The sequence below is a fragment of the Periplaneta americana genome, chromosome 1, assembly GCF_040183065.1.
Source record: "Periplaneta americana isolate PAMFEO1 chromosome 1, P.americana_PAMFEO1_priV1, whole genome shotgun sequence".
Lineage (NCBI taxonomy): Eukaryota > Metazoa > Arthropoda > Insecta > Blattodea > Blattidae > Periplaneta > Periplaneta americana.
The window spans coordinates 71,871,117-71,943,205 of NC_091117.1; the positions used below are offsets into that span (position 1 = coordinate 71,871,117).

Here is a 72,089-nt window from a genome sequence, read left to right on the forward strand (position 1 = left end):
ATAATACTTCTCCTTCACTGGGTTCAGTTTTTTCTGAGAAGAGGTTGGAGTTGCAGGAATGGCCTTGAGGTTAGATGGTCCAGAGTCACAATAGGAGATGATAATACATCACTACTGGCTTCACTACCATTCAGTTTAGACCTTTTCTTCCAATAGACTCGCTTTTTAAACACTCTGTTACTTGGTCGAGGTATTTTCACAAGAAATTATAACAATTATTTATGAAAAAGACTTCAAACAAACTCGTGTGTGCACAAACTAGAAAACAACTCATAAACAAAGACAAAGCCACTGATATGATCGAAAAAGCAGTGACCAAGCAAAGACATGTTAGCCAACAGACAAAATATCCTCTCAAAACATAAAATATCTTACAATGAAAGAGTAATGGAACGGAGAAAAATTCCCTCCGGCGCCGGGATTTGAACCCGGGTTTTCAGCTCCACATGCTGACGCTTTATCCACTAAGCCACACCGGATACAACCCCGGCGTCGGATAGAATCGTCTCAGATTAAGCTCCAACTCTTGGGTTCCCTCTAGTGGCCGCCCTCTGCACTACGTCATAGATGTCTATGAACGTAGGACCGAAGTCCACACATGTGCTGAGGTGCACTCGTAATGAGTGACTAGATGGCCGGGATCCGACGGAATAAGCGCCGTCTTAAATCACGAAGTGATTTACGCATATCATATATGCATGGAAATATCATATGTACTTCGGTACATTAAAATAATATATATAAAATATCTTGCCAGTGGCGGCACATTCGAAACAACATTGAAAGAGAGTCACTTATGTCAGCGTTTGACACCTGGCACCGCAGCCGTATTCACTGAAAGCAGACGAATTTATGTGCAAGCAATTATTTAAAAAATAAAATAATATATATGTAGTAAAGATATCAACATAATTCAAACGCCATTTTAAGCAGAAAATGCTGGAGATTTAGAAACAAATTAAATAAAAAATGAATTTTTGACCCCAAAATCCATTCCATTCCCCCTTAAACCCACAGTCATTTATGGAAAAAACCACACACTTTGTCTACTCTTCATTGTTCTTAAAATGAATAATCCTATTTTAATTATCGTGAGTCTAAATGAAGGGTTCAGAGCCGTAATGGGCCAAGCGCCGTTTATTAAAAATAGAGAAAGCTAGGGTTAAAGATAAGTGAATACCATATTTTAATGAAGATTGACATATCCTTTGGTTTGAATGTGTATACTTTGTATAACTTGCTATATGTTGCCATTGAATTATGGTAATAACTTCATTTTAACCCTCGTTTTCTACGGTTTTAGTAAATGCCACTTGGCCCACTATTGTTCTGAACCTTTCAAATATCGTATATACCGATAGAACAAATAAAATCAGAAACATTACAGTGGCGAACTTCTTAATTGAGAATTATGTTTTCCCGATACTACGCTTTTAAGCCAAGGGAGGACGACATTTACAATATCTTATACACGTATGATTTTATACACGTTTTAAGATGTGGGGTTAACGTACGAGTGCTACCGGCTGCGGCATACTCAGCCGCCGAGAAGTAAGAAACCGCTCTGTAGTTATATAGTCATATTTTTTATTTTTTATTTATTTAATAATAGTATATACATAAAAAACGTTACATTAAAGTACCCCCAAAGAGCAAAGCTCGTGTTCGGGGACAGTTCCGTTACATAAATATACGACAAAATACTTCAGAAAAAAGGTAACATAAAGATTACTATAATAAAGTTAATAATAATAATAATAATAATAATAGTAATAAAAATAATAATAATGATAATAATAACAATAAGGGAACTGTGCCTATTATCGCACATGCGCCTAATATCGCACCCCATGGTTTATGAGTTCAGAACAGGCATAAGACCCTGAATGGAATAGCAGCTTATTCAATTCAATTAAAAGGAGTGTTAGCGCCCGCAGATGGATTGCTGCGAGCTTCAATACATACTACACGCCTTGAGAAAGGAATAGGCAATGGGAAAATATTTGTAGTGTGTGATATTAGTGGTGTTTATACAACCAACGGTAAGGAGCAAAACTTTTATACACCGTTAGTTTGTTTTGGTTAGTCGTGTAATATTTTTATTCAGTTAAAGAAATATTATAAACGTTTTATTTTTACTGAAACAAATTATTTTGTTTCGTGTATGTTATTTGCCCAATATCGCACACTTGTTGTTTTCCTATTATCGCACAGTGCGATATTAGGACGATGTTACTGCAAACTAATACAATCGTACAATTAATCTGATAATTCCAAAATTATTAAAAAATTGTCATTGCAAATGAGTCCAAAACGTTGTAAGCTGTGGAAAGAGAAGGTTATGAAGGCTGCAATCATATCAGTTAGGAACAAAGCCATGGGATTGCAACGTGCTTCCAATACTTTATTGTTCCCAAGTATACTTTAAAAGATAAAGTCAATAACAAAGAGGAGGGTGTAGATAAACTAATGAGCACGAAACTTGGTATAAAACATGTACTTCCATTTGAACTGGAAGATTCTTTGGTTTCATATTGCTTAGAAATGGAGTAGCGATTTTATGGTTTATCTGCAAAGGACTTAAAACTATGGCTTTTCAGTTAGCATTTATGAATGGTCTGAACCACTCATTTTCGAAGAACGATGAAGCCGCAGGACGGAAATGGCTGCACAGTTTCTTGAGAAGACACCAGGAATTGAGTCTCCGGAAACCACAAAGCACGACTATGGCAAGGATCAGAGGTTTCAATCAGGAGAACGTAATTAAGTTTTTTGACATTTATGAACCATTGATGAGCATTGTCAAGAATTCACCAAACAGACTGTACAACTGTGACGAGACAGACTTGACAGTGATTCAACACAAAGGCAACAGACTAGTTAGTCTGAAAGGTAAGAGGCAGGTTGGATCTGTATCTTCAGCAGAGAGGGGATCTTTAGTGACTGAAGTGACATAAATGAGTGCAGCTGACCATTTCCTGCCACCGTTTTTGGTTTTTCTAGGGTCAACATAAAAGCCGAACTTCTGGATGCAGCACCAAATGGTAGCTTAGCGGTCTGTCACAAATCTGGCTGGATTCAGAATGAAAGATTTGTTCAATGGTGTCATCACATTCTCAGCAATGTGAAGCCTACGAAAGATGACCCAGTAATTCTAGTGTTAGATGGGCATTATTCCCACACTAGAAATGTTGAACTCCTCGAACTAGCACGAGTTAATGGTGCTCATATTGTGTGCTTACCTCCACATTACACACATAAGATGCAACTCTTGGGTGTGGCATTCATGCTACCTTTCAAAACTTACTATGCTCAAGCAATTGAACAGTGGCTCAAACAAAATGCAGGCAGAGTAGTGACTCACTACCAGGTTGGTATGCTATTGGGAGAAGCTTTCAATAAAGCAGCAACTGTTACTGTAGCTACAAATGGCTTCAGAAATACCGGTCTGTATCCTTGCAACCGCCATATCTTCAGCGACTTTGAATTTCAAGAAGTTTCTCCTAATACCCATGAATCAAGTGATCATTCATCTGAAGCTTTACCAAATAGATTAGATGATGCCAACACTTCCCAACCTCGGCCAGGCTCTATCAGTATCAACGAGCCAAAAACTCCACAAAATTAGTCGAGAGGCAAACTCTATCTTTTGTTACGCCTGCTGACATTTCACCAATTCCTAAAATAACTTACAACAAAAAAGTCCAACTGATAGAGGACGTAAAAGTGGTTCTGCTGCTCTACTAAAAAGTTCACAATATAAAAGGAATTGGCTGATGATTAAGAGGAAATTACTCACAGATAAGGAGACATATGAACGAAAAAGCATTAAAAAGAAGTAGATTGATAAAGTACCTACTCAAAGGAAGAGACAGAAAAAACAAAGTCAGGTATCTTCAGATTCAGAAGACGAAGAGTTGGATGAGCCAGTGTACATCTCCATTGATAATGGAGATAGCGAAAATTTTGCAGAATGTCCATATTGCAACGTGAAGTTTTCTTTTGACAAAAGGGGAGAAAAATGGATCGTATGCACTAAATGTGGAATTTGGTGCCATGAAGAGTGTTCTGGGGATGATGATTACAAAAATTGCATTGTGTTATTGTTTGGAAGGTTAGATTTAGTTCTCTAAATATCTTAATTATGTTTAATTAACAAACATTCTATACCTTGCAAATCAAGCTTTCAGGTATAACTCCCTGTAAGATTATTTGAATAATTTCGAGGGAAAAATTGTTCCAGGGCCGGGTATCGAACCCGGGACCTTTGATACGTTAAACCAAAGGTCCCGGGTTCGATACCCGGCTCCGGAACAATTTTTGCCTCGAAATTATTCATTCTATACCTTGATAGCTGAATATGTAGTTATTTACTGTCAAACACATTGCATCAGAAAATCTTATAATTTCCGTGTTGTATTTGTATGTTATTAAAAAAACATGTTTTGTGCCTAAATACAACAGATATATAATAAAATGTGTTTCTATACAATAAACTTAACATTTATCCTATGTATTTTTCACAAAATGAGGGGTGCGATATTAGGAGCAGTATTTCTCCTAATACCGTTTTTGCAATTTTTCTTTTGTACTTGAAAAACAAATGTAAAATAAAAGTAATTTTTAAATTTGACCTCACTGATATAAGTATAATAAACCCGTATTAAGAATCCATATTTATTTCAAATTTATGTGATATATTAGTACTTGAAAAACTACTTTTTCAAAATGGGTGCGATATTAGGCACAGTTCCCTTAATAATAATAATAATAATAATAATAATAATAATAATAATAACTGAGTGAAAAAAGAGACGATGTTGAGATTGATGGATTAATATTAAATTATTATTAGCAGTATAATTAGTACAGGTCATGTTGATATAGTAACCAATATAAGATAGAAAAATATAGTTAAGATAGGAATAAACTTGTTTTACAATACATAGTACATAATATAATTACAGGGAAGTCTGTCATATAAATTTTTTAGTTCTGGATCTGAAAATTTCATTGCTTAAAGTAGTTAATTCTGGATGAAATGTTATTATCGAATTATATAGACGTGGACCATAATTTGTACTGTGTAGTAAAGCAGCAGATGTGAAACATTTAGGTTCAGCTAAATTGGGAATTTCATTTCGTCTTGTATTATGGTCATGTGGCTGAGCTACAAATTTCATTCTATTTTTATGATAGAATTTCATATTGATATAATAACCAAGATAAGATAGAAAAAATATAGTTAAGATAGGAATAAACGTTTTTTACAATACATGGTACATAATATAATTAAAGGGAAGTCTGTCATATAAATTTTTTAGTTCTGGATCTGAAAATTTCATTGCTTAAAGTAGTCAATTCTGGATGAAATGTTATTATCGAATTATATAGACATGGACCATAATTTGCACTGTGTAGTAAAGCAGCAGATGTGAAACATTTAGGTTCAACTAAATTAAGAATTTCATTTCGTCTTGTATTATGATCATGTGGCTGAGCTACAAATTTCATTTTATTTTTATGATAGAATTTCATTTAAGAGTATTTATAAATTTGGTCAATTCTAAAAACATTCAATTCGGAATGGATCAAATTTGTTGGATAATCCAGTCGCCTTTTCAACCAAATTTTGATTATACGTTTTTGCAACATAATTAGAGGAAAAAGAGCAGTTTTTGTAATTCCTCCCCATCCAGTTATGCCATATTGGATAACAGATTCCACTATAGCCAAATAAACCAAACGTAATACATGAGTAGGTAAGTAATGGCGAAGGAATACACGCTACTTAATATTTTCACAGATATATTTAAAAAAATATATTTTCCCAGAGCAACATGTAGATGTACAAATAAAAATATAATAAATAGTAATGAAAATATGACAAATAAGAATTTCGTGAACATTGTCAGTATATACGCTGCTACCTATGTAGTAATTCGTAATAAAAAGCAATGAAAAGCATAATACTACGTAATTGTAGATTGTAATGAAATTTCACTTCCTCACACTCCTACTGCACCCTGAATTCTTTATTTTCTTTCTCCACGAATCCACATCCGACTTAACAGCTATCACGACAACTAAGAATTTGGAATGATTGTAACATTGAGAAAGTGACTTGATATTCATAGAATTCCGATAATTGCGTGAATAAATCCTTTTTTATATTATTCTTTATTTATTATTACGTTTTATAATTGGGAATATAAGTTTTTGTCCGATAACGCTGGTTGCTTATTTACTTCAAAATAATGTACCTAAAACTCAACAGATGGAAACACGGGTATGCTTCTTCATGTATAACATCTAGCGGAGACATCTTGAACTTCGCCTTACGCTAAAATTATTGTATTTTCTTAGGAATTGTAGGCCTAACTCGAACAAAGTTGTATTGAAGTAAAAAGTCAGTCTCTTCCTGGATATTGTTCAATCATCCAATCGCTCACATCTTTCGTGTTAAAGTATTTTGCATGTTGCAACGCTTTATTTCCGCGTTTATTCGTAACGTCAAGGTTTGCTCCGAGCTTCACAAGTTCTTTAACCATTTCGAGAGAACTAAACTCTGCTGCTATGATTAACACTGTGTTGCCATCTTCGTCTGTTTCTTCCAGGTTGGCTCCTTTGTTCAAAAGCATGTGAAGAATCTGGATGTTTCCCGTGTAGCCCACACGATGGATCACACTCTGCCCTTGCAAATGGATGTGCTTGTAATTTACGTTCGCACCCGCTTCGAGCAAAATTCGCACTATGTCGCAATGATTCATATCTACAGCCAAGCGTAATGGTGACTTATCCCTATAGAATACTTTGGAAACATTTATTCCGAGTTGTACTAAAGCAGACAATTTTGCACTGTTGCCTTCATACACGGCACGACGAAACAGGTGATGTTTGTCCGACTCACTGAAATTCCGGAATTCCTGGTTAAGAACAGAAACATTATCAATGAAATCTTTCGCTTATGTAAGAAAATTGACATTAAAAATAAATCAAAGTATGAGAGAGGAAATTATACAAAATTTATTTTAATAATAATAATAATAATAATAATAATAATAATAATAATAATAATAATAATAATGATTTATTTAATCTGGCATACGGCCTTCTCTAACACTCAACCAGGAGTAAAAACTGCGTTATAGAAACACTACAAATTTACAAAGTACACACAAAATTGAATAAGATAATAATAATAAAATGTAAACAACAAGTAAGAAGAAATCAGACATAATATATAACATACAGAAAGAAAGAAAAAAGCATAATAAAATGTGAACAGCAGGTCAAAAATAAATGAGGCCTACAAAGTATAAAAAATAAGACAATTATTGATAATAATAATAATAATAATAATAATAATAAATAAGAATAGTAATGATAATAATAATTATAATAATAATATTAATAATAACAGGCCTAATAGTAATAATAATACTAATATTAGTAATACAATAGTGCAGTACAAAGCATACAATGAATACAATATTTTTAAGTATACACAGTAAGGAAAATTATGTTTATATATAGCTCAACTTATCACATTAGAGATATACCATTATCGGAAAATATGAAAACAAAAATATAAAATAAGTTAAATATCACTAGAACATAAAAAAAATGTGAATACGTGGAAACATGCAATACAACACTTGTCATAATAGTAAGTTAGTTTGGCAACTCGTCATAAGATAATTTTCTAACTTGGATTTGAAAGATTTCAATGTTCGGCAGCCCTTGACTTCAGGCGGCAGAGAGTTCCAGTGACGAGAGGTAGTAACAGTGAAAGATGAGGAATACAGAGATGATGTGTGAAGTGGAATTTCTTGCGTGTTATCGCATTGTGATCGAATATAAATATTATGGTAGCGAGGGAGAGTATGAAAACGAGCGAATAAATAATAGGGGGATGAAGTGTGCATAATTCGATATAGGAGAGAAAGTGAGTGCAGATTTCTCCTCTCATGTAACCTAAGCCATGATAACTTCTCGAAAGAAGGTGAGATATGATCATAGTATCGAACATTACAAATGAAGCGGACGCACGCGTTATGAACACGCTGTAGTTTCTGGGCGGAATCAATCCTGAGATCACTGAACAAAACGTCGCAATAATCGAAGTGAGGTAGAATGAGTGTCTGTACCAGCGTCTGTTTTAATTTAGATGGATAATGATACAATCTTTTTAGTGAATGGAGAATAGAGAATGCCTTCTTACATGTATATTTAATATGCGTATCCCAACTAAGATTAGATTCGAAATGCACTCCGAGATTTTTTACGGTAAAGCTAAACGGGATGATTGTTTTATCCAGTTTCACAGGTGGAATATTCAGGTCGTTGACTTCAGGAATTAATCTACGTTTGGCGAACAGAATAGCCTGTGATTTACATGCGTTTAGGTTAAGCCCAAATTGTTGAGACCAGGAAGAGATGGAATCAAGATCTTCATTAAGACTATCAATGCTATCATTTAGTGCATCAGGACGCGCTGAAATATACAATTGAACGTCGTCTGCATATATTTGATATCTGCAGTGCTTAAATGATTTAGAAATTCCATTTATATAAATAGAGAAGAGCAAGGGGCCTAATACTGATCCCTGAGGAACTCCTGCATCTACAGTACGCCAGGATGAGAAACGATTATTAGATATGACACGCTGCTGGCGGCCAGTAAGGTAGGAGTACATCCAGGTGATAGCACTATCAGAAAGGTGTAGCGTTTGTAGTTTAGTCAATAGTAGTTCGAAGTCAACAGAATCAAAGGCTTTGCTATAGTCCAATAAAACTAGTACAGTAGCCTGTCGTTTATCCATGGCTGCGCGTATGTCCTCAGTAACATTCAACAAAGCAGTAGAAGTGCTATGGCCATTTCTGAATCCTGATTGTAAAGGGTCTAAAAGATTAAATTCTATTAAGTAGTCTGACAACTGCTTATGAATGATGCGTTCCAGGGCTTTGGATAAAACGGGAAGAATGGAGATTGGCCTATAGTCTTTTGCAGAAGTTGGTGAATTTACTTTAGGAAGTGGGCGTACCAAAGCTGTTTTCCAGAGTTGCGGATAAACAGACGTGATAACTGAAGAATTGAAAATATGGGTTATTACAGGAAGCACGATATCAACTAACTTATTGATAAAGACTATGCTTATGTTGTCAGAGCCTTGTGCTTTAGATTTAATGCTTTTAAGAGCCCTTCTTACTTCAGAATCAGTAATGTGCGAGAAGAAACATTTTTCGCGAGAAGGAGGAGGATCAGCTAGGAGAGTATTAATTGTATTTAGTTTTGACTGCTTTTCAGGTCGTATAGTGGGAGATGAGGTAAAATATTCATTGAGTTCATCAAGTGGTATGTTTATAACTTCAGCTTCTGATGCTTTCTTCCCTACTCCCATATCACGTAACTTATTCCACAGACACCGCGGGGGAATGGACGGGTCGACGAGAGTCAGAGCGTGACGGCGTTAAGCATTCCTAATGCTTTGTGTGGTTTTGTTTCTAAGTTTTTTTGTAGTTGTTAAAGTTTTCGGCAGATTTGTTGTTTCTGTACTTCCGGAAAGCAGCGTCACGTGACGTCATAAGATTTTGAATACTGTCATTCAGCCATGGGGCGAGTCGGTGGGTGACACGTCTCTTCTTTAAAGGTGCATGTTTGTCGAATAATTGTATTATCATGTCATTAAAGGTGGCAACGTTTTCGTCAACTGTGACTAAATTTAAAAATAGTATGCCATGGCATTTGTAAGGCGTCAGAAGTTAGTTGGTCGTTGTCAATGCCTTTTAGATCTCTGTAAGTAATTACCTTAGCTGCATTTTTTGGGCACTGAAGAGAGTACTCAGCAAAAATAAGATCATGACCAGATATTCCCGGAACTGGTAACTGTCCTGAAGTTAGAATTCTATCAGAATTATTCGTAATGATTAGGTCAATTAAAGTATCGGAAGTAGGTGTGTGGTGGGTAGGATTGAGTGGAAGAATTGTTAGATTGAAAGTTTCAAACAAATTACGGAGTTGATTAGTCCCATTTGATCTGACTGCCAGAAGATTTAAATTGAAATCCCCCATAACCAAGACATGTTCATATTGCGGTAAAAGATCGGCTAACGGGCTTTCTAAATCGGATAGATGTCCAGCTTTGGGAGGCTTATAAATAACTGCTAAGAGACATTTATGAAGACTTGCTTGTATTTCTACGAACAAATATTCGGGTCGTAATGCATCGCCTTGTGATTTTAGAATAATTCTAGGGTGCAGATCATTCCTAATATATGCACAAACTCCACCCCCTCGTTTATATAATCTATCATTTCTACATAAAGTATAGCCGTTTAAGTGAACGAGTGAGGAAGACAATGAGGGTTTTAGCCACGTCTCGCTAACAAGAATACATTGGACATCTATATTAGTGAAAATAGAAGAGAATTCTTGGAAATGAGGAATAATGCTTTGACAATTTAAATGTGCTATTTTCAAAGATTTGGGGTCAGGTGAGAAAGACTGCTTTAACAGCTGAGAGGTAGACAATAGAGGGGTTGGGGAGGATGACAGACAAGTGGATAGAGTTGTGGGAACAGGTTGTCGACAGTGAGGGGGGTCTGGGAGGCTAGACGCGCCATCAGCCTGAGGGCATGCCACAGAAATTTAGCCCAGAAATTTCTAAAATTTTATAAGAAAATGAACTCACAATTGGACAAAAATTACAAGGTACCACAATAAGACTGTCTTATTAGAACCTAAGTATCTGATAAAAGTATAAAAAAGGTTACTATTAGCATTTTTCAAACCAGTTTTATTAAAGTATGAAAAAAAAAATTCTGCAGTTACATCATTTGGTAACCATAACATTGTTATGATCTCTCTGACATTTTTAATATTTTTCCTGCATGTAATAAATACTTATTTCTGAAAAGTAGACTACTCTCAGACATGTAGAGTTGTTTATTTTAATAAATTAATTTTTTATTTTTCCCATATAAAATAGGGTAATTAGGGTCTGTTGGACAGTCGGGCATGTTGGACTCTTTGTATTTTAACGTGTTACCTCGCCACTTGTGGGAACCACATTCTGCTAGAAGTCAATGACGGAAGTAGCCACGAGTGGGGCTACTTCAGTCATTGACTTCTAGCAGAATGAGGTGCCCACAAGTGGCGAGGTAACACGTTAAAATACAAAGAGTCCAACATGCCCGACTGTTCAACTGACCCTAAATTACCCTATGTTAAAATTTACATAATGTTTTGTGACCTAATTTTTCTATTTTCAAAGAAATTGGCATTATTGTAGTGTACCTTTTGCATAAATGAATGTTAAATCAGTGTACAAAGTTTCAGAATTCTATCTCTTATGGTTGTCGAGTTATGAAATAATATGTATGAAAATTTTCAAATTTTGGATATTTTAACTTAAAGTAAAAAGTGAAATCTAAAAAATATTACTAGTAACTTTTTATTTACACTTTTATCAGATATTTAGGTTCTATTAAGTCTTGTTGTGGTACCTGGTAATTTTTGTCTAGTTGTGAGTTCATATCCTTGTAAAATTTTAGAAATTTAGAGCCTGTATTTTCTGATAATACTTGTGGTCATTCATAAACGTGGCAGTTAATTGTCTACAGGTGTTCGTACAGAAACTAAATATGCCGGTTATAACTGGATTACTCTGGAGCCGAAATGTCTTCTACATTTATATATTTACATTTATGAAATTTAGCATAGTGTTTTCCGGGAACAAAATACATAGAACTGTATTTTTTTTCAGTAAAAAATAAATTTCAAGTTTAATCGAAATGTACGCCAACCTACTTTGTTAGTTCAAATGGAAAATTCTGTATATTTTTTCACATTACTTGATGTCTGTAGATTTTTGAGTTAAATTTTGTATCATAATTAAGAATTTGGCTGTCAGTAATTTATAAATGACAATAAAATAAAAGTAACATGGATTGTGTAAAGAATACTCAGTTCTTTACAAATAATAAAGCAATTTCAACACAATAATTCTAAATAAAAATACATAGCCTATATTAAATACACAACCACATTTAATCATGGGTACAATAGTAACATTACATTATACACCAGAAATAGTTTTAATAAAATTGCTTAAAACATCTTATAATAATTCTAATTTAATTATTACAATTTATTTTCCCACCACCGCAATGACAAACACAAATAAGCAAATATTTATTTATATGTACTGAACAAAAGTCTATGGAATCAGACCTGGACTTATTATACACAATTAGATTTAGAATTTGAACACGAGTAAAAAATGTAGAAATATACAGCGTGTCCAATTTGAAATAAGAAAGTTAATATGATTTTCGTTAGAATTGGGAATGGTTTTAAGTAACACTTATGAATGTCAGTATATTTTATGTCAGGAAAACTTTCCCAATCTTCATGTATGTAAATCATAGGATGATTATGAAATATATTTTAGTGTGTAACATAATCCAGTTACGCTCGCTAGGCAGAGTGATTCACTGTGATTTTATAGCTCCTTGAGATCCTGTCTGATGTAGTATTACATAGAGAAAGAAGTTACATAAACGTGGGTTAGATTTATTTTCAATAGTACGTTTTTATGTGTAACATGTATTCCGTAGCACTGTGAACTCAGTGATGTAGAAATACTACTGTGTGGAATGTGTAAATATATTTATCTGAGCATCGTCCTTAAAACGGGGGCTCACTGGTGCCTTCAGTAATAAAATGTTCGCAAAGCACTTTGCTTGTACATTAATTAAATACATTAAACACCCTTATGTTCACGATATCCTCATTTTCACTTATTTTCAAACAGTTGTAGTTTCCTAAACATTGAAAAGGAGCCCACGCTTACATGATATTTTTTTCTCAAAATAACCCATAGAATTGGATCTCTAAGTTCTGTTGAATTGAATTGTCGTGAATCACCCTGTATATGAATTACAGTACAAAGCTCTCTTCATTAATTTGTAACGTAACTTAATTTAAGGGGGAACGTAGGAAAAAGTGTAGTAAACTACAAAATATTTTACTATTAATGTATTTGTCATTTTAGAGAGTTGCAACTTTGCTTATACGTTATAAGTGTTGTGACTGCACTGGATGTTTTCAGATCAGACATATAGGGTACTTCTGAGCTAATTACATCTTTTAATACAGTTCATAACTCAGTTACATTTTTCCCCAAAACTATTCAAATTAGAGACTTGAACTTCCTTATGGAAATTCCTCTAATGTAAATGGTTCGAATTTTTATGCACATTTCTTAAAAGTATGCATTTTTTTAATTTCCTGTAGAGTGAATGCTGGTGAGAAATAAAGCATTACTTCTAAGCAAGCTACTGGTATTAAAATATTTTTTTCACTTACTTACTTACTTACATTAACTTGTATGCAAAATTGCATGACAGTAGTCCCAGTAGTTTTGGAGAAAAATATACCTAAACATGGAAAAATTTAACGTTTCGGTAAAATAACTTTAAGTCTATTATGTGTCCAAAGCCTTACTTGTATCTGTTAGCATTTAAATTTTAAAGAGCACTTCTAGGTGAATTAAAACCTAAAACTATTGGAAGTTATTATATAAGTCTGAAACTTTCTAATATTGACAAAATTAAAAATTTAATTTCTTAATAACTTCGCCTACATCTACCATTAAAGATGTAACTAACCACTTGGTACAGAGAACACCTGTAAGGTATGACACATGTCTAAAAAAAATCAGTTTGAAAAATAAATTCATCCCATATGAGATTAAACACTAGAGCAAAATTATTCGTGCTGTTTACGAAAAAATAAATCGAAAAATTGGCATAAACGTAATAATAAATAGTAAGGAACCAAAGAAACATGGAAAAAAACGAAAGAAGAACCGAAGGACCAGAAAGTGGAATGGAAGAAAAATATCAAGAGAGTGAAAGAAATAATAGAAGAAGCCAGAAAAGTTCTTAATTGTAATTGAATAAAAGTTATATGAATAAAATTGAGAGGAGATAAATGAGTTTATTAATGGATGGACAAAAGAATGGATGCATACATTGCTGAATGAATGGATTGTTGGATGAGACGTAGTTGGTGGGTAGATGGGTGGATGGATTTTTGGAAGGATGGTGTCGATGAGTGCATTCATCGATATGCTGATATAGAAAGGGCTTCGGGCTCCCTCCTGGTCCTATCATTTATCAGGCACTTCTCTGAGGATGGGAACTGGTTCTGTCAGGGTGGAGGTATGATGGTCTACGTGTAGGGATCAGATTCTTGACTGCCACCAAGGTCATCAGTCGGATTTGGATAATCATCGCACATATAGGGCCTACAATCATGAGTCAAAGCAAACTCAAGTGCAAGGATCAGCCCTGCATTTGGCACTCGAAAAGTGAAGCCAAAACAAAGCATGAATGGATGGAAGAATTGAAGGATATTTCATGGTCGCAATGGATGAATGGATGAATATTTGTTGCTTAAATAGATGAATGGAAGGATGGATGGATTGTTGGCTGTATAGCGATTGGTTGTATAGATGCGTGGATAAATTATTGGTTAGGTCCACAGATAGATGCATGGATATTGATTGGCTGCATGGATGGATGAATTGATGGATGGATATTGATTGACTGCATGGATGGATGGATATTGGTTAGCTGAATGGATGAATGGATACTAGTTGGCTGCAAGTATGAATGGATGGATATTGGTTAGTTACATGGATGTATGGATAGATATTGGTTGGCTACATGGATGGATGAGTGGTGGTTTGCTGTATGAATGGATGGACCGATATTGGTTGGCTGAATGGATGGATAGATTTATGAATATTGGTCAGCTGCATGGATGAATCGATGGATATTGGTTGGCTGCATGGATGGATGGATGGACGGATATTGGTTTGCTGCATTAATGGATTGATGGATGATATTGGTTGGCTGCATGGATGGATTGATAGAAATTGGTTGGTTGGTTGATTGGTTGGTTGGTTGGTTGGTTGGTTGGTTGGATGGATGGATGGATGGCTGGATGGAGAGATAGGATTATTGATTATTGCCTGATTAGTTAGAGATAATATAATTATGTCACTAAACTATGAAAAATTTATCGAATTAACGAAGGGATCTATGAAGAAGAAACAGTTCGTGTCACATACACATTACTATTGTATTTAACATCTTATTTTAATTATTTACATATATCTTGTATGTTTTGTCTACGTCCAACCTCGGAATTTAAGGAAGCTTAAAAAATATAATTGCTGCTAATTTATAAGAGGAAATATTCAACAATTTTAGTGTTGTCTCAAATTATCTAAATCGTGTTAATACACAAAAATATTATCAGTTTATCTACTTACCTCTTTGAATTTGTTTTCCAGATTCCAATTTGTCACCGTGTCCTGAAGAAAAGAAAATGTTATTACGAAACAGTATGAAATTATTTTCAGAATTTAAATAATTAAAAAATGATGATGATTATTATTGTTATTATTATCATTATTAGTCCACACCTGTGGAGTAACAGTCAGCGCGTCTGGCCGCGAAACCAGGTGGCCCGGGTTCGATTCCCGGTCGGAGCAAGTTACCTGGTTGAGGTTTTTTCCGGGGTTTTCCCTCAACCCAATATGAGCAAATGCTGGGTAACTTTCGGTGCTGGACCCCGGACTCATTTCACCGGCATTATCACCTTCAGCACATTCAGACGCTAAATAACCTTAGATGTTGATAAAGCGTCGTAAAATAACCCACTAAAATTATTATTAATATTATTATTATTATTATTATTATTATTATTATTATTATTATTATTGAAGGTGTATTGATTATGTTGCTTATGATTTCCTTCGGTCGAATAAACGCTTGCTTGGCCAGCGTAAACTGGTCATTATTGAACGGCAACTTTCCGTATATTTTTTGTCACATTACTTTGCTTAGCGTTAATATGCACAGAATATTATGCTTGTATTTTCAGAGGCCTAATGGACACTAATCCGTGTTACAGGAGATTTTCTAATTTTGTCCGTCTGCATACATACATTACCGGTATGTTTTGATGAAATTGTTAATCACACGCAAAATTTCTAAATACCGGTATTTCCGTAATGGTTGAAATTAAAATGTGTGATCCCAAAACTCGTTCATTCCATTGTCCATTTTTATGATTTTTATAATATATAAATTATATAGACGACCACCTCTGTGGTGTAGGGTTCAGCATGCTGATCTCTTACGCAGAAGGCCTAGGTTCGATTTCAGGTAGGGTTGAATTTCCTGGTTGAGGTTTTTCAGGGTTTTCCCTCAACTTCTGTCCATTTGCCTTACGCAAATGCCAGGAAATTTGGGCCACAGCATCCCTGAATATCACCGGCTTCACCTTCACATAACAAATCAGTAATACAGTACATCTACAAACACCATCTAGTTCACAACAATAGAACCAGTGTTCAATAATAGTATAGGCCTACAGGCCTTCGGATTTCACTCAAAAAGATTAACTCGCGATGTGACCCACGATTATGTTTGAGCCTTCTATTATTATATTTTAAGCATGTTTTCTTCCAAAACAACGCCAATTCTTGTCTAAAATGTTATGTTAAATGTCATGTCTAGGCTTGTAATGTTGGGGACAGATTATACAAGTTGACTTCAGCATGGTACATAGCCCGAGGACGTGAGCTGGTACGAGTACATTGACTTCGTTCCGCGGTAGATTACGCGAATAACAAGATGCACATGAACAAATTTAGACAGCTGTAAAAGTAAATATACGCTACATAGCATTGCAAAGGCATATTTTCACGTACCTTTCCTTATGTGCGGAAGAATTATCATAGAATTATTCGTGGGTTTGAGTTTCCTCCTTTCTTTTCTTGTGTTACAATGTCTCTTTATATAATATTGCTTGCCGCCTCGTATGTTTGTATGACATAATTTGTGCATGTAACGTTCCTGTCAATCACTTCAAAACACTCACCAAATTCCGCTGCAAAAATATGCGCCTGAGAATCTTTAACCTTCTGCATTACTATTCAGCAGGTACACTGTTTACGCACTCTACGGTAGTGACTGGCGAACGGAGTATTCAGCAGGTACATTGTTTAGGGCATGCTAGATTACTGACTGGTGAACGGATAGCCAACATGAAACCGCCGTGACGCAACCTATCGGTCCCCAACATTTCACGTCTAATTATGTCATTTGAAAACTTGCTCAGTCCGTAGGGCGGTGGATACAAAAACCAGCAAAATACTTTCATAAAAATGGACTTAATGTGTTTTGGGATCACACTCTTCAATTTCGTTTCTTATATTGTCACAAAATTCGTCTACAGTTTGGGGATTATTCCTACGCACTCCATATTTTAGCATTTGTTAGTCTGCATAATAATTTCATCAGGAATATCTCAAGGAAAACGGAATAGATTTTAGACATCTCCTACAACAAAGGTCAATTCTCATTACGAAATGAAAATATGATTGTATGCATGCTGTTGTTAATAACATATGAATAAAAATACACATGACGTTGCGGGTCGATAATGATGCAGTCAACGATGGCCATGCAAGCATGTCTTTTTGCGTGTGCACCAGGCCGAAGCCGAGTCGAACGCCCTGGATGTGAAAAAGTTATTACAGTTTGTATCATAAATAAAACAGAAATCTGTTGAGACATAGAGATTTACGTAAAATACTTTTTATGCTCGACCATGCCGAAATGTAGTAATTATACACCTGGTAGCAGCCCTTTAATGGACCTCATTAAAGTACACCTATTCATTATAGTTCAGGTGTTCCACTAATCAGAAAATACCATTGTAGCAATATGAAAGCGCAAGTATCGATTATTCTCGGATATGCACTCGAAAGACAACTAGCGCGAGATTAGACAATATTAAACTCAGTCGAAAAAACAACACAAAAATTAACATCAATTCACCGTCATCTTCCAGCCTTTCACAAAGCATATTCCCGCAAATTCATTTCACCAATTGCCGGAAAAAATCAATATGGTCGAGCATAAAAAGTCGTATGAAACTTGACTATAATGGTAATTAATACACTCGTATGAAAATTATGAAACTCGCTTGCGCTCGTTGCATAATGTACTATTCTGTTACAGAAATCTTGGCCTACATCTGTGCTACATAAAATGTGAGCTGGGATTTTGACTACAAGTACTCAGTTAAGTTCGCATGTAAGTATGTGACAATTTCTAATTAAAAATATGAAACTATGGTAATTTACAGAACAAATCTGTGATTTATGAAGTAATAATAGGCGATAAAAATTCGACTATTCCTAAGATCATTATGAAATGTCCTTGAGAGGAATTAGTTCATATAAACATCTACATCTTTCTACAAGGTGGAAGTGAAATAACCATGACCTAATAGTTCATGTTGTGTGTAACAAAAAAGTCTAATACCATAATGGTATTACAACACAACTGACAGTAATACCGGTATTACTAATCAATAATTAATTACGTTCAAATTACACAAGTTATTTACTTATATTTCATCAGTTGTCTTTACGGCAAAGCAAAATTATTGCTGCCAACATAACGGCTATAAAATAACTGCCAGTTGTCGTATTTTTCAGTACTCTAAGTTCTAAAAAAAAGTTGGTAAAAGAAAATACAACCTGACATCTAGAAAATCATTATAATCCGCTAGCATATGTAGCAATAGGGGGGAAAATAGTTAGGTTCCACCCTTACGATATTAAGTAAGCTGAGCTGGATTATATGTTAGGTTAAATTGATTTAAGTTAACTCAAACTTAATTCTTTTGAAGTATTTTTCATTCCTCCTGAGACACTCTGCATATGGTTATTAAGTCATATTTTATGAAAGATAAACTACACCATTTCAAATTAATACTTTCTTTTATAAGTCAGATATGGGATTATATATTCTACATTGGTATATATATATATATATATACATATATATATATATATATATATATATATATAGTAGGTTATTTTACGACGCTTTATCAATATCTTAGGTTATTTAGCGTCTGAATGAGATGAAGGTGATAATGCCGGTGAAATGAGTCCGGGGTCCAGCACCGAAAGTTACCCAGCATTTGCTCATATTGGGTTGAGGTAAAACTCCGGAAAAAAACCTCAACCAGGTAATTTGCCTCGACCGGGAATCGAATCCGGGCCACCTGGTTTCGCAGCCAGACGCGCTGACCGTTACTCCACAGGTGTGGACTACATTGGCATATATTCCACTATCACTAATTGAAGGTTTCAGAGCCATAGTGGGCCAAGTGCTATTTATTAAAAACGGAGAAAGCAAGGGTTAAAGTTAAGTGAATACCACAGTTTAATGAAGATTGACATATCATTGTGTTTTAATGTGTATACTTTATATTACTTGCTATAGGCTATGTTTCCATTTAATTATGTCAGTAACTTCATTTTAACCCTTGTTTTCTACGGTTTTAATAAATGGCGCTTGGCCCACTATGGTTCTGAACCCTTCAATTCTACATCTCTTACCCGACATTTGCCTTCGGTTTTGGAAGTCTGAGAATTACTTGTTAAATTAGTATACATATCTTGTAGCTTCTCCTGTAAAGAAGTGAAATTCTTCTGCAGATTTAACATATTATTCAAGAGATACGAGTTTGTTTGATTGATATCACTCTTCAAACCTTTTGAAAGAAATTCCATTCCTTGCAATAAATTTGTGTGTTCTTTAGTACTTTCTTGCTGATAATTTTTCATTTCTTGTTGAAAGCTTTCTATCACCTTACTTATTTCTGGTATAACTTCAGTTGCGACATTGTGATAATCTTCAGTCCTGTTGAATATCTTCTGAATCATGTCACTTTCCTCATGTCTCTGGTTTATGAGGTGTAACCAGGTATTCAGAACTCCAGTGTTTGTCGTTGAGTCGTTTGTTGCATTTCTAACGTTTTGAAATACCAGACTGAAGATCTGTAGTAGCAAAAGTTGTACAGCCGGAGAAATGATACCAGGTTCTTGAATTTGAGCTTCTGGCAGCATCTGCAACATAAAGCTACAAGTTTATTCTCTGTCATGAATTCTTTGAAATTTCGAAGAAAAGTGCTCTAATGTTGCAAAAACTTACTTAGATAATATCATTAATATAAATATTTTAAATACCATAGACAACGAAAATGTGACTTGTCTAGTGATAGTTACTTCTCTAAACCAGTGGTGGGCAAAATGAACGCAACCCACAAGACAGGATTTAAATGGCAACTACATACTGTGGGAGGGGTTGCACTCTACAGTGCAGTGACGGATTTACAGACAGTTGCGCCACTACACTCCAACCTACAATATGTAATTAGAATAGTCCATTCACGTTATATTTAATTAATCATTTTTCAAAGCAATTTCTTTGAAAATGGGATTTACATCTGTGCATGATATTTTCAATTGCGCAAGGAGATGAGCATAGCTTAAGTGGGAACTCTGACTGGACTTTATAAATTTCATTTTAGAAAACAGCTGCTCGCACTGGTAGGTTGATGAATACATACCGTCCTTTCCCATAACTATGGTCCTGGAACACAACTATGGTCCACGATGCAATCATTCAAAGAACATTGTAGAAGTAATAGACCGTTCGTTGATAGCTGCAGTGACTTGACTTCAAACTACAGTACAGAATAAAATATAGATAAACGACGTACTACGTTATGGAGTACAAAATTTGAATAGTTGTATCGTGGACAATAGTTATGTTCCAGGACCATAGTTAAGGGAAATGACGGTACTCATTATTTTTGAAGCAAACAGTCTAAGCAGTGGATATCTTTTAAAAAAATTTAGCCCCTAGGACACCTTCACATTCTGCTTTCAAGAAGCCATCATTCTGCAAATCCAGTATCTCCATCTGCAATTCTGTGATAACATTTTCAATTTAAACATGAAAAGGAGTGAAAAAAATACTGAAATCTTTCTCCAAACTTTGAAAATCACTGAACCTGTGTTCTTTGAACTTATATAACAGGTGATATATTTTAAGAATGTACATATTTAAGTTCGCGTCCTGAATATTTGTAACTGATCCTAAACATGAGAAATGAAAGAACCGCCTTTCTTGGAAGTGTGATACCCTCTCGATTCATATGATTCTGCCAAAGACATTGTATCACTAATGAAGCTCCGAAGTACAGCAATCCAATATAATCCGCCACGTCTACGCGCAGTATTTTCATGGAGTGGGGGAAAGGGGAGGTAGGGGTTAAGTTTGATGCTTCGCGCGCCATTGCTCTAAACTTAGCAAACAGATATGTATCACGTTTATTAATTACAAGTCACATGATTGGAATTTGAAGGACGTGAAATTTAGTTTTTTTTTTTGTTATGTGAATATATGTGTACAATATGGGGAATAATAAAGGTTCTTTACTCGAAATTATTTATAAAGGGCGTAAGTGTAATAACCCTGCAGGTTTTCAGAAATAATAGTTCATGTTATATGTACCATATTGTAGGAAGTTCAATGTTTAAAAAAAAGTATTTTCCCAAATGTTTAAATGTTCTACTCTCGCCCAACTTCAAGATAAGAATTATAATTGTCCCTATTTTCAAAGTTTACATACTTTTTCTTTAAATTTATATTTAATATATTCCTGATGTATGTAAAATATGACAGATGTTTTTCATATTTTTCCAGTTACTTTTTGAAAAAAAAAAATACTATTTTAGTTGTTAATTTTTCTATGTTTTTTAAACATATCACATTCGCAACACATGGTGATTTGAATACTTTGAATAGCAGAAGAAAACACATGCATCAGTTTACTTCACATGTTCTTGTGAACTTCTGTGCAAAATTTCACAGATTGGAGTAAAACTGCATTCGTTAGAGCATTTTGAATGTTGCAAAATGTTGAAAATTGGAAAATTGAGAAAACGGGTATAAAAGTACAGCATGTATATGATATATACTATCGATATTCTTCCTTCCTATACAGGTTACAACACACATTTTTCTCTTACATAACAGCGTGAAACATGAACTGTAAGTAAAATTAGTCAGAATGAAGCTGAGTGTCGATTTATAGGGCTGCAGCTTCATGCACGTTTTGGCCCCTTTAAATTCGTCCTGAGGGTCTTTGAATTGTCATAATTCCTAAATAAGCACAGATTTAGAAAACTGAAACATTATTTTATTATTTCGAGTTAAAAACAAGGTTCCCATAGTTTAATGATTTTTTTCGCTATTTTCACCGATCCATAGCCTTAATCTTACAAATTTGTTTCTGGTATTGCACTGGCCGCCATTAAATGGTCAGTAAAAAATTTAAAAATTCATCTGTATGCTTCATTAAATTGATCTCTACCCTTTCCTTTGCCTTCACTTCTCTATTTTTGTGCCTCTTTTTTCAAATTCATTGTTACTAAAAATTTTGCTAATAGCACTATTATATTACACTAGCATTAGGTCTACCATATCTACTAAAACTGCCAATAGCACTACATTTCCACAAAAACACATGCACATATGCAGAACACATCACAAATGCTAACCACACCTACAGAGACATCAACACAGACGTGGAAATATTACACATCCAATCAAAAAGCCAGAAACTATACACAATAGAACAATATGAAATATACAGACACACAAAAACACACCCCAATTAAATTCTCAACACACAACTCAATTTCAGAACACACACACTCTTCAACTCCAAATTACACCACACGAACACACCCTCACAGGAAACAAAACAAGAGGCGCCAAGACCAACAACAACCAATTCTGAGGATGACCCATAATAGTTCGAAACATGTAAACCAGGTACGATAGAATTTAACACAAGAAAGTCATATAATACATATTCCGAAGTGATACAGTGTTAAAAGTTGTGTAATCAAGATGTACAAAAATAGTAATAAACTGCCACTAATAATAGTACTACATTGCCACAAATAATAACACTACGCTACCACTAGAAATAGCACCACACTGCTACTAGTAATAGAAATAAACTCTAACTAAATTAGTACTAAATATGGCGATACACTAGAACTAACAATATACCATAATACTAGTGCCAAAACCGCTACCAACTAGAAGTGCCATGCACTGCCAGTAACAAAACCATTGCCACTATCACTAACAATAGCACTAAACAGCCTCTGTAAACTTCACACTACGACTATCAATACAACATGATTGCCATTATCATTAAAAATAACACTGCCACTATCAAAAACAATATTACCGCTACCGAAATCAATATACTAACAGTACCACTACCACTTTCAGTCGATAATTAGGTATGCCTTAATTTTCTGGGGAAATGGTAGCAAAATTGGGAGTGTCTTGATTTTGCAAAAGTAATCCATTAGAAATCTATGTCAATCAAACTATCTTGAACATTGTCGACCTCTTTTCAAACAATCACAGATATTAACTGTCATAAATTTATATATATATATATATATATATATATATATATATATATATATATATATATATACGACCTAGTCCTTTACACTCGATAAAATATAGACAATTACTCATTAATAGCCAATATACATGATCATGAAATTAGAAATAGTGAACAATTTAATAACCCATACTGTAGATTACATAAAACTAGTACAAAATTTTCTGTCATGGGGATGAAATTATATAATAAGCTTCCCAGTCAATATTATAAGTTACCAACCAATAGTTTCAAGGCTAGATTTTACAATTGGCTTTTAATTAATCCTTTCTACTCTGTAGATGAGTTTCTTAACATAAATTCATACGAAATTGTTTTTAATAAATAAAGATATTTACATTTAGTTACAATTATTACATTAAGAATGAAGTGTTCTCATTAATTTTAGAGTTTGAAAATGTTTTGTGTTTTCATTCTAATTAAAGTTTACTGTTTTCAATTATATGTGTATTTTGAAATGTATGTTTTTTGTGACGAAACCTATCACTGTATGTTTAATGGCTTAATAAATTGAATTGAATTGAATTGAATAACAATACCACTAACACTACCCACGACAACAGCATTAACAATAACACTACCATTATTACTGACATTACCATTATCAAAACCAGCACATTTCCACCGTCAATTCCACTGCCATAGCCAATACCAAAACCATTGACAACACAACTATTAAAACCGCTCAGTGCTGCTCATCGGAATGACTACTACCGCGGAGGAATCGGAGATTACGAATAAAGATCTCCACCGGTGATCTCCGGTACTACCTTAGATGAAACAGGGGGCATACGGAGGGATGCGGTAGTTCGGAGCGAAGCGACAGTTAGTTCAAGGACGACCGACGCGTACGGACTGACGGCAGTTGTGAGTGGAATAAAATGGCACCAAATCGGATATCCGTCGCATGGAAATTCTTTAATTTATTTGAAGGTAATAATAAAGTCGCACGCTGTAAACTTTGTGGGCGAATTTACTCTAAGGGTGGTGGAACTTCGAATTTGTTACACCATTTGAAGCAATCGCACAATCGCGAACTTGATGAAAACAATTACGCAAAACATTTGATACGATTTCTTTTAAAATTATTTTAGTGCTATTGTTCCCAAAGGCCCACAGTATAGGAAAAAGTCTTGAAATTTCTCTAAAACGTAACTTTCGAGGCGATAAAAAACATATGAAATATTTACAAGGCAACTTGAGTTATATTTTGCTGTTTAGACGACTTTAGTTATATTTTGCTGTTTGGATTAAAATATCGAGTTTCTGAAAGAAACTAAAGAAACATGTGGTAATAATATAATTACAATTATCCTTAAGTTGATATCCGCTTATATTTTTATTACAGAGCAAGAGTGGCGCGTTTTAGAAGAGGCAGTTCAAATATTGACACCCTTTAACACAATAATCATAATCCTGTCCGGTGAAGAATCTGAATAAATTATGTTGGACAGTAAACGTTATCCCATTGATAGCCCACGTTTCTTTTGTTCCATTCTGAGGCGAACTTGATATATTTTACGTTAAACTAAACCGATTAGAATAATAATTGACAAACGCTGTTTGCGATTAAACGAGAGTTTCTAGGAGAACTACAGTATAAAAGTTTACATTAGCTACTGAAAAACTTTACTTCTGCGTTACTTTTGCAGTTAGATTGAATGTTATTAATTTGATCAATTACATAAAACTAATACGTCTTTCCACATATACTATGAATTTCGAAATTAGAAAAAAAATCTGTCAGCTAACGTAGCATTTTAAGCAACACAAGAAAAAAAAAGAGCCGAAGAAAGAGAGAGAGATTAACATAAAAGAGAGAATAAATAACAACAAATTAGAACTTATTTTAAAAGATACGCGGACGTCAGCGGACTCGAATCACTACCTGATCCGATTAAAGGAATGCTCAGCGGAAAGTGTATGTCTGCGCCACAGCACATATACAACCTGCGCGGCATCAATTGGAGATAACCGGAGGTCTCCGATTGAAAGCGCGCAAACAACCGCTCCGAAGAAAACCTAATCATAAGCAGCACTAATACCGCTGATACTACCAATATCGTTGACAATACCACCAGCAATAGCAACTCCATGACGGCTACCAATACCGAAATCCGTTATTACTGTTATTATCGAGACTAATACTATTAATAATTATATTCTACTGCACTGCTAATACCAACACCACTGCAAATACCAACACCAATAACACTGTCACTACTAGTACTATACAAAACACAGGCCGAAATTTGAATGAGCATACCTCTCTATGAAGTCAACAGTGAATCGTAATGAGAATTAAGATTAAAGCCGACAGTCTGACTGGAATGAGTATACGTTTCATTCACAAGGAAATATAAAGGAGATCATCATCGTCCAACAAATCACGATACTAATTATGTTAGTCCTTGCGAAGTTCATGATCTATTTAACATCAAACAAAGCGCTGGATCGACCATGACCTCTCTGCACAGGGCGGCATATTATTATCTATTATTTTATTTCGGTTTGTTGTACAGATTCGTGATAGAATCCCGACATTCAAGGTTCATTACGGAAAAGGCCGCAATTTGTAAACAATTTTGTTGCACAATATAAATAGTGCCCATGAAAAATAATTGTTGACTAATACTAGAAGTACTAATAGTTTTGCTAGTAATAGTACTAGTCTTAGCAGTTAGTGGAAGTAGAAATAGTAATATTAGGCCTACTAATATCAGTAGTGCAAGTAGTACTAGTAGTAGCATTTATAGTGCAAGTAGAAGTAATAAATTACTAGTAACAGTAGTGAACGTGGTAGTCATAGTGGTGGTAGTAGTAGTAGCAGTAGTAGTAGTAACAGTAAGTGTAAATAGTGATGGTGGTTGAGGTGGTGGTGGTGGTGGTTCAGGCAAACTGGGAATTCCAATGAAAAAGTATTTTTCAGAAATATTTGTTTTTTATTAGTGTAAGATATAGATATGACTCTAAATTTAAATATTCTAATATTTTATTTTTAAAAGGATAATATTTTACATGTTTTATGGTCATTCAATCTATTTGTAAGTGGTTTCGGCTAGATTTGTAGTACTTACTCATAGAGACATCAGCTGTTAATATATATTTTGTAAGGAGCTATTGTTGAAGAAATATTTTAATTCTACAGCACCACGATCAAGAAACTTTTTACTCTGTAATAAATTATTTCTGCCATTTATTTTAAGTAGACTGGGTTAATAACCATAACCATCTTACAGTTGAAGTATTTTGACATAGAAATGTCACAGTTATTTTGAAACTAGAAAAATGAAGTACATTAACTTGTCTGTAACATCCGTGACATGGAAGAAACAGCTATAAAATATTTACCGATTATGTTTTTGTGAACTAATTATTGGATGCCATGAGATTTGCCTAGCTCTTACATTTTTAATTATTTAATGCTACTAAATTAGAAATTAATACAAGTTAATATAATATAATATAATATAATATAATATAATATAATACAATACAATACAATACAATACAATACAATACAATACAATACAATACAATACAATACAATACAATACAATACAATACAATACAATACAATACAATATAATATAATATAATATAATATAATATAATATAATATAATATAATATAATATAAAGTAACCCACTTCTGAATGAGTAAGACTCGTCCTCAAGAAGGGATTGCAATACAAGCAAAATGAAATTAAGAGTGAATAAGTTAGAGATTAAAATGTGTTAAATATCTTCAAACCCAAACCATAAATCCATTACATTTTTTTTATTTTATTATTAATTTGGAGAGGATTAGTGGCTAAAATTTGTTTCATAATTTATGACCTTGACTCATGCTATGATAAAAAGCTGAATTTCATTTTACATTTAGGTTCAAATAAACGCAAGAAATTCATATTTTCAGTTATATATTTTTTGTATATACATTATTAAGATTATTAGGATTTTTATGAAAGTATAAGAAATAATAAAATAATACATTAGTTCAATGTTCAAAATATGTGAAAGCTATGCAAATCTCATGGCACACAATTAGTTCAGAAAAACATAATCGGTAAATATTTTATAGCTGTTTCTTCCATGTCACGGACGTTACAGATGAGTTAATGTACTTCATTTCTCTAGTTTCAAAATAACTGTGACATTTCTATGTCAAAATACTTCAACTGTAAGACTGCTAATTGTTATTAACCGAAACTGCTTAAAATAAATGGCAGAAAGAATATAGTACAGAGCTGATATCTCTATGAGTAAGTACTACAAACCTAGCCGAAACCACTTAAGAGTTGATTGAATGACCATAAAACATGTAAAATAATTTCCTTTTGAAAATAAAACATAAGAAAATTTAAATTTAGAGTCATCTCTATGTCTTAGACTAATAAAAAACAAACATTTCTGAAAAAGACTTTTTCATTGCAATTCCCAGTTTGCCTGAAATACTTGTACTAATAGTAGTGCAAGAAGTAGTAGTATTAGTAGGCCCACTAATAATAGTAATAGTAGTACTAGAACTAATAGTACTACAAGTAGTGTTATTCCATGTATGGTGGGTCCCTATCACCACGGCATGGCGCGTCCTCAGGTTGCGGATAGAGGAGACGGCCTCCAGATATGGAGGGTAGCTGCGAATATATTGAATAAGCAGTCGTGGACAGCCGATAAGGGGTGGTCCTCCAGCTTGGGGGTTGGGCGAAGGGCTAACAACCCATCACCGTAAAAAACAGCTTGTTACGAATTCCTACAGTAAGCCTCGGAATAGGACTGATTCTCTGGCACGACCACAGCAAAGGAATAAGGTTTTGAGATTTGGCACTTGGAACGTAACTAGTCTTTATAGAACAGGAGGGGTAACATTAGTAGCAAAAGAACTAGCTAGATATAGAATAGACTTTGTGGGAGTACAAGAGGTTAGGTTAGATGGGAATGGCATATCACAAATAGGAGATTACTTGTTGTATTATGGGGAAGGAAACAATAATCACCAATTAGGAACAGGATTCTTTGTACATAAAAGAATAAAATCAGCAGTAAAAAAGGTCGAATTTATCAGTGACAGGTTATTATATTTAGTACTTAAGGGTAGATGGTGCGACATCATAGTTATAAATGCTCACGCCCCTACAGAAGAGAAAGACGACTATATAAAGGATAGCTTCTATGAGGAATTGGAACATACTTTTGATCAGTTCCCTAGATATCATATGAAAATTTTATTGGGGGATTTCAACGCTAAAGTAGGACGGGAGGATATTTTTAGACCAACTATTGGAAAAGAGAGCCTACACGCAATTAGTAGTGACAATGGAGTTAGATTAGTCAACTTTGCCACATCGAAAAATTTAATTGTCAAAAGTACAACATTCCCCCATAAGGAATTATGGGCGAATCCAGAAATGCATATAGAGTGTTAGTTGGGAGACCGGAGGGAAAAAGACCTTTAGGGAGGCCGAGACGTAGATGGGAGGATAATATTAAAATGGATTTGAGGGAGGTGGGGTATGATGATAGAGACTGGATTAATCTTGCACAGGATAGGGACCGCTGGCGGGCTTATGTGAGGGCGGCAATGAACCTTCGGGTTCCTTAAAAGCCATTTGTAAGTAAGTAGTGTTATTAATATTAGTAGTAGTACCACTAGCAGTAGTAGTATTGCTACTAGTAGTAGAAATAGTAGCACTCCTGCTACCAGTAGCAGTAGTAATACTAATAGAAGTGGAAGTAGCACTACCACCAGTACCAGCAGTACAATTACTAATGATTGTAACACTAGTTGCAGCACTAGAACTACCAGTACTTGTAGTATTTTAACAAAGCATTGATCTTCATAGGTTACGCAGTGTCGAACCCCACCATGATCGAGAAATGGTCGAGAAAATATTGCTTGGAGCACTCATTTATGGACAACTTCGTTTTTATTAATTTTGAGTTGTCATTTGGTTACTCTCACCGGTTGTTTTCGGAACATTGTCTGTCATTCCGAAATTAGTCTCTCTGTTGGCTCATTCTACAATACATATTGTGGGATTCTTTCTGAGGTCATCAGTAGAATACGTTCGCAACTTTTCCTTTTACATGTAGAAAGATTCAGTAACTCGATAACACATCGTAACTGAACTACAGAAGAGAGGACAGAAAATGCTTTTTCCATGCCCTCTATTCTCGCACTCATTCTGATCTACACTCTTTCGTTTTTGTTTTTAATTTTAGGCTGTTCATTTGCACGCTTTCTTTCACGTCACACTTTCGTTTGTTCTCCCCTTGATCTTCGAATATTTTATTAATCTATGCATCCATGAACATCACTGAGTTTTTTCTATCAATATTTCATCAGTTTCAAACACAGTTTTACTCTTCAGATAAAACTGCGTCATTACTAATTCAGCTAATTGTAATTATTGGTATGAAGACGTTTAGATTATTTGTACAAGAAGAAATGTTTATTTTTACCTAAATCCACCTTTCAAATGTACTGTATTATAACTTATAGATCTTTAGCGGAAGTGGGCGTTAATTACGAGGGCTATTCATAAAGTAACTTCCGTTTATTTTTTACAAACTTGTGAATGACGTTACAGAATTGGGTTACAATACGTTTGAAAGTATACACTCTAATTTATTTTTCCACATAGTTTCCAGTCACATTGAGACGCTTGTCGTAGCGTTTGACGAGCTTTGAAATTCCGCAATCGTAGAATTCGGCCGCCTGCGACTGAAGCCAACCTACGACGCTGGTTTTCAACTCTTCGTCATCGTCAAAGCGCTTCGAGCCAAGTCACGTCTTCATGTGCATGAAGAGAGAGATGTACAGACTTACGGGGCAGGCGTACACAAACTTCCTGGAAAACACCATACCTCATGTTTTAGAAGACACTCCACTGATCAATCGTCAACACATTCACTTCTTGCACGATGGCGTTCCTGCACACTTCAGTCGTACGACTCGCTGCTACTTGGATCGAAGGTTTCCTGATCGATGGATAGGTAGAGGTGGCCCAATTGCTTGGCCTCCACGCTCACCTGATCTGAACCCTCTCGATTTCTACTTGTGGGGCCATTTAAAATCATTGGTTTATTCGTCTCCGGTGCCTGATTTGGAATCCCTTCGGAATCGAATTGTGGCATATTCTGAGGACATACGCAATACTCCTGGAGTTTGGGATCGTGTTCGCAGGTCAATGAGACATCGATGTGAGGTCTGTATTCAAGCAGGAGGTGGACATTTTGAACATCATCTGTAATGACAACGACCTGCGGAAAGAAAAACGTTCCGGTGAATTTCAATGTTGTGAAGGCCATAACTTGGAAATGAAGCATTTCCGGACACATGTTGTAATGAACTATTTTGATTGTCCACATGTGGGAAATACATACCTGAAATTATGCCCCGTATTTTTGAAACACACTGTATATATATATGTATATATACATATATACAGCTATTACTATACATATATATATATATATATATATATATATATATATATATATATAGTAATAGTAATAACATCGATACTGGCTGTAAAGATGTGAAAACTAACTATGAATATTGAATTAAGAAGCGGTGGCTCATTCTTGAACAGTAGTTGACTTGTCATTCTCCATGAAATAAACGCGAGATGACTCTTATGCACTGAACGCGCTTTTACACCTGTGTGAGTAAATGCACTCAAGGAAGAGAGCTTCTCAATTTTTTATTTACTCTCTTATTCAGGCTTTAGTCTTGCTACCTTATTCGTAGTATGGACAGCTAACATTTTTGTATTTGTATGTCATGTTTGGCGATCTGGCAATGTGCACAAATTGAGGAAAGGTTTCACATGAGCACAATAGCAGTTCTCTTCTTGGTTTCTACATACTATTTTGGATTTATTTTTGTTATTTTTTTATAGTCCAGTTTTGACTTATTTATGTTCGTTTTTGTTCGTTCAATTGTCATTTCCTTTAGCTAGTTTCAGCTCCTTTTGGTTGATCATGCATCATATCTACTTCGACAGTATTCCCTATTTTGCCACGTAAAAGTAATTACTAAGGTTCGGATAAAGTAGCTGTATTAGGGTAGCCTGTACAACTATATAGGACCTTGAGTTGCTTCAGTAATCACTACCCCCTTCCACTAGCCAAAACTCTACCTGTAGGGAAGAGCGTTCCCCACCCTATAGCCAAAACATCAGTGAACTGGCTTGGGGACACGGACAATTAGTTAATGTTTGTAAACAAAACGCACGGACCAAGGATGCCTATCCTGACACTGTTAAAACCGAACCTTAGTAATTTGATTTGTGTGCATTCCAGAAAACGAACATTCATATTCAAATCTAGATTTGTATCACATGATTTTATCCATTAACATTTTTAATAATAGGTACCATTTCATTTTAAGAATTATAAACCGGTATGGTAAAGATATATAGGAAGACCGAAAAAACAGTGACATGAACAAGATATGTAGATTGTTACAGACAATAATGTTTAACCGCTGAAGAAAGAAGAAGAAGAATAGGTAAAGAATTAAACTATTGACGTTGATATTAGTCGCTATTTCATAAAGTGCTGAATTATTGCGAAACGAATATCACGTTTAATGAGACATTAGTTAAATTCGTATAAGTCATTCTTTATCTCATAAAACCTATTTTCGTGTAAGGAGAAGAATAAAATCAACTGAGAAGCTTCCCTCCTTCACTAAGCTCCACTTGCAGCTAGCTAGCTCACTTACACACACCAGAAGTTTCTTACTGTAAGCTATGGCGCACGCAGTCATTTGGACTCACGAGCAGATGAATAACTTACCACACTTATTTATTTTTATTTTTGGTGTAATTTCATTAATTATATTAGCTAGATAATTACGAACACTAACTAGTTCAGCCAAAATAAACAGTTGCATATTTAAATTTGTTTGTATTCTTACATTACCAATTTTTTATATTTTCCAATGAGCTGTATTTTTTATCTTAGTATGTAGGCTTTCACGGCCGGTGTCTAGGCTACGTAGGTTTTCCGGGCTGAGATGCCATGGTCTACTAGTGTTTTTTCTACCGTACGTTTCATCTGCTACTGCGGCAGACATCAGTTGTCACAGGTACTCCAAGGAGAACACTTCGTCCAAAGATACCTCACCACTGATGACGTCTGCCACAGACGAAACGTATGGTAGATCACGGCATCTCAGCCCGGGAAATCTTCATCACAGCTACATTTTATATATAATTAACAAATTCTGCTTATGATACTATTTTCTTCTTTACATTCAAATTATGAACTTCTCATACATTTGATTGATATTGTGAACTTATCTAACATTTGACCTATATACGGAAAGAAATTTGAAGAAATTAAGCAAACAATGTTGATTAAACAATGTTTATGAACATCGCCATCAAATATTAACGCTAACGGTGTTAATTAGCGAAGTCAATGGACAATGTTCATCAAATTCTGTGTTGACATAATTTAATGAGCAAGTGCATTGAGTTGTGCACTACGAATAATAAAGACAAAGCCTGTATTCTCATTGATAAAGGTTTCAGATTCTCACAATGGATCAAAAAGTGAGAAATTTTTAGTCCGTTGATGAGTGGATCATAAAAGTCCAATTTACTTGGTCTAGTACGGGTACGTCCTGATATTGTTTAAAAGTTTTGTATTAATATAATTGATTTTCCTGTTTGTAATGTGGAAAGCTAGGCGACGTTTGCGCTGTCATTGAACACCGTTAACTACCTACTGCCAGATCTTTCAAGGTCACAACTCGGCACAAGCAATAAATATTTCTGCCTCTGTGCAACGTTACAGTTTGCGGCGAGGAGAAAGAGAGAACGCAGCAAGTTGCAATGCCTTTTAATGAACTGACGCTCACGACCAAGATAATCCACTTGAAATTTATCGGTTGTTCACGGGAACAGTTAGAGATGAACAAAACTAACTGCCCTCTCGCTCACTGTGTTCGTTGCATTTGTCTTTCGAGTCTCGACTCGTCATTCTCGAAATAGCATTTGGTCGGCGTGGAAAGATTCCGTAAATTTGAATAACATACATCATTGAAATAAAATTATAAATGTTTAAAAGATACAAAAAGACAAAACAGAACAGTATATTAGTTATAAAAATGTTCTGGTTCTATTATATATTACCTATGGTTATATAAATAAAAAAACAATTCTCAAATAAATTTGCATTTCTAAGAAACATAAAACATAACATTAATATCTTTTTACTTGAGAATGCACACTTGATCTTAAACATATGAAAAGAGAATTCCTAGCCTTTTAATAAGGCTCTACTTAGTAGCCCTAAGTACTGTAAATAAAGACTTGGGAACGGATTATTATACACTGAAAGGCTGCTGCTTGATTGTTTATACATATAAGACAAGTGCCAAAGTAGATGAAAGTTCAGTCAGGTATAAACAACTGTGGCGATTCAAGATTGCTTGACTTCGGGACTTCGGGAGTCATCAATATAGAGTCTCGGAACACTCACAACCAGTATTTACGTCAAGGACGCGACAATACAACATTGTCGTGCGGGTTTTTGGCTTTGCGGGCGCTTTTAGTGTCGCTTTCTCGATCGTTGTTCATCTCTAGTAAGAATTGTAATAAAAATTGTACGTTTCTTGTTTTTGCAGTGCAGTGATTTCTTATTTTGTAAATTATTTACAGAATCACGAGTATTTATCTAAGATTAATCAATTTTAACAGATTCGACCCTATAATTAAAAAAAATTGAATAATACTCGTATTAAAGTTCCCAGCCTTACAGCTCTCCATAACAAAGTTACGAAATGTACGCTAGCGAAATGTGTTGCAGATAAAAAGCTCAGATGACAGCGTAGGGTCTGCAAGCTAGAAACTTTAGATGGCATTGCATTATCGTCTAGCTAATGCTCCCGATAAACTTATTAACACAACAAACTGGAATTTTACTCTTATCACTGCATGTAACTACAAAATTGAACAGCTAAAATCTTACAGATTTACTGCGAAACAAGAATTACAACTGGACGATATTGAACATATAGCCACATTTTTGTGAATGCATTTTGAACTACGTTCACGAAGGAAACTTTAAGCAAAATATAGGCCTAATTTTGTTCTGAGATGGAGCTTGAAGAAAAAAATTGGATACTAATCACTGTACGAATTTGATTTAACTACATCCAGAATTTGATTTAACTACAGTACTCGAACCATACACAGTACAAGACCCACAACTAGAGTACCAGTTTGGAAGGTCAAGCATTATATGCACAATTTCGCAGCGTCTTTCTTAATGGGTGGAGTGTCGAAGCTTTTAAAAGCCAGGAAGACGTTGAAGCGGAATAGACTGGCGTTACTGATTGAAGACGACAACATCTCAAGGAAAGTCTGCGAAGTGACGTAACAGGGCGAGGCAAGATTTTCCGTTGTAACGTTACACCAAGCGTCTTGGCAACCTTACTGACACCTGTGAGCTTTCAGGCGTCTGTCTTAATTAATAAGACTCAAGTCTGAAAAATTTTCAGGACATATTTCTTATAAACATCGATGGATATGTTCTGCCTTTAGATAATTTTTAATTTAATATCCATTGACTTGAAAGGAATAAAATGAACGTCTAATGGGTTACTAACGACGAAGGGTTTAATTTGTGGGGTTCCCACCTAAATATGATCAGCGCAAAACACGAAATGAAAATCAACTCTTAAAAACTAAATGTCACGGCATTTCGTGGGAAATACCCGGTCGCTAGCAAATTTTGTTTAAACTCTTTCACGTCGTCGAGCTGTCAGGACTAAATAATCGGTCTGTAATCTTGTAAGCCCATCTATCGTTCCCCAGTCTTGAATCGTGGCCTCCCTATTTTCATTTTATTCTGCTGGCTAGTCGTGTGATAATAATACAAATATATGAAGTTTTTGATATTTCAGTCTTAGACTTGTTTATAGCAAAATATATCCACAAAGTTATTTTATGCTATAAGTAAGTCTAAGACTGAAATATCAAAAACTTCACATGTTTGTATTATCATTATAGGACTTATTGGAACAAATACAAACATGAATTCAAAATTCAAATTTAGTTGTGTGATGTTTGTTGTTGGTGATAATTGCAGCGTCACATTGATATTCTCAGAGATGCACCTAGAATCTCGTGTTGTATTTTTCGTTCACATTATTTGGATTGAATTCTTTTGTTTTTTCGTTAGTGATCACTGATCATGTTTGATACCCATACAGTAATACAGGAAACACACAAGTCTTCATTTCTTCAAATCTGATCCTCCTTTACAAGGGAACCATGCCAGGTCGTGCAGCTTGAATTTAATGAAAATGGATATTTTGGGCTATTTTTAAGCTAATTTTCGTTGGTTAAGAAATGAAATGATAGTCGTTCATTTCGGTTTTTCCTCGTTTACGAAATATAATGACTTGAAAATCGTTTCTACGTATGCCGCTTCTTGCGCGTACTCGGATCCTCGTACTCTCGCATTAATGCTCTAGTCTATTTTCTTTTCCTCTTAACTCACGCTAATAGAGTTCAAATGTTCAAAATGTTCTCCTCTTGCTTCTACACAAGCATGAACTCGTCGGATCATGGACTCCTTGGCAACACATAGCCATCTAGGATACAATGGGTGCATCAGAAGACTTATATCGGTAACAACATTCTATTATCTAACAAAACAGATATTATTATCGGTTACAAACATAAGTTACAGTACGTTGGATTGTACCTTGAAACGCGTTGGATATAAACTTTCATCGTTATGAGTTGCTGAATTGATTAAAGTTGCAACACTTGCTACCAAGCTGACAATATCTAACAGCTGTTTCATTTTGTGTTCTTTCATTAATAACTAAAAACCTAAGAATTTTCGGACATAAGTTTATATAAACTTTTTTTCTTGTTTTAGTGTGAGGAACATGCACTCAAAGTTTGTAAAAGTATTTCTGAAACACCCTGTATATACTCACAGCGAGTCAAACCTAAGTTACCGGCATCCTTACAGAGCCATGAGATTGCTTTTTGGCGGGCGGGCGAGAGTTGGGTTCTCCCGGTTAGTTGTTTCTTCTAAGCCCGGCACAGGAAATACTGCGTGACTTTTTCCTATTTAATTGTTTGCACTAAGCTCGTGAGAAAATTATACAGGAACTTTATATTATCAATCTGTGTTAGCGAGATTTTTTAACTTCATTCAGAGAGACGTATTTTCAATCGTACTTCGTACAACAATGCATTTTCCTCGTTGAAATCTACCTACTAAAGAAGAAGTCGTGCAAGTTGTATTTACGCAATTTTCGGCGGCGTTTTCCAGAGGTTACACAACTATAGAAAGATTTTGTTGTTAATTTATTTAATGCGCGGCGAGAACCTGCATCACTCTGCTATTGCACGACTTCCCACACTTATGAAGTACAATCATTGATCAATATATAATAGGATGCGAAACTTACTGAGTTTCCCGTAACACATGCTAGAGGCGCTAATGTAGAAACTGATCTTGCTGCCAACTGTTGGACGGTGGAAAATTTATTACATCAGCAGCGCACCAAGTAGCGAAAACAAAAACTAATTACTCCTTGCATTTAGAAGCGCACCTGGTGACGAAAATGTTAAACTATGCAGAAAATATTCTTCCTCTCCCACCCTTATCGATGTTCACAACTAACCCAATTTAAAATAAAACATTTACATTTTTATTTCTCACACCATCTTGCACTGAAATTTCTTACCGGAGCCAAAGGAAGATAAAAGAGGCAATCGCTTTTACACTACCCAATTAAAATATAACCAAACAGAGACAGAAAATAAAACAAAAGTTAGATAATTGGGATTGTATTCTTTGGGTATTTAGTGTACAGCGCAAAAACTACTTAGATATTTCAATTTATTATATTACTACTACTTTACAATACATTCAACAACACTATTTTTTACAACGTCCATAAACATCACTGTTTAACACACACTGCTTATACACACACTAAGTATCACTTTATGTCCACTCATTAGCAAGTCTCTGGCTGCCATTTTGTCTTCTCGAGCATAGTCTGTTCGTCTCGAATGGACGGATAAATAGAGAACTCTGGGTAATCTACCCAACACGTAGTTCTAATGTTCACCACCCACGACGTCGGGCGCTGATCACGATAAAACGACATAAATGCTCTGGTTCAACTTCTATAAAATACCCGTTATATGGGCGAAGTTACTCGACTATAGTCGCATTGCGAAAAAGCAGAATCTTTCAATTTGCATACTTAGAATTCGGGGAGTCTCTTCCGACGACTTTCACTTGCCTTAATCATCGAACAGCAAACGAACACCTGCACTGCGAAATGACAAAGTTCCTTTCAATGTGCAGATTTACACGTTCCGCCGTTTCTTCTTCGTTCTGTCCTGTGATCAGTTTGATCACATTCTCCTCATCTCGCGTATGTGGTACCTAAGAGGTTACGTCCAATTTCAACTTTTCCCCTTCAATTGTTTGTATAGGTCTGAAGTTTGTTTAGTGTAATATGTATGTTACTTACAATGATGTAAGCAATGGTGGGGCAAAGAAACTGGTCACCCTACTTCATTATCTCCTGGCTTAGTTGCCTTATGAGTGATGCCTTAAGGTGTCACTTATAAGGTTCAGACTTGTCTTCGGACAGTTGACTAAACATATTTTCTTGTAGCCTATAATGATTTTAATTTCATAACATAGTGAATGCTTGCAGGATTGCGACCAGACTGCACGCAACACACCAGTGTCAGAGAAGTTGTCTTCTCCTTAAGTGGGCGATTGTATAATTATGAACTATACAGACTAACAGATCATCATGTGTGAGGAAGTAATTATTTTCTAAGTTACTAAGTATTTCAATGAGATTTTAGTACATCTCAATTCACTATTTGCTGGAATTAAATTGTAAAATATGTTAAAATATGTACCTTAAAGTAACTAAAAAACCGGGATGAATTTTATTCAACTGAATTTCTTAACTCCCGCTAATTATTTTCAGTCTTCATAAGTATAAGTTACCATATTAAAACAAGCTTGTTAAGCAATTAGTATTTAATGCACAAACCGAATTAGGTTATCTGGTAGTGGTTGAAATTAGAGATGGGGGGAAATAATTTAAATACAGATATATTTATATTGCAATATAGTGCAAACCTAATTTCGATAAACGATATATATTGCAGAAAACATATCGGTATATCGAAACGATTCGATATATCGCTATCCCGTAAGCAAATTAATAGATAGGCCTACCAATGCAATTACAGTTGTGGGCGTACATTTATTACAATAAACTTAAATTTTAATAGCTTTGTTCCTTAGTAGAATTGAAATTAACATCATAACAATCAAAAGATTAAATTTAAAATTGCAACGATAAACAATACATTTTCAATATTATTATGTAGTTCCTAACCTAAATCAAAATTATAGTGGAGGTAAGATGAGGTTAAGTGATACAATGGGAAAGTGTTAAGTGAACTCTGTATGGGTCAGTATTTGACATTGAAACATTCATTCATTCCTAGTGTTCTGCCCAAAGGCAGGTCTTTCATTGCAGAGCATTCTCCACTATTTCCTATTTTCTGCCTTCCTCTTTGTCTCCTCATACGAGTATGATCCATATATCTTGATGTCGTCTAATCTTCTTCTGCCCCGAACTCTTCTCCCATTCACCATTCCTTCTAGTACATCTTTCAGTAGATAGTTTCTTCTCAGCCAATTCCTTTCCCTCCTCCTGATCAGTTTCAGCATCATTTTTTCTTCATCCACTCTTTCCAACACAGCTTCGTTTCTTACTCTGTCTGTCCATTTCACACACTCCAGCCTTCTCCATATCCACATTCCAAATGCTTCCATTTGCTTCTTAGTAATGTTCATGTTTCTGCCCCATACAATGCTACACTCAACACAAAGCACTTCACTAGTCTCATCCTTAGTTCTTTTTCCAGAGGTCTGCAGAAGATGCTCCTTTTTCTATTAAAAGCTTCCTTTGCCATTGCTATTCTCCTTTTGATTCTTGGGAGCAGTTCATGTTACTGCTTATAGTACACCCCCAGTATTTGAAGCTGTCCACTTGCTCTACTCCATCATTTAGAATTCACAAGTCCACCTTCTTTACTTTTCTTCCTATGACCATGGTTTGCGTCTTGGCAATTATCTTCATTCCATATTGCTCACAGCTGTAATTTAGCTCCAGTAATTTATCCTTTAGTATTATATAACAACGCCATATCAGCAAATCTTAAACACTTTATTCTTCTTCCTCCTACTATCACTTCTCCCATGTTCTGAAAACAGTTCTTCACTAAATCTTCCAAGTAGATGTTGAACAGGGTACGTAATAAAGGGCATCCTTGTCGTACTCTTCTCCCTATTTCACTTGCTTCTGACATTTCTTCTCCTTCGACTCGTTTCATTTGTAGGTTACTGAAAAGCCTTCTCTCTTTACAATCCACGATTCAATTATTCTAATTGTATATAGGATTCAATCGAGGATATAAATATAATGCTCTTTTCTAGATAACAACGTAATCATTTTTAAATGTAAGTAAACAGTACTTGTATTCATTTTTAAATATAAGTAAACAGTACTTAGAATGTTACAAGTTTTAACAAACTTCACAATTGATTTGATACAAACCTTCTATAGTAAGTTATCATTGCAAGTTATTGTTACTCTCAAACATTCAAAATCTCAATGGTGGTGGTGATGATAATGATGATGGTGATTATGGGGATAAAATTTTTATGTACTAAAATATAGGCTATAATAAAAAAACAATGTCAGTACTAGGTTGTGCATAGAAATCCTAGCCGTAAACAAATCTCAAACCAGTATTACATCCTTGTTTCTCTTTCCATTTAAAAACACAGAGATAAAAGTTTTGAAGTCAAATGATTCCTTTTCAGAGTGGCAGTTGCTCCTGCCTTGGAGAAATTAATACTAAAACAGTAGTAGATAAACCTCCCGTCTCAGTCTCACGTTCGCACACGTTGGATGTTAAATTAGGTACTGCATATTAAATAGTTTGAATTTGAATTCTAGACCAGTCAATCAGAGAAAGGCATTGACTGGATTGGATATTTCAAGATTACACAATTATGTAACTGCCCACTTTCATTAACGCCATCTCTCAGGGAATTATCGGAGTTAACTAGTGTGGATTTTGTTGTTCATAATAATTCCACAAAAAAGAAAAACAAATATAAAAAACCGATAAATTTATGAGAAAACCGATATATTATACTATATATTGAACCAAAATTTCGATATCGATATATCAAAACGAAAATATCGGTATTTCGTAAAAACCGATATATCGTTCCCATCTCTAGTTGAAATTCATTAAAGTTTTGAAGTATTGTGTTAAGCTTGTAACACTTAAAAAAATATTGTTGCCAAGAAATTAGATAAACTATTCTCTTTAAGAAACAGTTTCGATTGTGTTTCATGTAGAGATGGAGGAAATAGTTTAAATACCGATATATTGATATTGCAATATATTGCAAACCTAATTTCGATAAACGATATATATTGCAAAAAATATATCGGTATATCGAAACGATTATCGATATATCGCTTTTCCGTTAGCAAATTAATAGATTCTAATGCAATTACATTTCCAGGTGCACATTTATTACAATAAAACTTACTTAATTTTTAATAGCCTATTCCTTATTATCATTGACATTAACATAACAGTCAAAAGATTAAATGTAAAATTGCAACGATAAACAATAGGCCTATATATTCAATACATATTATTATTATTATTATTGATATTATTATTATTATTATTATTATTATTATTATTATTATTATTATTATTATTATTATTATTATGTAGTTCCTAACCTAAATCAAAATTATGGTGGAGGTGAACTTAAATGATACAATGGGAAAGAGTTATGTGAACTCTATATGGGCCAGTATTTTATACTGAAACATTCATTCACTCATAGCGTTCTGCCCAAGGGCAAATCTTTCACTGGAAAGCAGCATTCTCCGGTCTTTTCTACTTTCTGCCTTCCTCTTTGACTCTGCATATGATCCATATATCTTAATGTCGTCTATCATCTGATATGTTTTTCTCCCCAATCTCTTCTCCCGTTCACAATTGCTTCTAGTGCATCCTCCTACTATCACTCTGAGCATGTTCTGTTAACAGTTCTTGACTAAATCCTCCAAGTTGATGTTGAACAGGGTAGGTGATAAAGGGCATTCTTGTCTTACTTTTCTCCATATTTCACTTCTTCTAACATTAAATTTCTTATCCTTTGACTCGTTTCATTTATAGATTACTGAAAAGCCTTCTCTCTTTCTAATCCACGCCAATTTTCTTTAAGATTCCCATCAGTTTATTCGAATCCACGATTCAATTATTTTAATTTTATATAGAATTCAATCCAGGACACAAATAACAACGTAATCATTTATAAATGTGAGTAAACAGTTCTTGTATTCATCTTTAAATGTAAGTAAACAGTGCTTGCATCCATTTTTAAATGTAAGTAAACAGTACTTAGAATATTACATGTTTTAACAAACTTCACAATTGGTTTAATACAATCCTTCTATAGTAAGTTCCCATTGCAATTTGTTACACTCCAACATTCCAAACATCGATGATGATGATGATGATGATATGATGATGATGATGATGATGATGATAGGAGATAGGGATAGAATTTTTGTGCACTAAAATATATAAAAAGTAAAGAAAGTCAGTACTAGGTTATGCATAGAAAACCTAGCCGTAAACAAATCTCAAACCAGTATTGTATCCTTCCTCCTCTTTCCATTATTTCAAAACACAGAAATAAAATTTTGAAGTCAGACGGTTCCTTTTCAAAGTGGCAGTTGCTCCTGCCTTGGAGAACATAAATACTAAAACAGTAGTAGATAAACCTCCAGTCTGTCTCATGTTCGCATACGTTGCTTTTTGAATTTGGTGCAGCATATTAAACAGTTTGAATTCGAATTCCAGCCCAGCCAATCAGAGAAAGGCATTGATTGGATTGGATATTTCAAGGTGGCACAATTATGTAACTGGTCACTTTCATTAACGCCATCTCTCTGGGAATTATTGGAGTTAACTAATGTGGATATTATTGTTCATAATAATTTCACGAAAACAAATACAGAAGATATATTATACGATATATTGAATCAAAATTTCGATTTCAATATATCGATATATCGAAACGAAAATATCGGTATTTCGTAAAAACCAATATATCGTTCCCATCTCTAGTTTCATGAACGAAGCTTTTAAAATAACAGTTTCATAAGAATATGTTTACAACATCAGTGCCAACTGTTTCAATTTCTCAACTCCTTCGGGAACATGTCTCAAAGGCCTTGAATCGCCTTTAAATCAGCTGTTCAGTGTATTATGACGACGAAAGTCATTTTTCATAGGTTACTGTTAAGGGTACAGCAAATACTACAATTCAAAATGAATCGATTTTAGTAAAAACAGTTTAATAACGATGACATTTGCCGATGATATTTTTTCGCGGTATATTAATAATTAACACTATGTTAGGGCACCATGACCATATTCTCCATCAATGCACAGCTAATAATTAATATAAGATTTATTAGGGAATTTGATTCGTACAATTAAATTGCACGATCAAACATAGGCTGCTGTTCCACGAAGGCCGTGTGGAACATGGATAATAATTATTATGTCTACTTTCGACTGGAGATCAATGATAGCGCTACACGTGGCCTTTGCAGACAGCAAAGGAGAGGAAAACTGTTTAGAAATTGAACTGCTTATCTCTTGGAACCATGTGGATCGTTGGAGCAGTGTAACACTCTTTGGAACAGTTGGAACAGGTTATTTTACGAAACTGTTTCGTATCAAAAACAGTTTCAACTGTGAAACAGTTACAAATAAACTGTTCCACCTTTTTTACCCATCTCTACCTATAACCATAATTGTACCTATTTTCAAAAAGGGACATAAGACAACTGTGATAACTTTCCAGGAATAACACTTATGCTGACGTCGTACAAAATTTTCTCCAATATTCTTTTGAGAAGATTAACTCCGCAAGTAGATGAAATTATTGGGGTTCATCAGTGCGGTTTTAGGCGTAATAGATCGATTATTGATCAGATTATTTGTATTAAATAAATATTGGAGAAAAAATGGGAGTATAAGAGTACAGTACATCAGTTTCTCGTAGATTTAAAAAACGCATAAGACTCAGTTACGAGAGACGTTGTGTATAATATTCTTATTGAATTTGGTATTCGTAAGAAAATAGTTCGATTAATTAAAATGTGTCTCAGTGAAACATACAGCAGAATTCGTATAGGCCAGTTTCTCTCTGATGCTCTTCCAATTCACTGTGGGCTAAAGCAAGGAAATGCACTATCAACTTTAGTTTTTATCTTCGCTCTAAAATATGCCATTAGGAAAGTTCAGGATAACAGAGAGGGTTTAGAATTCAACGGGTTACATCAGCTTCTTGTCTATGCGGATGACGTGAATATGTTAGGAGAAAATCCACAAACAATTAGGGAAAACACGGAAATTTTACTTGTAGCGATAGATTTGGAAGTAAATCCCGCAAAGAAAGGTATATGATTATGTGTCGTGACCAGAATATTATACGAAATAGAAACATGAAAATTTGGATATTTATCCTTCGAAGAGGTAGAAAAATTCAAATATCTTGGAACAACAGTAACACATATAAATGACACTCGGCAGGAAATTAAACACAGAATAAATAAGGGGAATGCGTGTTATTATTCGGTTGAGAAGCTTTTGTCATCTAATATAGGCCTACTGTCAAAAAAGCTGAAAGTTAGAATTTATAAAACAATTATATTACCGGTTGTTCTCTAGGACTGTGAAACTTGGACTCTCACTTTGAGAGAGGAATAGAGATGGAGGATGTTTGAGAATAACTTTGTTAGGAAAATATTAGGGGCTAAGGGGAATGAAGTTACAGGAGAATGGAGAAAGTTACAGAATTCAGAACTGCAAGTATTGTATTCTTCACCTGACATAATTAGGAACATTAAATTCAGAGTCTGAAATTGGGCAGGGCATGCAGCACCAATACAGAAATACATATAGAATGTTAGTTAGGAGGTCGGAGGGAAAAAGACCTTTGTGTAGGCCGAGACGTAGATGGGAGGATAATATTAAAATGGATTTGAGGGAGGTGGGATATGATGATAGAGACTGGATTAATCTTGCACAGGATAGGGACCGATGGCGGGCTTATGTGAGGTCGGACATGAACCTGCGGGTTCCTTAAAAGCCATTTGTATATATGTCGTAAATAAGACATTGAAACTTCTAGAACGTGTTACATGGTTCTAAATTTTGAACACGTTGGCAGCACTCTTGCCATATTGGAGGAAAGTGTATCAAACTGAAATATTGAATATTTTACCCAGCTAGAATAAAAGCATGTAAAAAGTTTGTAAGAGTTAAAAGTTAATATTATGTACCATAATAACTTGTAATATAAGTATGTTTCTTCACACTGAACTGAAAAGTAAGTTAGTATTGGCAAGGAATGCATGAAATAAAGTTAATTGTGTAACTAAGTTGTGGTTGTCGTGTAACTCACAAAAACATGTGAATTTTCAGATTCTAGACTTAACGATTAGAGGTAAGTCCTTGTAAATTGTCATGTTCTTTTATTATTAAGAGTAAAGTCATAAATTATATTATGATTCCTGCCTTTAGATACTTACAACTTACTTACTTACAAATGGCTTTTAAGGAACCCGAAGGTTCATTGCCGCCCTCACATAAGCCCGCCATCGGTCCCTATCCTGTGCAAGATTAAGCCAGTCTCTATCATCATATCCCACCTCCCTCAAATCCATTTTAATATTATCCTCCCATCTACGTCTCGGCCTCCCTAAAGGTCTTTTTCCCTCCGGTCTCCCAACTAACACTCTATATGCATTTCTGGATTCGCCCATACGTGCTACATGCCCTGCCCATCTCAAACGTCTGGATTTCAAGTTCCTAATTATGTCAGGTGAAGAATACAATGCGTGCAGTTATGTGTTGTGTAACTTTCTCCATTCTCCTGTAACTTCATCCCGCTTAGCCCCAAATATTTTCCTAAGCACCTTATTCTCAAACACCCTTAACCTATGTTCCTCTCTCAGAGTGAGAGTCCAAGTTTCACAGCCATATAGAAGAACCAGATACATTGCCTTAAATGTAATAATTCTTTATTAACTTGTCGTGTAAGTCAAACTTTCTATAACAGTGACAGCATTTCCTATCAATAATCTCTGACCAAGGATTATGTCATTCTTTCGTCCAGAATTTGAAAAAGAGAAGGTACAAAAGCGGTACCTGTCCCTTACTATGAGTGAAACCTACAATGAGATTCAAAGTGATTACCCAGAATTTAAAATTACAGTAAATTGATAAGATTTGGTGAACTTCGTCCACAACACATCTGTCTTAGGGCTGATATTCCTGAACATTTATGCCTCTGTATTTATCATGAGAACATGACACTGTTACTTACATCATTACCAGAAATGTCTAAGAGCATATCAAATTTTGTACGAAACGTTGTATGCGATGAGAACGAAATGAAATGCATGATGTCTGAATTGACTATCTATGGCACTGCTAGCTAGTTTGGCCATTACATTCGTAATGTATTTTCAGAAGATGATGAAATCATCTACAAATAATGGGTGAAGGACAAAGGAGGGCACATGTCCAGAATAAGAATATGCGTGTCTCTTGCAGAGATACTGGGCGCAATGAGATGTAAGCTGCCACAATTCCTTAAACATGCATTTATTAACTCAAAACAATCTTATTTCGAAAACGTAAAGAAAAACATTGTGCCCAATACAGTAATTATTCAGACTGACTTCAGTGGAAACTATTGCTTCCAATACTAAGATGAGATAATCTGCTCATTGGGAATCGCATAATTGTACTTTGTATAATGCTGTTATATAATTTGCTTCAGAAACTGAACAAATAGAACATAAATCATATGATAAGTTTGCAGTAGTCCACTTCAGTCCTTTGCTGGTTGATCATTTCAAGACAAAGCATCCAAACATTTTGTTTTAACATATACAGTATCAATCAGATGGAACAACCCAACATTTCAAACTGAAGTACTGTATTCCCTGTCCTGCATAACTTCACAGCCAGAGGAGTTTACTTGGAACTTTTTAGCTACTGCCCATGGAAAGTGACCAATAGATGGGTTAGATAAAACGATGGGTACGAGAAGCTACCCGTGCCAGATTAATTGATCCTGAAACTGCTGAGCAATTTGCTGAATGTGCACAGCAATTATGCCCAAAGATAAATGTCTTATACTGCAGTGAAAATGATATCAATTCAAACAAATCAGAAAAAACTAAGGAAGTGGAACCCCAACGGGAAAGTAATCTGCCTGATACTAGAAATTATCATTATTTTCACTCTGTATCTCGATACAGAATTGAATGTTCTGTTATTGCACACGGAGCGCCAAAAAGTTATTTGATTCTAAGGAAAGTGTTTTCTCTGCAACAGCTGAATGTACCAGTAAGCACAACAGTGGTAGCACTAATATTTCAATGACAAAGGAAGATTCTAAGAAAGAAGCGAAAATAGGGAACTTCATTTCCTGGAAAGAAAACTATCAAACACTTTGCAGGAAATGTGGTGAATAAATTTGAAAAAGAGAAAGAAACTCAAGATAAATTCTTAAGATATTATACAGAAACATAAAGCAGCACTACCACAGCCAAGTTTTGATAAACTTAAGGGTAGATGATGGTATTTTTTAAATCTTTTTTTCCTATTTGGCGTAAAATATTAATTTTTTGTATGTAGAGAGCACATAGCTGTGGCAACTCAACTAAATAAAAATATTTTGAAAAAAAAAAAATGGGGGGCCAAATTTGAAAAAAAGAATATATCCAATGCAGGATTGTACTAAAACCGATATATGTAAACCCTTTTTAAAGATAGATTCAAACAGTTTTTTGCAATGTATTTGCAAAAGAATGTTCTACAAACTGTCTGTAACAGAACTTTGATATCAGTCCCTACGTTTGTAAAATAAACAATTAAAATTTAATAACAATTTTCTGATTTCCTCTCTTGCAAACAAACGGACGTATTTTTAAAATGAAATCAATTAACAAAATTCTGTTACAGAGAAAAGTTTCCTAATAATCTAAAGAATGTGTGTTCTAAATTTCATGCATGTATCTTTAATAGTTCAGAAATTATATCCATTTTTTGTCTGGCAATGCAACAAAAAAATTAAGTTACTGGAAACCGATAAAAGCGGGCGTGTGATTTAAAAATTCATAGCGCAGGAAGTTTAAAAATGACGTCTCAACATCCGATAAGGGCACAAATACCCACGAAATATTATGCAATGCATTCCACACATATCAAAGGGTATTTTAAAGAAAAGATTTTTTTTTTTTGAAAATTTAATTTACCGGAAACAACAATAAAAGTGGGCGAGTGATTAAAAAATCCGTAACGCCGGAAGTTTAAAAATGACGACTCAACATCCGATATGAGCACAAATTCACACAAAATGTTATGCTATGCATTCCACACATATCACAGAGTATTTTAAAGATTTTTTTTAATTGACTCATTTTTCACTAAAAAATACCATCCTCTCCCCTTAAATATTCTTTCAATTCTGATTTCAAGAATATAATTTTAGGCTAGATGATACGTAATTGTTTCAAGGAAAGTCATAAGTTTTGTTATATTGTATGGAGTTACAATTTATTTGACAATAGAAGTCATTAGTTTGAACTGTATAGTGTAGAGTTATACTTTATATTGCTTGTTACGTTGCACAGAGATGTAATTGTATTCTATTCATTTCAATTTATTCTCTGTATTTGGACTCAGCAACATACAGAAAGTTGAGAATATTATGTTTGTAAGTATCTTGACATGTCATGTAAGTCACAATATATCTTTCGTGTAAGTCACAGCATATTTTGTGGAATAAGTGGTAAAATAATGTTCAAAATTTAATTTCCTTACCATTGTAATTTAGTTCATCATCGCTGGAAAACCTACAAATGCAAATAAAAATGCAGAAATTGTGGAATTATAGTAGGGAGTGCATTCTCCACGCCTTTTGTTGTCGTGTAAATCATACTATGAAAAACTATTATAATTATGTTAGCTTATGGGTGGTGTAAATCTTTCAACATATAAATTGTACAACTCTGATGTATAATAACTGAATTTGTACGAGATTTTGAACCATTAAACACATTTCCTGGCATATTTTTTGCAAACAAAGGGTATTAAGTGTTTCTAATGTCGTGTAAGTCACACATGAAATTCACCAGTAACGTCTCAACTCTATGAGACTTCTTGGATAGTGCAACCGCATTGAAATTACCAACTTGGACTAAACAAAATCACTCCCCAATAGTACCCTCCTTACCGATTATGGAATCATCATAGAGCCAATTGAGTAGTATATACCCATCGATTCATAGAGTCATTCTACCTAAGAGCCAACTGGCTAATCTCTGAAATTGAGACAACTCATCCTGCATAAGATATTTCCGTCGTTTTCCTAAAGCGCTCAGATAAATGTTGAGATGAACCCTGAAAGAAATGGGCCACGGACCTGCACTCACTTCCCCATGACCCCATGACAAGTGTGAGGATGGGCCCTAGGAGAAATGCGCTAGTGACCTAATGCCCGTCCCTATAAAGTTCCCTAATTTCCGATAAAGAGACATAAATGCCCTGGTTCAGCTTCTATTAAATACCCGTTACATTGGCGAGGTTACTCGTCTCTAGTCGCATTGCGAAAGGACAGAGAACCTTTCAATTTACAGATTTAGAATTCGCGGTCTTCACTTGCCTTAGTCATCGAACAACGGACGAATGACTCCACCTGCACTGCGAAATGGCAAAGCTTCTTTCAGTGTGCAGACTTACACCTTCCGCCATTTCTTCTTCGTCTTTCCTTGTGATCAGTTTTATCACGTTCCCTTCCCTCGCGTATGTGGTACGTAAGAGGTGACGTTCGTTTAGGCTTTTTCCCTTCAAAATTTTCTAGAGCTCTTTTAGTGAAGCAGCGTAATCCGGAGTGAGACAAGTGGCCAACAAGCTTGGAGCTCACATATTCAGTTTCTTTCAGTCCCGAACCCTTTGTTAGGACGCGTTTTGCGTACATTTTAAATTCCTCCTCCCAATTCTCCTCTTTCAATTCAATTCAATTGCAGAGAAGGCAGTTGTTTCCACTCACTGCAAACGCTCACATCTTCTTCCCGATGTTAGCCTCTGCTCCCTACCTCTCACCCTTGTAACAGTCCCGACTTCATTTCCCCCATGTTCACCCGGACTTGCTCGACCCATGTCCCTCCTCTGAACCCCTCTGCTGTCCAAAAGTCACTAAGTCAGACTAGCTGATCCCTCGACAGAATAGCTACCCGTTTCCCCGCCCCTGGTGTCGATAAGTCGCGAAGCTAGTCTCGTTCTGATCCCTCGACAACCACGGAGCTTGTTCTCTCTGACGAAAAGTCGCTAAGCAAGCTTAGTTGATCCCTCGATTGAGAGAACTAACCTCGAACCCATTCCATCTCTCTCGTTTTTCTCCCCCTCTCGTACCCTCCGGGCAAGTCTAACTCTCCTACTCAGGCCCTCCCGTTATCCCTATCTTCCTTACATACAAATTCTACGTCATCGTAACTCTTCACGCATTGGGCGTCTCAAAACGAATTTATAAATTGTCGATTTCTATCACGATTCTTCCGTTTCCCCTACCCTAGAATTATGTAAAAACACTTAATACAATTCTTTTTATTATACTTAAGCAAATATTGTTAAAATGTAACAACACATCATTCGCCTTTAACCTTCGGTCCATCTTGTCCCGTCACTCTCGTTTCCCCTCTCTCCACCTCGACGACACGTCAGAGAAAGACGTCAACGGAGACCGGCGCACGACAATTGGCACCCAACGTGGGGTCTAACATCGATACACCTTTCCCCTTCACTCTTCGGCTATCTTGCCCCGTCACTTCCGTTTCCCCTCTCTCCACCTCGGCTACTCTTCAGAGAGGGGCATCACATCAACGGAGACCGGCGCACGACAAAATTAATATATTTGTGTGCATTAACCAGATCCAAAAGACTAAAATTATTTGTGGATTTTGCTATGATATTCATTTAAATGTAAAAAAAAAATAATATTAAATTTTAGCCAAAATAATTGAGGAATAATTTAAGAAAATATATCTCAATACCTGTTAACATTCGTCAATTTTTATAGAACTATTAAAGTTAAATATTGTAAAAGTAGTCGGCCTGGGTGGCGCAGTCGATAGAGTGCTGGCCTTCTGTGTCCGGCCCAGGTGTATTGCATTTTAGTGTGCATAAATGCGACAGGCTCAAGCAGATTCACTGTCATGTAAAAGGACTTCTGCGGAACAAAATTCCGGCACACCGTCGATGCTGATAAAACCTCGGCAGTTGCGAGAGTCGTTAAACAAAACATAATTTTCTGAAAAGGTTTTTTTTTTAAATCTGTATTTTTTTTAGTAACGTAAATTCATGAAATAGGTTGTCGAGATAGACAATACCTCCGCAACTTAAAGGCATCAAATTATTTCGAGTACGTACAGTAAAATTAGGACAGGATCACATAGCCTAAATTATTATGCTTTGCATTATGGGAGCAGAATGAGTGCAAATACGAATATTCATGGGAAATAAGTCAGCCCATGATATTTCGGCTAGTGTATAGGACCGGTGCTCAACCAGCATCGTGAGAGTTACAATGAGTAATTCGTACAACATCTACGAGTATAATAGCTGGGAGAATCATAATCTTGACCATAACACCCGTACTTGTTGGTTGAACGTTCATCTCTGCCGACAAGGGAACCGTCCCAGGTCGTGTAGCTTAAATTTAATGAAAATGCATATTTAAACTAATTTTTGTTCGTTAAGGAACGTGGTGATATTCATTCGTTTCGCTTTTTTCTCATTTAAGAAATATAGGCTAATAACTTAAAAAACGATGTTACTTATACCGCTTCTTGCGCGCACTCGGATCCTTATAGTTCCGCGACACCGTATCACAGCTCACGCATTATTGCTCTAGCCTTTTTTATTTTTCTATTAACTCATATTAATAGAATAGGTACTCTGGCTGAAATACAAAATAAATTTGAATTTTAAATATGTATTAAGTTTGTGACTCACCTTAAATAGGCCTATGATAGTGGAATTCGAAATGAAATGGTTGGAACAAAGAGCCATTGAACAGTAAAATCATTTTATATAGACTGATTTTTCATACTCTTCTCTAACACACACACTGTTTCCAACATGCAACATTGTTGCAAGATTGTCATCAAACTTTCTCACACGTTTCTCCGTCACATATCCACACCTCTGTAAGTGTCTAGGAGGAATCGACTCTGGGATCATTGAATAAAATGGCACTATAATTAAAGTGAGTTAAAATAAGTGCTTGTTCAGGAGTCTGTTTTTTTATTTAGATGGATAGTGATACTATCTTTTAATCCAATGGAGAATAGAGAGTGCCTTCTTACATATATTTATTATATGTATTAGATCAGGGGAGAAAATTCTTGATATCATTGGAATATAACCTTCTTACTTGGAACATATTCATTATCCACGACAAAAGACTACCAGGGGTATTTCCTCGGGGATAAAGACGGCAATCACATAGGACACGCCGACTTACAGTAGGCCTAGACTCCTACAGTCTGGCGTAAAGGAGGATATACAGGAACATTATTTTATTTTTACCTACATTTATAATATTAACCTGGCCATACCTTTGGATTAACGATTGAAAACCAGAAATACCATTTGCTAACACCTTTCCACGACTGGAGTTCGATGATACTGGCGTAAAATACAAACAGATCACCTTACTAGGTATAGGAGGAAAGAAAAGTAGTTCATCCATTTATGTAAACTAGGAAATATCGCGATTTTGAGTTTGATAAGTTTCATTAAATTTTTCTTTAATCAAAACACAATATTGTATTAACAATAAGTGTTTTTACTTACGAACTGAGCTATCCATTCGAACGTATTCATTATGAATTGTATATTATACTGTCTACAGCATATTAGCATACAATATAGAGAATGAAGTTAAATTGAAAAATAATCATAATATGGATATTTAAACACAATTTTGAAAATGGTGGCCGTTCATTTCGATACAGGCTTCTGTTCTTTTGTGCATATTATCGTACTACAGACTATTGCATCTAATTCCAATTACCAGTTTTGTCCTTCGTACTAGTAACTCATGTCGAAATAATTCTGTACCTGCCCTATAAAAAATTACCTTTCGTACTTAAATTTAATCTTCACTTCTGCTCGATCCGAAAAGATAAAATTACTCAGACATACTAACTACTGTCCGTCCAAGTGGTTTTGTCGCAGGGTCGTAGAAAGAGGGATAATCACGTGACAGTTAATTAATTAACGAGGCCCTTTCACTTAAGTTACTTTAAACAGTTGTATAATATTACGTAGATGTCCAATTCCTAACAGAAACTAATATTTTCATAAAAGAGCTAAGACAGCCCAGCCACTAATCTTTGCAGAGCGGAAGCAGAAGTGGGTGGGGGAACCGGTATGCAAACGGACAACAGTACCTGTACGAGAACATGATTCAATATTGAAAGTTCTTTCGTCACAGGAAACACGAACATATTTATGGAACGTACTATACTCACTATTTCAGTACTGTTTGTGTTTACTAAAACCGTAAAGCGACTTTGACTGTATATATACGCTTGGTTGTGTGTGGAGAACGGTTGGAAGTTTACTAGTAGAGGGGGTGGGAGTGAAGTACATTAAAAAACTCAGGTACAATAAAAATTGAAGTAAAAATAAAATGATGTCCCTGTATTTTTTATCAACATTAGACAGGTACACATTGCGGGCCTCCATGGTCGTGTGGTAAGCACGGCACGCGGTCACCGCCGAAACAACGCAGACAGCACATGACAAGGGAGAAGCATCGAATCCAGTGCAAGGAAGATAAACCTGCCCCATTGCCCACGCCATGAATCAAAGCATAAATCTATTGGATGAGACGTGCGCATATTATCACAGAGCCAAGATGGAAGACATTTCTTAAATACCTACTTTAATTAGTGTATAAATTAATATAAGATATTAACTTTCCTCTTTTGCTTTCAAGAACGGAGACTTTATCGAAATTAACACAACACTTCTATTGCATAACACATCCTGTAAAATTTGCAGGGGATATCTCAATTAAGGGCGTAAAGTTAATTCGCTAATGATGTCGGCAATTAAGAACTGGGACTAAAGATACGGAATTGGAGAACTGGTTTCTTGAACGAGTCCTCGTTAAGGACTTTGATTTATTTCTGAACTTAAATTGTGATTGATAATTGTTTCCCCAGACTTTATTACTAACCCCTCGTGATACCATCTCTCTCGCGATATATTCGTAGGCCTATTTCCCAAACTCGAGTAATTTTATTAATTCGTAAAGACATTTTCCTGTGTAAAATTAGTCCTACGCGAAGGCTGAGTGCTGGCTCAGATGATAACAAATTGCTTCCAACGCAAGAGCTCCACTGAGATTGTGGTATACTGCAGGCTAAGGAGAATTCTCTTCGGCTATTCTTGTGCAATTTAATATAATATAATGCTATTTTATTTAGAGTTCAGTCTAATTGACATATCACAGTTTAAAATCAATAACACTTACAGATGTAAATGATCATTGCATATTATGAAATTGGAATGTAAACGTTTTCGCCCTTGAGCATCATCAGGCATTTCACTTACAATATCTTATACAATTGTTCATATGTTTGCTGTGGAGTGCGTACCAGATAATTAAAACTTACAATCTTGTATCAACTATTTACATGATTAACTCTATGATAATTAAGAATCTTAAATTTAAATGAGTACAGGTATTAAAATTGTACGGATTCGTAACAAGCTGTTTTTTTACGGTGATGGGTTGTTAGCCCTTCGCCCAACCTCCAAGCTGGAGGACCACCCTTTATCGCCTGTCCACGACTGCTTATTCAGTATATTCGCAGCTACCCTCCATATCTGGAGGCCGTCTCCTCTATCCGCAACCTAAGGACCTGAGAAAATACACAAACGATTAGGGAAAACACGGAAATTTTACTTGAAGTAAGTAAAGCGGTCGGTTTGGAAGTAAATCCCGAAAAGACAAAGTATATGATTGTGTCACGTGACCAGATTATTGTACGAAATGGAAATATAAAAATTGGAGATTTATCCTTCGAAGAGGTGGAAAAATTCAAATATCTTGGAGCAACAGTAACAAATATAAATGACACTCGGGAGGAAATTAAACGCAGAATAAATATGGGAAATGCGTGTTATTATTCGGTTGAGAAGCTCTTATCATCCAGTCTGCTGTCCAAAAATCTGAAAGTTAGAATTTATAAAACAGTTATATTACCGGTTCTTCTGTATGGTTGTGAAACTTGGACTCTCACTCTGAGAGAGGAACATAGGTTAAGGATGTTTGAGAATAAGGTGCTTAGGAAAATATTTGGGGCTGAGAGGGATGAAGTTACAGGAGAATGGAGAAAGTTACACAACACAGAACTGCACGCATTGTATTCTTCACCTAACATAATTAGGAACATTAAATCCAGACGTTTGAGATGGGCAGGGCATGTAGCACGTATGGGCAAATCCAGAAATGCATAATGAGTGTTAGTTGGGAGACCGGAGGGAAAAAGACCTTTAGGGAGGCCGAGACGTAGATGGGAGGATAATATTAAAATGGATTTGAGAGAGGTGGGGTATGATGATAGAGACTGGATTAATCTTGCACAGGATAGGGGTCGATGGCGGGCTTATGTGAGGGCGGCAATGAACCTTCGGGTTCCTTAAAAGCCATTTGTAAGTAAGTAAGTACAGGTATTAAAATTATATATGAGAAAATTGTGACTAAAAATGTTGTGTAGGTCTTACGTTTCAAATTATGAAATTGTGAACATTGAAACAACATGATGAAACACCATGTGATTCCTCTTTAAACTTCATAATAGACCAAATACACTTTCATTAGTCGGGTGTTTATAGTGCGAGCATTGGTCTCAATGATTTGTCACTCCATTCAATTGTGGAATCATTATTTGAGATCATATGTACTGCACTAGGTTATATGTATTGACTTTAGCATTAAAACAATTTGTAGGGCTGGGTTTATAAGGGATGCTTCGCAACTAGGTCAGCCAAAATTAATGGATTAAGTACAGATGATGCTACTTCACCCCAATTTATTATACCATATTGTATTAATGATTGTACCAAAGGTAGAAATATTATTCTCAATGCCTCCTTAGTGATAAAATATCGTAGTATTATGAATTTATAAATAGTCTTTCTTATACTTGTACACATGAAATCGATTTGTTTATCCCAACGTGAATGCTGGTCTATAATAATTCCTAAATATTTAATTTATGTGGAAGGTGTTACATGTGGGCAATTATGATAATAATTTGTTAATTCATTACATCAAATATTATGTATTACTAAGTGATAATTATTCATATTTGGAGGTAAACCTTTCGTCGTTAAAGAAAATGGAAAATAGGTAGTTTGTTTAATCACCTGTGGGGGTTGTGTGGCGGTTAGTTAAATCTTCTCTAAATTAAGAATAATCGACCGGACTTGGGTACCACGAAACCTGCGACATGAGTAGCACAAAGAAAACTGGAGTTTTCACTATGTGAAAATGGTTGTGCACCACTCAATGACAGCGACCTTGATTGAATTCTTTCAAGTTATGTGGTACTGAGTATTGAGGCTTTTTTTGTCCATAATCATTTATAGGTGTTTAATTCTATAACATAATGTTACATTTGCCACTTTTGCTTATAAACAACTTTCTTTCTTCTAAAAAAAATAAGTTGCGTTATTACCTTCACTGCAGGTATTAGCGCCATTATGCACCATATTTTTATTTACTTGTCTTGTTGTAAAACCTGGTCACAATTACAAATTTTGAAACGTGTACATTCTATAGGAAACGCTACAAATGATCAATATCTAAGGGCCATATTCATAGACATTCTTAGCGCGGGCTTCCGGTGGATGATCAGCGAACTAACGTTTTTCGTATTCATAAATCAGTATTAGCGATATATGATATGATTATATAAATCCTGTACAAGTAATCACTCTATAGCCGGGGCTAGTTTAGCACGCTCGTAGCGCAGACTAGCGAAATGTCTTTGCATAGCACACTAAAAGATCAATATTATTGTGCGTATATCTGGTCAGTTTTTTTTTACATTGGGAAATTTAATTGAAGTGAATTTATTATGGCAGCCAGAGTAACTATCTCATGCCCCCATGTTTTAAATTGCTACCAATGCACTTCATTAGAACCAGGTACCCAGCTTCGAAGCCGTTAGCCCTGTGAGCTTACAATATATTTATTTTCCCCTAAGGTGTCCCCGTAACATGCCATGAAGGCACTTGGGGGGGCATGGAGGTAGAGCCCCATGCTTTCCATGACCTCGGCACTAGAATGAGGTGGTGTGGTCGGCACCACGCTCTGACCGCCTTTTACCCCCGGGAAAGACCCAGTACTCAATTTTATAGAAGGCTGAGTGAACCTTGGGGCCGTTCTGAAAGTTTGGCAACGAGAAAAAATCCTGTTACCACCTGGGATCGAACCCCGGACCTTCCAGTCCGTAGCCAGCTGCTCTACCAACTGACAAGTAAACCTTCACCAGAGGTAAAAAACAATGAAAATGAAACTTATATTTTTGGAATCAGCATAATAAAATATGAATAATCCTAAAATTTCGTAACTCGACTGCAATTATTAAGTGCGATACACAACGCAGAGCACGAGGCTTCAAACAGCAAGAAAACACACCTTCAACTAGCGATTAATGCATAAGAAGGAAAACGATGATGTGGTCATCATGTTACTTAACGCATCGTATTCCAGAATCTGATTTGTTTTTATCCGGAAACATATGTCGCACAACAGTGATAGCTAATGCAAAATGTTGGAAACACAAATTGTCAGTACACCACCCGCACTTTATACAGGCTGATTTTGCACAAATCGTACATATTCCTTGTACATTTCGGTTACAGTACTCTGTAGTGTTTTTAAAACGTTGTCCACTTCTGGATCCCAATCCAGCTAACACCCAACCATACCCATGCGCCTGTTGGAATCGTGGAGAAGGAAACTTCTGTTAAGCAAGTGACTGTAGTTTCAATCTATTGTTGCGTTGTTGTAATGTATCAGATGAATCATCAAAATCTACATTATGAGAACTGTGTCAAATCATATGCTTACACATTCGAAAAAAGTACCTGTCCAAAGATTGCAACTCATAAGTCGTATTTGGCGGTATGATTTTAACTACTAGTTTTTCAAGACCATAGTCCCCTTCTTCTAACAGCTGCTTAATTGTATTTTCGTCGCAGTGGACACCATACGAGTCCAACAGCAGAAGAATGCAAGTTGCAGGATTAGGAAGGAATATTTCTCGTAAGAATTGTATCCATATTTTTTGGTCATTATTCCCGACGAAGTCCATTTTACTACAATGTTGTCACTTTGGAAAATGCGTTCCGCAACTCTTTGACTTATATCTTTCGGTTCTTGGAGAATAAGTAGTAACGTTGGCATCAGTTTTCCAGCTTTAGAAACCACCGGCGTTATAGTGTAGGAATGTGTAGTTAGTTGCCCCCTTGGATTGCACGACACCATACACTTTACTGGTTCCTTGACGCTCTAATGTTCTGCCGAAAGGCATTTCCTTATGGAACCCACATTCGTCTGTATTAAACACTTGAACACTTAAACATTGTACATGTCCAAACTGTCCAAAATCATACCACCAAATACGATTTATGAGTTGCAATCTTTTGACAGTTGACTTTCGTGTGTTAACCAAGTGAATTTATGCTTCATACTGCTCCATGACCTAAGGTTAAACTTTTTCTTTATGTTTGTCGGTATACCTGACAGAATCCAATACTCTGCTACTTTACATTTTTCTTGAAAGTCAATTATTCGGGAAGTTTTGGGAGGGGACGGAGCGTATTGAGAACCGAAACTTTGTGAAGTACTTAATTCCTCTTCTGACGTAGTATTTGTTTTTTCAGTCTCCCATTCTCGTACATGAGGCATGACATTGTCATCATTTCATGGTTCATTTTTACCATTGTCCAGAGTATGACTTTCTTCAACTGCTTCCGATTCATAACTCTTATACAACAATATCAAGTTCCTTCCGCGACATTTCACTGTCTCCTTATAACCCCCTTCATTTAGTTTATCCAGAATTTTAATCATTATATTCACTGGGTTCATCTTCTTCAGCTCACTGCACATAACATTACACAATAAACTGCAAGGTACAAACTAGCTGACAGCGCGACTATAGCAGTACTGTCTTCGCTCTCGCGTCTAGCATTGCTGCGTGGTATAGTTGTTTGCAATCTAAGTAGCCCATGTCAACTTGATTTTAATTGGTCGCGATCTCTGGTGTTCATTGCGTTCGAGTTGTAAAATTTACGTATTGTGCATTGCTTTTAATGCTTAATCGAATGGTAATAAAGGTAAGTCTTTGTTTTCTTACCCCACCTGAAGGTTTACTTGTGAGCTACCCGATTATCATATTATAGGATATCTAAGAAATTAGCAAGTTCTTTGTGATAGTAGAAGAGAAAAGAGTGGGGGAAGGGAAGTGGTTCGTGGCCCATTTCTTTTCGGGCTCATCCCGACATTTGTCTTATTACTCAAGGGAAACCACGGGAAAACCTTCAGCGGAATGAGGTGTCGTGTTGACGACAAGCCAATTGGCTTCAGTGGGGTCTGTATATGTTGAGGTGGGAGGTTGTCTTTTAATCATTATTGAAAATGTAAACACATTAAAAATACATAAAAATTATATACAAGAAAGTACAATGCATCTACGCAGCCAATAACGTGATAACCCTGAAACAGAGAAATAACATTATTAGTGCATTAGTATACTTATGTCTGTCTATAGAGTCATGTGGTTGTTAAGTGTTGAAGTTGATATTCGTCTTGTATGTTGTTGTTCCAAGCTAGAGGGTGGAGTACGCTCTTAGGTCTTTTGTGTTCATCTAAAGTAGGGTTGTAGTTACCCAGGGAAGAAATTAGTGCTGCTGCTGTACGACTTGGTGTACGTGCAGAAGGCTTGATTCGAGATGTACTCTTGAATTGTCCAAATTTCCAGTTCTTTGTGAATCAATCTCACACATGTATCAATCTAACAGATGTATGGTCAGTTGTAGGCCTAACCCATTTTTTGAATTAATACCGTCACTCACCCTAAGCATTCCATAATTCTTCCCCACTTTTTTCGATTTACATTTTTTGTTTTACATGTTCGTCATTCGTATTAATTTTAAATTCTTTATGTAGCGTCATCTTTTTCGCGTTCTTTCTTTCCATCTTTCTTGCTCTTTTACTTTCATTAGACCCTCTCCTTCACTACTTTCCTTCATCGCCACTACCATTATCAAAGCCGCTCACCTTCCGACTATGCACAGCAGTTGTACAGAGCTCCGTCTGGTCGCCCATTAACGTGTACCTCTGCGTCTCTATTTTCAGCTCTTCTTTGTTTTCTTTTATTCCCTCCTGCTGATTTATTTTTGATGTCGATCTCATCTCTCTTGTGTACGATTTGAATTTGAGCTTCGATTCGGCTGCTGTTGCCTCAGATTACACGCTGAATGCGCATTGTGTGATCGGTTTCGTATTTTTACGATGCTGTTATAACACGCAGATCATTGCAATAGCAACCGCCATGTTGTGTGTGTGAGTTTTACGTGATAGGAATGCCTGTTCAGCTCCGCTGCTTTCTCCAAAGCTCCATTCCAACACTTCTCCAAACTCAATACAATACTGAGCAGCAGTTCAAACTATTTCCAATTTCTGTGTAAAAAATGTTTGTACTAAAGGGTTTGTCAGCTTCACATTAATATTATATCCTGAACTGTTTATCCGTCTTCAAATTCGAAAATAATTCAGCCAAAAATGAGCTTTAAAGAGATATTATGTCATTGAAAATTGAGAAGGAATGTGAGATGCCAAGTGGTAAAAACAAATATAATTTTATATAATATGCTATATAGGGTGTAAATGAATTACGTTTCTGAAATTTCAGGAATTGTAAATGTGACATGAATATATTTTATTGAGGAACACATTGTTTTAAATGAGAAAAGGCAGACCCAGAGCCCTAAAAGAATTATGTCATCTTGATTAGGACTACACAACTTATATCACTTTTATCTATCTATCTATCTATCTATCTATCTATCTATCTATCTATCTATCTATCTATCTATCTATCTATCTATCTGTCTGTCTGTCTGTCTGTCTGTCTGTCTGTCTGTCTGTCTGTCTGTCTGTCTGTCTGTCTGTCTGTCTATCTATCTCTGTCTGTCTGTCTGTCTGCCTATTTATTCATTTTGCTAATAATTGTAACATAAAATATAATATACACAGAAAAACTTCAATTCGTGCCTGAGGGAGTAGAATTCGTGATCAGGGGCGGATTCCTCAATTGAAATTAAGAACTATATAATACGATTTGTCTTATGTATACTACGCAATAATATATATATATATATATATATATATATTTAAATTTAAATTTACAATTTTTTAATTCTTTATAAAATCCATACAGAACTTTTTAAATTTAATGCTAGAACTGTTAGAATTGACAAGATTGGGAAATTTAAATATAAATTTGTTATATATTCTTGGGCCTAAATTACTACTATGATTAAATACTGTAGCAGTGTTGCATTTTGGTTCACACAATCTTAAGGAATTTATACGTTTTCTTTCATAATTATGAGAATAAAATTCAAAATTATTTCAATTTTTATGTATGAATTTTATTAATACAATATAATAAATTTCTCTTATTTTAAAAGAACATTAAAATCTTAAGTATACAGTTAATATAACCATTTTCATATGTTAAATTCCTCTGATTGAGGTTCTGGATGATATGTAGGCCTACATCTATTATCACGCAGTTTATCTTACTCGACGATATGTGTCAGAGGAAGAGCAATTGTTTGTGTGCATCTGAAGTCTGACTAGTGTAATATGCAACTAGTCGGTGATGTATGCAATGGAGGAGGAAAAGAACTGGCCACCCTACCCCATTATCTCCTTTCCTAGTTCCTTCATATTGGTGCCTTCTTGTTATCACTTCTAAACTTCAGACGTGCTTTCGGACATTTGACTAAACAACAGTAACAACATGTGTTAATGAAAGATGGATAGAACAGAGAAAAATTCTCATCGGTCTCGGATCTCGAACCCAGGTTTTCAGCTCTACGTGCTGACGCTTTATCCACTAAGCCACACCAGATAACAGTTCCGATGCCGGATCGAATCCCATCAGTTTAAGTTCTACCGCTCAGTTTTCCCTTTGGTACCAGAGTACATGAGAGTAGGCCACCAAATGGAAAACTGAGAGATAGAACTTAAACAGAGGGGATTCGATCTGGAACCGAACTGGAATCCGGTGTGGCTTAGTGGATAAAGTGACAGAACGTAGAGCTGAAAACCCGGGTTGGAGTCCCGCTGCTGAAGAGAATTTTTTTCTGTTCTATCCATCTTTCATCATATGGTAACGCAGAATTCCTGCACGGAAATATCATATGACTTCGGTACATCATAATGATAACATGTGTTAAAATAAACTAGGCAACTAGGTAATTGCAAATTAGTTTCCTTTAACACATGAAAGTAGGTATGTTAACTATATTGATAACTAGAATTCTGTCATTTCACTGATAATCACCAGAAATAAACTTGGGCATGGGGAATACTGTATTCGTAGCCTTTTTATATTCATAACGAGATCGAAGTGACGGGAGCCATATTCTTTACAATAGCGAACCATGCTTCCATCTTGCGTTCTGGAAGTTTCTCTCATTTATGATGGTATCTGTGAAGTTCCCTATAAAAAACGTCGGGCGTGAAGAAGCAAGGAGAACGTAAAGGCCAAGAAACTGGGCCTGTCCTTTTAATCACTTCCTGGACGAAGACATCTTCGAGATGCAATACTGACATGACATACTGAATGCATTACCAAGTCAATGCAATGCGTGGTAAGTTCTTCTCCTTAAAAAACTAAGAAAGAGTGCTTTGTGTAGAATGTGGCATTGTATAGGACAGAAACATGGACATTACTACGAATAGAAGAGAAGCGATTAGAAATATTTGAAAATAATGTGTGTATAGAGAAGAATGGAACGTGTGAAATGGACGGACAGAATAAGAAATGAAGCTGTGTTGTAAAGAATGGATGAAGAAATAATGATGCTGACCTGATCAGAAAGAGAAAAAGGATTTGGTTGTATCACTGGCAGAGAAGAAACTGCCTACTGAAGGATGCACTGGAATGGTGAACGGGAGAAGAGTTCGCGGCAGAAGAAGATATCAGATGATAGATGACATTAAGATATATGGATCATATTATGCAAAGATTAAGAGGACGGCAAAAAATAGGAAAGATTGGAGAGTTTTGTGTTTGCAGTGAAAGACCTGCCCATGGGCGTATGTATGTATGTATGTATGTATGTATGTATGTATGTATGTATGTATGTGTGCATGTGTGTATGCATGTATGTATGCATGAGTGCATGTGTGTATGTATGTATGTATGTATGTATGTAATGTAATGTAATGTGTTATTCTCTGAAACGATAATAATTTGTTCTTTGTAACTGCTGTGTTATTAAATTTTGTCATCATATTGTGACATGTCGTTGAATATATGGAAATATAATACCTCCAATTGTTAATGTAAATTCTACAACACTTGTTGTTTAAAAGCTGAATAGTATAATATGAAGTTTTTATATTAATTTTTATTAAATTATGTGTTCACCATAGTATAATTAATATTGAAAGCAGGTTTTTGTACGTTGTGAAATTTGTTTTTAATTAATAACACAAGTCATTTTGAACTGAACCTCACAAATTACATATAATCACTTCTTTATGTTAGATGATTCTGAAATCTTCCGTGACTTTTATATAACTCCATTCCTCGCATGCTTCTCTGTTCTTATGCTAGGACTACATTTTGATAGCCTTGTTCTCGTACTAATATAGTGAAGTCTGTGCGTGGTATTATTATGTTCCCTTTCCCGAGCTTAATGTGATTACATGAACGTCCTCCATTTCCTAAACGTCGTTAAAGAATCACACTCACTGAATAGGATTAGGTCGTTCGAAATGAAATTTATGTCTGTTCCAATTTACATCCCATTAGTCGCAAGGTGTGCTGCATGTGATATTCGTTCTGGACACGTTAACCTTCTGTCTCGCCTGGGAAGTCTGTTTCGTGAGATTTCCTTTACGGCCGACACTTTGAATTCTTAATAACCCCAGAAAGTTAATTTCGTGTTTGCAAAGTGTGCATGTGCAAGTACGTAAAATAGCGTGATTTACAACAGAGACTCTGAACAGTGTTTCACTTCTTATTTTCTCTTCATGCGAAACATGTAGAGAAATTACTGTGATGCTACAAAACATCGATTTTCAGATTTTCCTGGCAATATGTGTTTTTAGCATCCATTTTTTTCTCCTAAACTATTAGACGGATTGTGTTGATGTCCGGTATGTTCTCCTTTCGGAAGTTTCTTACTTTGCGCTCAAGATAAATTGTCATGTGATATGATTGCGCCAGTTGCGTAGGACGGTCAGTTATTCGTGGATGGATGGATGGATGGATGGATGGATGGATGGATGGATGGATGGGTGAGTGGATGAATGAATGGATGGGTAGAGGGGTGAGTGGATGAGTGGATGGATGGGTGGGTGGGTGGATGGATGGATATATGTGTGAATGGATGGATGGGTGGGTGGATGGGTGAGTGGATAGATGGATGGGTGTACGGATGGATGGATGTTTGGGTGTTTGGGGGTGGGTGGGTGGGTGAGTGGATAGATGGATGGGTGTATGGATGGATGGATGTTTGGGTGGCTGGGTAGGTGGATGTATGGATGTGTGGGTGGTTGGGTGAATGGTTGGAAGGATGGATGGATGAAGGAGAAGTGAAGCTGATAGATGGATGGATAGACAAAGTGGAGGTGGGGTTGGGAGGGAGGGAGGGTGAATGAATGAGCGAACGGACTGGGCACTGGGGGATTTATTTATTTATTTATTTATTTATTTATTTATTTATTTATTTATTTATTTAAGGGTTGATGAATAGATGGATGGATAAATGAATGGAAGATAAACGAGCCAGCGGAAGTAATATCTCTTTGAATTGATGAGGTTGGATGGATGGATGAAAGAGAAATGAAGCGAATGGATGAATGTGCGAACGGATGGATGGTGGGTGGATTGATGGGTGGGTGGGTAGATGGATGGACGAGTGGATGGATGGATATATAGGTGAATGGATGAATGGGTGGGTGAGTGGATGGATGGATGGTTGGTTGGTTGGTTGGTTGGTTGGTTGGTTGGTTGGTTGGTTGGTTGGGCTGGCTGGCTGGCTGGCTGGCTGGCTGGCTGGTTGAATAGAAGAATGGATTGATGAAGGGGAAGTGAAGCTGATGGATGGATGGATGGATAGATGGATGCATGGATAGGCGAAGTGGAGGTGGGGAGGGTGATTGAATGTGCGAACGGATGGACGATGGAGGGTTTATTTATTTATTTATATATTTATATATATTTATTTATATATACTTATATATATATATTTATCCACTTATCTATTGATTATCTATTTATTTATTTATTGAAGGGTTGATGAGTAGATGGATGAATAAATGAATGGAAGGTAAACGAGCCAGCGGAAGTAATATCTCTTTGAATTGATGAGGATGGATGGCTGGATGGATGAAAGAGAGATAAAGCGAATGGATGAAAATGCGAACGGATTGGACTTTGAATGGGTTGATTGATTAATTGATTGTTTGATTGATTGATTTATTTATTTATTTATTTTAATTATTTATTTATTTATTTATTTTATGGATGAATGGATAAATGAATGAAAGATAAACAATCAAGCGGAAGTAATATCTCATTGGATGGATGGATGGATGGATGGATGGATGGGTGGATGGATGGCTGGATGGATGGGTGGATCGATGGATTGTCGGTCGGTTGTATGGGTGATTGGATTGAGGGATAGATGAATTGTTGGGTTCATGGATAGGTATGCAGATTGATGAATGAATAGATGGATGTTTGGATGGATGGATGAATGGAATATGGATGAATAGATTTCTAAAGGAATTACTAGCGAGTTGATATACGAATGGAGGGACAAGTATAGGCCTACTACTTGATGAGTGGATGGATTTGTTAAAGAGGAAAGTATTTTCCAATGTTTCCAAGATATAGTATAATTTTGTTATTGTCAACATTTTTCTCGTTGCGGATATTACTTATTTTCGTATATAAAAGTTCCCCTATAGAGGATTTAAAAAATGTCTCTTTGAACAAAACAACTTTCAGATGGAAATATTTTGAAGTTTTAAAACATTTGGCAAAGTCTTTCTTTATTCTGCTAGACAAGAAGATAAATTTATGCAGGAAATGGCTTTGTCGACAAGTCGCTTGACATGAATCTGTGACGGAGATTGAGAAGAGAAAAGTGCACAAAACACGACATAAGATCGATTCCAGAAACAAATATTCACGTTCAAATGGAATCATGCGTTTGTCTCCACAAGCGGGGCTGTCAGAATGTAGGTCACACGAATTTCTTAACGGAGAAACATAGATAACCTATTTTAAACTTACAGCCCGGATAATAAGCAATGACAATCATTTCTTTTCTGAGGAAGAAATTTAACTTTAACTGTTAAAAATACATGACATAAATCCTTCTAACCTAAACGGAAAATTGCATCGGTTATTTGAAAAACCACATAAGTCCATTTTTGGCCAAAATGAGTTTATTGTGTTTCCGATCTTAATACATGTATTGGAACATCTTTAGGAGAAAGTAAATATTATGTCCACTGTATTTTAAGTGATGATGTCAGTGACAGTATTTTCTTGAAGAGGATTAAATGAAAAGATTTTATGGAGATATGTTCTTCTGGCCTCGTAGTAACAGAGATAGTGCTTCTGAGAAGTTATATTTTGGAGCTCCAATAAGATATGTGTGTTTACACTTTAAAATTTATAGAATTTTTCTTTTCATTTTGTTATATGAAGGAGAGAATACATTTTGTACTAAACCTATATCTAAATAGCTTTTGCTCTCATTCATTTACACAAAAAATACAAATAATTATAATTTTTACTAAAAACGTTTCTTTTATTTTAGAAATAACACTTGTCCAAGAACTTCAGGGTACCCTGGCGCTCCAAAATATAATTTAACGTTGATTAAAATGTCTATAAATATTGCAATTCAAATAAAATACTCTCACTAAAAAGACAAGAACGCAGATCCACTATTTATCAGCTGCAGAGAGTTTTTTTTGTGCAGTTTTGTCAAAACACATAGTAAAAGACGTATGTGGTTTCTCAAATGACAGATTCAATGACTAATTACCTTCGTTACGTTTATACTTTTTTTTCTAAAACGGTAATTTCAGCGGTTTTAACTGTTGTTTAGAAAAAATGGAACAATGATCTAACTTTAAGCTTTGAATATAATCGGTATCACAGCAACCTTGTATGTGATTTTGATGTAATATAAGGGTAGACGCTTATATAGTGCAGATAATTTTCCGCTAGTTTACTATTTTTAAGCGAGAGAAATGATATCTCAAAAATGATTCAAGAGCAGGGAATTAGAAATAAAGAATTAGTGAGACAAGTCAGTGAAAGAGTACACATTGAACGTTGTGTGGCTCTGTAAATGTTGGCAGATGATTTCGGTGTGCATAACAAAAGGATGTAGGTCTATTATCCGACCATTCTGTTTGTGGAACTGCGTCGCTTGTACTACACAGCGCGCCGCTGTTACGTCACCTGTGCAGTACATTCGCTCTCTTATTCTAGTCATAATGTTTTTTCTCTCTATACAGAGTAATAACTTAAGATCGTGTTTACGTTCCACAAACAAAATGGTCACCTAGTAGCCTACAAGGGAGGTAAGACGTAGAAATGAACTCTAGCCCTAGCGGAAAGCGCTGTTCGCAATTTAATTCCTCATATTCAGATTGAATTAGAACCCCAAATATGGAGGTATCACGAGACATTTATTTATTTATTTATTTTTTTTTTTTTTGCGTTTTACACTTTCACAGTGAATGTGATTAGTAGGGCCTATTTTAATTCCCAAAATTGCCCTAAGCCCCTCCCCCGCTACAGATTCCCTTTTGAACTTCCCTACAGTCTATGGAATCCTTTTACCTTTCCGTGTAGACGTCACAGCGGTCCCTCAAGCCCGGTCCCATGAGTTACAATGAGCCCAGTGGAGACCCACGGTACATAGCACTACCACCAGCAAGTAATGACCACATTCCATGAGGTCCAAGTTCGATGGTGCCCTGCAGCCCACTCTACATCGGAGCGAGCCCGAAATAAGGGAAAGAAACGAAGATGATGATGCTGTCTAATGTAAGTTCACTCTTAGCTGAGAGACTACAATGTGTTCATAATTGTGCATACAATTCATATGCAATACTCGTAAATTTGATCATATAACACCTTCCCTCCAGGTACTTTCATGGGTGCGTCTGAAGGAACGAAGAAAAATACATTCACTGCCTCTTTGGTTCAGAATCATGCATACTTCTACTCCGAATTATCTGTTATCGCGCTTTCAATTACTCAAAACTCTTCGAAATCGACATCAAGCACTTCTTTCTATCCCTCATCATAGAACGTCTTTATACTCATCTTCCTATACTGTAGAAATACCTCGCCTCTGGAATTCGTTACCTAATGACGTCAGGGACTGCCTGACTTTATCACAATTCAAAATTAAATTGGAAAATTTTATCTTGGTTAATGCTTTTTAGGTATTGCTAGAAGTATTGATTTGTGGTTTTTTTCTTTTTCTCTCTTAATCTAGATTAAAATTGCAAGTTTCTTGTTTATGTTACTTAATTAGTTAGGATACAATTACTTATGATACTTAATCACTCATTAAAGTTTGTGTGACTGCAACCTGTGTATATTTTTGTGTGGCTTTACTTTGTTTATAGTGCTCTCTCTCTCTCTCTCTCTTTATTTCTCGTGTAGCTTTACTTTGTATATAGTGTATTTTTTTCTGTTTATTTCTATTATTGTATTTGTATTCCTGGTGTTGCGAAAGAGAAGGCCTGATGGCCTGAACTACACCAGAACAAGTAAATAAATAAATAAATAAAGAGAGGAAGTGTACTTACTCGTATAATGACGAAATGAGTCTCAGATTCAACGCTGAAAGTTTCCCAGCAATTATAGTCAACTATGGTCCGTCCTAGGATTCTGTAGAGTAGTAAGACAAAACTAGTCTTCTGCGCAAGTGGGGGGGGCTAGGACCAATGGTCGCTCTGGGGGGAGGTGTTGGTTGGTTGCATATGGGTTAGTATGTTGGTAGATTTTGACTATATTAGAGCTACACATTAGTTGTGGACAAGTTAACTTTAGACTTAGGCCTATTCCTTGAAGCACATAAGATACTAGAATGTTTTTGAAAGAATCTCGAGTTATGTTTCAGTAGATAAAAGTTAAATACCGTACCTAATTGTTCTTTTTGTTACACTTCTTAATTTGCATTCTGTTTTATAGTAGAAACCAGAACCTGCTTTTTAGAGAAGGAAATCTTATCCGAGTATTTAAATCCGAAAATCACTTTCTTGTTTGTCTGCCCTTGATTTTAAAATACTCTGCACTAGCGGAGTGATTTTAAACTAGAAAGATCGTACTGTCTGTGAAATAAAAGCAAGAGAGAAGCACTCTCGTGTATTGATTTTCCACTCTCATAAAAATGGATGCACGTTTAGAAATTCGTAGAAATATAAAAAGAACATCGTAACCCGAATGTCAGTCGGTCTTCAAAATATATATTTACATAAAACCATTATTATTGCGGTTTGTTTCTATTTGCAGCAGTAGTACATGTCCTAGAGTCATATCTCATTTTATTTATATTTAGTCTGCATTTGTTATTAATCATGAACTCTTTTGATCATTTTTGCTCCTAAATATATACATAGGGTGTTTCAGTCAACGTAATATAAACTTTAATGGCTAGTGGAGAGTTCAAATAAGAAATTTTGATATGGATGATATAGATTTGAATTCACGCCACCACTGATCGGAGTCATCGTGCTACGTCTGGAAATCTATATCACTAATATATTTTGTATCATTTTATTTAAAAATTGTTTATAGGTTGAAAAGTCATACTTTAATTGTTTCCTATTTTCATTTCATGTTGACCATTAACTAATTCTATCAGCAGCAATTTCAATAGGGCAGGGTTACAGAAGTGAGGAAGAGAGGGGTGGAAGCATGGGGAAAGAGTTCGTTCCCCCATCCACAAAACCGGAGCCTTCAATGACGTTTCAGTGAACCACTTCTCCGACTACCGTACAATAACGCGTGGCTTGAAGGGAAGGGGTGAGTTACGTGTTCCGGCTTATAACGTCTGCTTCAATAGTAGCACAGTTTTGCATCCTTGCACCAGAGGTTTTGATTTAACTAGAGAAAATCAAATCTCAAGTGGGACTTAATTGATTATTATACCATTAGAAGAAAGTATATACAGATTGTAAGAAAGTACTCCAATACAATAGAAAATTAATTGACTTACTAAAATTCTTTTTCACTAATGTTAGCTTCATCAAATGTTTTAATGGAGCTGAAATTTTCAGTCGACTATCTATGTGGGACAACAAATGAGTATCACAAGCATATTTTATAGTACCGGTACCGTAAAGAACTTGCAGTTTGAAATGTTGGCAAACAAAGAAACAAATGTTATGGAAATGATCAAATTTAGCGATAAATAGTCATGATTTTTTTAGTTGGTTATTTAACAATGCTGTATCAATTACGAGGTTATTTAGCGTCGATGAGATTGGTGATAGCGAGATGATATTTGGTGAGATGAGGCCGAGGATTCGCCATAGATTACCTGGCATTCACCTTACGGTTGGGGGAAACCTCGGAAAATCCCAACCAGGTAATCAGCCCAAGCGGGGATCGAACCCGCGCCTGAGCGCAACTTAAGACCGGCAGGCAAGCGCCTTAACCGACTGAGCCACGCCGGTGGCCTCAGTCATGATTGGTTGAAACACGTCTTTTCGTACCGTTTTATGGTTAAAAGTAGTATGACGTAGTAAAAGTTTAATAGTTCATTTAATTTCAATATCTACAGTATATACTGGTTGCGCAATTCAATATATTACAAAGTTCTGTAGCTAGTTGAGACGATGTATAAGACATTTTAATGGTGTAGATTCCAGTTGTGGGATTGGAAAATCCATTCACACTTATGCCACTGGTAGAGTTTAATTTTGCTACCAATAAATTTAAACATGGAAGAGAAATACCTAACAATTTTATCGGAAGAAATTTATTAGAAATAACTGTTATACAAATTGATAAAAAATTTAAATTTTATTATATTTTTATTTTAGTTTTATACTGATTTATTATCTCAATAGCACCCTCTGTTGTTATTCAAAGGCATAAATGTATTTCTTTAAAATAAAGAACGTGACATTGAAACTTCAATCTCAAAATAATTGCACGTTCTTTATGAGCACTAGAGTATTGCAATAATGGCTATTACCCTAGATCATATATACCCAGATAGGTCGGCATTATAGGGTTTGACGTTAACTTTTGTGAGGTTTACTACTCTGCCATCTAGTTGTTACATAAGGCGTTGCGTCATAATTTCCATTTTAATTGCATTTGCGACTGTACTGCCAACTTGTGTTCGTTTACGGCGAATGGGTGGCGATCCTGACGGTTGTCCTCTTCAAAGTGCTGCCGATTTTAACATAACGATGAGTTATCTGTTACATATATGATATAGGCTATTACCTTGGAGCTAGATGAAAATAGAAACGATTATGTCATCATCTTCACGTTTCTTACTGATCAGTAAACTGCGGGAGTGCGGGCCCTTTACCGTCAAGTTAAGTATGACTGGAGCGTTCCGTGGCGAGTGTAATAAACTCTCAGGTAAGCAACTCACTGTGCGTACAGTCTTGAGTATATGAATTGCATACATACAATAATTATACATTCCATACTTATCTAATTGATGTGATGTCGACGGAATCTTTTTCTTTACAATAAGGAATTACAATGTAGGCCTACAACTATGTGCAAAAACTTCTGCGCGTATCAGTTAGAATATGTTTGTTCCACGAAAATCTTCTTTCGACATTACATGAGGTTAATGGAAAGTACGTGAAAAGATTTATATAGTCACTTAAGTTTTTTCATCAAACTATTCAACACTGTATAGTCATACTTTTTATTACACTATGTGATTTTTCATTTACCTTATCACGATACAATCCTTGGGGTACCTTGTTAATTGTTTCCGATACTTTCTTAATTAATTTAATATTTTGACAATAGTATTCTGGTACGAAATTAGTAAATATTCTTT

At 35.5% G+C, this 72,089-nt stretch overlaps 1 protein-coding gene and 1 non-coding gene across 2 annotated transcripts; both read right to left on the reverse strand.

Moving 5' to 3' along the window:
- Nucleotides 1–407: 407 nt before the first annotated feature.
- TRNAH-GUG (transfer RNA histidin (anticodon GUG)) lies at nucleotides 408–479 on the reverse strand. Its single transcript has one exon. It is a non-coding gene; the product is annotated as a tRNA-His (tRNA).
- A 4,299-nt stretch (nucleotides 480–4,778) lies between these two features.
- LOC138696662 (uncharacterized) lies at nucleotides 4,779–25,837 on the reverse strand. The gene is made up of 4 exons (XM_069821892.1): nucleotides 25,713–25,837; nucleotides 19,503–20,012; nucleotides 15,348–15,389; nucleotides 4,779–6,926 (listed from the first exon to the last, which is right to left on the reverse strand). The coding sequence occupies exons 2-4, from the start codon at nucleotides 20,010–20,012 to the stop codon at nucleotides 6,411–6,413; spliced, it is 1,068 nt and encodes a 355-aa protein (XP_069677993.1). The 5' UTR covers nucleotides 25,713–25,837; the 3' UTR covers nucleotides 4,779–6,410.
- Nucleotides 25,838–72,089: the final 46,252 nt, after the last annotated feature.

Bases quoted from the DNA above. Each gene is read 5' to 3' on its own strand.
- LOC138696662 (XM_069821892.1), bottom strand. From the start codon at position 20,012: ATGCTGCCAGAAGCTCAAATTCAAGAACCTGGTATCATTTCTCCGGCT. The intron at 15,390-19,502 runs GTAAGAGATGTA...TCTTTTCTTCAG, and splicing joins AAACCGAAGGCAAATGTCGG to GACACGGTGACAAATTGGAA. The intron at 6,927-15,347 runs GTAAGTAGATAA...GTTCTTAACCAG, and splicing joins TGGAAAACAAATTCAAAGAG to GAATTCCGGAATTTCAGTGA.